Source organism: Alligator mississippiensis, chromosome 7 (genome assembly GCF_030867095.1).
Source record: "Alligator mississippiensis isolate rAllMis1 chromosome 7, rAllMis1, whole genome shotgun sequence".
NCBI classification, from domain to species: domain Eukaryota; kingdom Metazoa; phylum Chordata; order Crocodylia; family Alligatoridae; genus Alligator; species Alligator mississippiensis.
In genome coordinates this window covers 16,593,338-16,664,673 of record NC_081830.1, presented here as the reverse complement: position 1 = coordinate 16,664,673, position 71,336 = coordinate 16,593,338, and the positions used below count along the sequence as shown (strand labels likewise).

The 71,336-nt window shown below is 47.8% G+C and overlaps 3 protein-coding genes and 2 non-coding genes across 5 annotated transcripts in view; 3 read left to right on the top strand and 2 right to left on the bottom strand.

Annotated features, from left to right (window-relative positions):
* Positions 1–10,030, bottom strand: part of LOC102570585 (olfactory receptor 14A16-like) — a gene marked incomplete at its 3' end in the record, with an annotated part of 12,427 nt that extends 2,397 nt beyond the window's left edge. The window contains exon 1 of the mRNA XM_059731791.1: positions 10,009–10,030. Coding sequence (XP_059587774.1) covers positions 10,009–10,030 — 22 coding nt within the window. The remainder of the gene's footprint in view (positions 1–10,008) is intronic.
* Positions 10,031–29,682: 19,652 nt separating this feature from the next.
* LOC102574485 (olfactory receptor 5AP2) lies at positions 29,683–47,287 on the bottom strand. The gene is given in 4 exon segments (XM_059731790.1): positions 29,683–30,636; positions 33,145–33,213; positions 45,971–46,101; positions 47,281–47,287. Coding segments are annotated over 4 exon segments (1,161 nt in total).
* TRNAP-CGG (transfer RNA proline (anticodon CGG)) lies at positions 40,364–40,435 on the top strand. Its single transcript has one exon. It is a non-coding gene; the product is annotated as a tRNA-Pro (tRNA).
* On the top strand, positions 41,957–42,030 carry TRNAT-AGU (transfer RNA threonine (anticodon AGU)). The gene has a single exon. It is a non-coding gene; the product is annotated as a tRNA-Thr (tRNA).
* Positions 47,288–57,147: 9,860 nt separating the features above from the next.
* Positions 57,148–59,326, top strand: LOC132251870 (nicotinamide N-methyltransferase-like). Its single transcript, XM_059731789.1, has 4 exons — positions 57,148–57,292; positions 58,406–58,649; positions 58,901–59,153; positions 59,228–59,326. The coding sequence occupies exons 1-4, from the start codon at positions 57,148–57,150 to the stop codon at positions 59,324–59,326; spliced, it is 741 nt and encodes a 246-aa protein (XP_059587772.1).
* Positions 59,327–71,336: the final 12,010 nt, after the last annotated feature.

Here is a 71,336-nt window from a genome sequence, read left to right as displayed (position 1 = left end):
TTGATCTTTGTCATTTTTAGGTACAAGAACTTTAAGCTCTTTTGAGCAAGGGATTCTTCTCACTATGTATTTGCTCATCACACTTCATTGGGTCTCCTGACCCTAATTTGGCACTCAGAAAAGTAAAAAAAAAAAATCAGGGGGATCAACTGCGGGGCTTACTGATTTCTCCCACCTCCAGGCGTTTTTCTGGAAAACAACAAAATCTGGATGCAATCAGTGAGGTGGGATTGTAATCCTGGTGTTGCTGGGCAAGACTGAATCCCTGCCATGGGGCTTAGAATTTAAGCCTAGAAACATGTTTCCTATAAAAATGTCTTTGCTAAAGATATACTTTTTCATAATATATGGATTTTATGCAAAACCATCAATTTATGAAGAATAACCATCAATAGTGGGGTGGAGGGATAATTTGGTTTAAAATAGGAAGACTCCAGGAGCTTTTGATTGAAAAATCTCAAGTTGCCGAAACACTGAAATGCGTGGGTTCTTGGTAGCAAGTTCAATTTTCTAAACACAGCTGTTTTCTTTTCGTTCTTTTGTTTTTTCCTTTGACCACTAAAGAACTTTGAATAATAATAATAATAATAATAATCATAAGCTGCTGATAGCTTTCCAGCTGAATGTCATACAAATACAGGATGACGATGAAACCATAATTGTATGTATTTAAATACCCCACACACCACCCTTCTTGCCAACCAACCATATTTAATTGCAATTAAAGACCTAATGCAACATTCTTTGTGAAGTTTTACTCAGCTTATGATAGATCCTCCAGATTCTTTGCTTATTTTCCTTCTACTGATCTATCTAATTTTTACATGCATCACTCTTCTTACCCACCACCCACAGTTAACTTGAATAATAAACTTACAGCAATATGAAGTTTTTCTCAGCTTGTGATCTGATCCTCCAGTACCAGGAGTCTTTGTTTACTTTCCCTCTCCTGATCTATCCAATTTCTCTTTTCCCTGCCACTACCAAATTTTCAGAAGTCAAAATATCTTAGTAGGAGCTTTCTCTCTGCTCAAAGACTGATGTGACAGAAGTAGATCCAAACCAGTTTCTCTCTGCAGATGGCAGTGAACTTCACTGGTTTGGAAGGACTGATGCTGCAGGAAGCTGATTTATCCACATCTCTCTTGTTAGAGCTTCTGGGACTTGTTCCCTAGAGCCCAGCTTAACTCTGAAGCACAGAATCAGAAACAAGCCTTCCTGGATTCATGTATTTTAAATCAGAAAAGTTTTGGTTTGATTCTTTAGTTTGATCATCTTTTATCTATTGTTTCCTACTTCTTGGCCAGGATAAGTATCATCTGTGGTATCTTGTGCAATGTGGCTAGTATTCGCTTCAGATTCAGTTGGTTCAGGGGACACTGATATTATTCAGTGATTTAAATCGCTGTCCCGAATCAATTCAGCCAAATCTGATTCAGAGATTTCTCTGCTGCCAAATTGGCTGAATCTCTGAAGTGAGCAGGCCCAATGCCCCGTCCAGCCCCAGCGTCCCAGGCCCTTTAAGAAAAAAAAAGCCCCACACTCACTGGCTCCTACCAGGCAGGGAAGTGATCCCCACTGCCCCCCACTACCCCGTGCTGTTGTGGGGGCTCTGCGATGAGCCCCAAGAGGCTGTGATAGCCACTGCAGCAGCCGGTGAGTGCAGGGCTTTTTTTTGTTAAGTGTAGGTTAACCTCAAGGTTACTGTGCATTAAAATAATGGCCAGTGGGTGTGTCTGCACAAGACACTACTGCACAGTGGTTACTGCATATTTACTCAGTACTTGTATAAGTTAAGTATTAAATCAATGCCCAGTAACCAGAGTTACTACACAGTAGCACCAGCAAACTCCTTTATGGGACGCTACTGTGCAGTAGCCTGATACTACTGTAACCTTTGCTGGTGCGCCAGGCTGGGCGATATGCCAGATTTCAGATCCTCAAGGTGCTGGTAGTGCTGGGATCTCTCTAAGGCAGATCTGCTGACTGGGGTGTCCCTGGGAGGGGTGTGGCCCTCACCCTCACCACCCAAGCATTTACTCCAAACCCAATGAACAGATGGGTTTCTTTATTATATATATAACTGTATACAGGAAGGGAGAATGATTAATAAAAAAGAAGGCATATATACATCTATATGTTATCAGTAGAGAATAATAAAATCAATCATTTGAATGAAATCTAGCAATGTAACCATAACTGACTAATTCTGGCACAGGGGGTTGTTCCCTTACCCCAGACTCCTGCACTGATTATGCTCGCCTGGTCATATCCTTTTGATTAAGAAAAACCAGTTTCCTTTTAGAATGAATCCTCCGGTCTCATTGTAATAAATAGTAACACAGTTATTGGTAGGATCACCCACTAGATGGTGTGAACACAGCTCCTGTCATTCTTGAGTCTCTGAGCCCCTTCATCAGGCTGGACCTCACGTCGAAACCTCTGGGCAGATGGTGCTGGTGAAGAGTTTCCTCTTATCGCTTCTGTAAATAAAATGCCTGCAAATGCTACAGTATTAAATGTCTCCCCACTCCTCACCTCTGAGGTTTGTGCCTTCTTAGCCATTCCTCTTGTCGAACTGTCTCCCCTCCCGTGCTCACAGTCCTGTACAGGGGTTCCCCTCCCCTGTCAGGTCCTTTGTTCCTGCAGCCCCGTGCCCTCCTGGCTCAGACCGGCCTCCCTACTACAGGCAGTAGCACTGCGTAGGGGGTGCACCCCCTGACAGGCTGTGTTCCCAGCTTAGGCGATGGGCAGGTGGGAGTGCTGATTGCCCCCCGTGAGTGCCAGACAGGGGGATGGAGCATGGAAGAAGCACCACGACTACTTTGGGGAGCGCTGTGGCCAGTTCCAGGAGCACTGTAGCTGCTTCCTGGTCAATGCACCACCCTGTTGGCAAGATTGGCCATGAGGGGACCCCCACCCCACCCCAGCCCACCCACTCACTGACTGGTCACTGGCGGGGCATATTCCCGCCCTGGCTAAAGTGGCACCAGTCACCCATGCCTGCAGGGTTCTGACCTGGCAGCTCCCAAACAGCCTACCAGCTGAGGCTGCCCATTCCCTTTCCCTCTTCTCCTGGGGACACCTGTGTCCAAAACTTGCACAGCTTCATGCCTGGTGAGGAGATTAGCTCCAGATGGTGCTATACAGGCTCTTCCTTGTCCTGATGTCAGCTCCTGAAGCAAGTCTTAGTTCCTGTTCCAGAGGGGCAGTGTGGGGGCTGCACCTCTGCCCCCATCTCTCTCAAAGCTGGATTTGGATCCATTCAGAGAGAGGCTGGAACTGTCCTGAAGTGGGGGACACATCCCAGCTGCACGGATCGTGGGATCCCAGGCCCTATGAAGCCCTTGTCTTCTGAGCAGATCTGAAAGCAGCAGAAGCACACACATCCCTGCTGCAGGGGAATACCGAAATCAGCCTTCCCTTGAACCGGGCTGGGAATGGCTGGGGGCTGCACACGCTGTACGTATTGCCCTTTAAATTGAGCAGTGCTGCAGTGGGGAGAGGAGGAACCAGACTCAGACCCACCAGCCAGTTGGGGGACCTCGTACATCAGGATGAGGCTGTGATCCCACAGCCACTCACCCTCCTTGGGTCTGGCCTTCGATCCTCTTCATTTCATGTGATCTTTGTTTCCCACCTAGGCATGCTAATGGTGTCCTTAACAAAGCCAACAGAAAAGTCCTGGTGCTGCTTCCTCCTCGTGTCTCCCCTCTCCCCAGTCTCAAAAGTACTTGCCACCCCCCTCCCCCATCCCACGGGGCACAAGGCATCACCCCAAGCCAGCACCATCGAGCTGCACTGGGATCCTGATCTCCACACAGGAGCCATGGGCAGGTCCCCCCACCCCCTGTCCTCTGTGGCCCCCACTGTCTAGGGTGACTGGGAGCAGATTGCTAATCTAATGCCATCTACTCTAATTCTGCACCCAGGAACAAGAAACTCCAGCAAGAACTGTGCTGGAGTTCACTCGGCTGTGCTCATTGCATGAATAGATGCACCCAAGGAACAGCGTTGTATTAGAAACAAACATATTATAGGAGAAAGCAATACTCTCCCTTCCAGTCCTAGGATCCTATGAATATTTTGAAACAGGCAAGAGAGTTTGAGACCTTAAATCTCATTTAAAGTAAGCATTGTACTTGCTTTAGGGTTTTTGGGTTTTTTTGTTTGTTTTTTTTTAAACTCTCAACCTGTTTAAGCAGCGGTGAACAGATATTTATGGTCCTGAATTTTTTTTCCCGGTGATCTGGTAACCCTCCCTTACTATGACCAAACACAGTATGAAGGCTTGGAATTAATGAGACAGCTGTTTGCAAACCAGCCAAATGTAGTTAGGCACCAAACAATGCTAGAGCACTTTTCAGCTTCCTAGCCCTCTGAACACCGGACCTCAAGGCTTTTGTGGAAAATGATGTGCTCTAACACAGATCAATGAGAATCTGTTCTTCAATGGTGTGCCTTCCTCAGCCTTGAATCATTTCTTTTGCCATTTGGAAACTCAACCCCTCTATCTGCATCAGAAATAAAAATGTCTCCATAACCAAATCTCCATGAATGTTCTCCTTGTGTATCCTCTTCCTTGTGGTGCAAAAGAGACTTGATTCATGGTTTACTGTGGGCCCAAACTGACAGAGTTGCCTAATATATGTAGTTCTCATCCTTGCCCTGAAAACTTGCAGTCAGAGCCTAAAGGAAAACAAAAGATGAAGCAAGCTTTCAGGTTTAAAAACCCTTCGTCAGGATGGGGAATCATCTGCATTTGGTATACCCTCTTCTTGGCTTTTAAACCCGAATGCTTGCTAGAAAGAAAAAATGTTTCCGGCTATTTAAGTTGATCTAATAAAAGATATGCGATTCACACAAAGAACCTGGTCTGCCTGTGTCCTTAAACCAACATGGGTACAACCTACACCCCTGTTTTACATCTAATACTCCTGTTGTTGCATCCCCAAAACTGCATGAATGTTTCTGTCGCTACATCAAATTCCATGTTCATATTGAGTCTGTGACCCACCTTTTCAACCATGATAACACCCAGGAATTGTAACCCAGGCTGTATTTGTGCTTTTGATTCTTCTCCCCTATGTGCAGCAAGTTGCATTTATTTCATGGCCTTCATCTTATTGTTTCAAGCCCAGCTCCCCAATCTATCCATATCCATCTGAACTCTATTCCTGTCCCCTAAAATGTTTCCATTTCATTCCAGTTTCATCTGGAGATTTGCCTGTATAGTCTGTCATCTGAATAATTGATGGCACCAATTAGTAAACAAAACTCTTTAATTCTTCATTATCTTGCAATGGATGGGATATATTTTAGATGGTGCAAAGACAGTAAAATTGATGCATGAAACATTACTTTCCCACTTCAGCAGTGTCAATCAAAATGACAAAAACCAAGTCTTTGACCTTACAAAGTTACAGAATTAACCCACCACCTTCATTATTACTATGCAAGATTCACACAATACTATGAAAAAAGATTAATTTCATGTGTAAATTAGAAAAGAAAAATATAAGAGAAGGAAAGTCATGAAAGAAAGATGGACATATTGTTGGAGTGGATCAGCCTGTGGAGTAGTTTCCTCAGGGCAGCTTGGATCTCCCTGTTCCTCATGCTGTAGATGACCGGGTTCATCAATGGAGGCACCACACAATACATAACAGCCTCCAGGAGATCCAAGGGGGACGGGGAGTCAGAGATGGGCTTCATGTAGGCAATGCTGGCAGTCGAAAAAAGCAGGGAGACCACGATAAGGTGAGGAATGCAGGTGGAAAAGGCTTTCTGCCGGCCCTGCGCCAAGGGGATGCTCCATACTGCGGTGAAGATCTGAACATACGACACAATGATGAAAGATAAACAGCCGAAACATAAAATCACACTGAAGGCAACAGCTGCCAGCTCCCTGCGGTATGTGTCGGAGCAGGAGAGCTTGAGCAGCTGGGGCACTTCACAGAAGAACTGGTTTATGATATTTGAGTGGCAGAAGGGGAGACTAAAGGTGTTCCCGGTGTGCAGTGCACAGTTGATAATACTAGCAGTCCAAGCACCGGCAGCCATCTGGACACAAGCTCTCCTGTTCATTATTATCTCATAATTCAGTGGCTTGCAGATGGCAATGTACCGGTCGTATGCCATGATGGTGAGGAATGCAAGATTGGCTGCAGAAAAGAGGAATAAAAAAAAGACCTGGGACACACACCCAGCATAGGAAATTGTCCTGGTGTTTAAGAGAGAATTGGCCATGGATTTGGGGACAATGACAGAGATGGAACCAAGGTCAAGGATGGACAAATTTGCCAAAAAGTAGTACATGGGGTTGTGGAGGTGGTGGTCCATAGTTACAACAGTGATGACAAGGAGGTTCCCCACCAGAGCTGCCAGGTACGCTGCCAGAAAGATGACAAAGTGTAAGATCTGCAGCTCCCGAGTGTCCGAGAAGCCCAGGAGGAGGAACTCAGTTACAGTGGTCCAGTTGGACATCCTTCCCAGGGCACCGTGCAAGTCCTGGGTATAATAAAACAAGGGCAGTGGTAAGGAGGAGAGTAACAAACTCAGTGGCTTTGATATTGCCATCAATAATGTCTCCAAATTTCATGCTAAGAATGGAAATATTCCATTTTTCTTCCCATGAAATATTTGATTTTAATAAATGATTTTTCCCTGTCAAGAGCTTACATAAAATAAAATATGTTGATATTCCTTTAGAAAGTGAAGAAAATGTTAACCCATCCACACCTCAGGGTTTTTTTCCTTTACTTTAAATCTGGAAGTCTATTGTTTTTTCAATAGATCTCACCTAGAAAATGTATGCTGGAAACAAATATGTATGAAATAAAAGATGTTATATAAAAAAAGATGAATTCCTTAGCAGTCCCAATCCCAACCCTCTCCTCTTTCCACCCTAATTCCAATATGTTATATAACATTAACTGAATTAATAGCAATAACATTGAAAATGTCTTCATTCACTCGTGTAGCTTTGAATCTATTATACATAAAATGCAGAATGATTTGTGTAGCCAGGTTTTCCAACTTTTAATGTTTTAAAATCTCTGCATCTTACTAAGACAGGACACTTCACCATTGCAGAAAACTTACTGAAATTGTTTTTGTGGAAGTTTCCTCATTTCTTGTCTCACATTCAGGCTTCCCCTGCCGAGATCCTTTGCTCTTGTCCAGTTGATCTCTCCACTCTCCTCTGCACCAACCACTAGTCTAGGTCCCCAGAAGCAGAGCTAACTCAGAGGTCTTTCTCTGCTCCCTCTGTCTCTGAACAACTGAAGTGAAGCCAACCAGGTTTCTGTGTGTGCAGGTGACCTCAACCCCGCCTTGTAGAAAAGGAGTGAAGCAAGCAAGCAATTTTGCAGTTTTCTTCTGAAGGCTCCTGGGACTTATTCCCTGTAGTCCTGCACAGCTCAGAAGGAAAAGTCCAGATGTAAACAGTCCGAGCTGTACAGATGTTAGCAGAACAGCACAGCTGTGCTCTGCTTTAATCTCCCTCACGACACAAGTCATGGGATCTCCGAGAAGGCCCTGAGCTTCTCTGTCTGGCTCAGTTGTTCCTGTTAGCCAGCCTAGGCACCTTAGGATGCAGGGAGGCAACAGGTTGCCATTGGGTTAGTTCCTATGCAGTTTTGCATGAGAACATAACATGAGAATAAAAGTCAGGTTGTAAGGTGCAAAAAACAAATAATTCCCCTTTGCAATTCCCCATAGTAAGGCATCATGTTGACAAAATATTAGCTCAGTAATCATTAATAGGGTCCTGGTTCTGAATCTACTGTCATGAGAGTGGCCAGAGAAGAGCCACACGCATGATCAGACGGCATAAAATAAGACCTTACAATGACAGGCTGAGAGCTATGGGGGTATTCAGCCTGGAAAACCGCAGGCTCAGGGGTGATCTGGAGGCCACCTATAAGTTTATCAGGCGTGACCACCAGGATCTGGGGGAACGATTGTTCACCAGAGCGCCCCAAGGGATGACAAGGGCAAATGGTTATAAACTACTGCAAGACCGTTTCAGGCTGGACATAAGGAAGAATTTCTTTACTGTCTGAGCCCCCAAGGTCTGGAATAGCCTGCCACTGGAGGTGGATCAAGCAGCTACATTGAACACCTTCAAGAGCAATTTGCATGCTTATCTTGCTGGGATCCCTTGACCCCAGCAGTCTTCCTGTCTCTCAGGCAGGGGCTGGACTCGATGTTCTTCCAAGGTCCCTTCCTGCCCGAATGTCTATAAATCTATGAAATATGACAGCCCCATACACCACTTTCCCCTGGGTCGTATACACAGAGGGTCCCAGCTCCCCTTTAACCCAGGGATCTCATACACAGATGGCCCCCCTCTGCCAGATCAAGCCCACGGGGTGGCCTAGTGAAGGCACTGCATGCAGCTTGCGTTCTGGATTGGCTACATGTGCAGCTTGCAGCATTTGTACAGCTCTATCCCTGCACGCCGCATGCAACACAAACCAGCCCCAGCATCATGCACAACATAAGATGCTTGGGGCCAGCCTGGAAGCCATGCTACGGACAGGATGCAGTGCCAGTCTGGGGTTCATACCGCATGTAGTATTTGCACCAGCCTGGGCGCATCTATATAATATGCTGCATCACCGTAGTGATGAGCTATGATGATGTAGTTTATCGCTGTGAGAACGTAGTGTTGGCGGGCACTAGCCGTGTCACCACCACTGCTACCTAATAAGAGATAGCAATGAGCTACTGTGCATTCATGTATTGCTAGTGTGCAGTAGGGTTGGAAACGATCCATGCGCTGTCAGGACTGTGCAGTCCTGGCAGGTACTGAGCATTCATTTAGCACTTGCTAAAGCTAGTACTAAATTCTGCACAGTAACAACTGCCCAGTGGGGTGGACATGGAGATGCACCCATTGACTGTGCACACTGCATCCTGCATGCAGGGTGGGTCAACGAGCCCAATCCAGACAAACCCTCAGTCCAGTACGCAGGGCTGATCTGGCACACGTGCTGCATGTAGCGTGCATCCCAGCCCAGTCCTAAGCCGTGTACGGCCCATGCCAGGCAGGCAGGCTGAACAAGGAGCATCAAGGGATCAGAGATCGTTCATGGACCAGATTTCTCTTGATCCGAACCTGCCAGATGCCATAGCCTGACGCGACCATATGCTTCTCTGCTTCAGCCTCGGTGCTAACTTACTGTACTGGCAACTCCCACTTGGGACAGGGGTTGGTTGGAGTCCCGCAGCTAGAAGTTTTATGGTGTTTGGAATTCGCTCTCTTCATGGATGTTCCCATGGCCAAAAACAGTGATCCCATTGTGGGAGAAATTTAAAAATATCAACCTTTCCCAGTCCCCAAATTGGGATTTTTTTTTTTAATGAACCAAACAGTGCCAAAATATTTCATTTTGACCTTATCAGTTTTGTCCGGACTTCATCACAGCAGTTGGCAACCTAGAACCCATGACCCCATTGTATCCCCCCTGTGGAGGAAGGTCTTTGGCCGCTTTTGGTAACAGAGGACTTCTTTGATCCTGCGCGGTGCTGTACTGCAGCTGGGCAGCAAAAAGAAGCAGCACTGGGGAAAAGTGGTAGTAGTCACCTGGTTTTGGTATCAGCCTAGTTTTCCCCTGAGCTGGTCAGTCAGGACTAAAAGTGGAAAATGTTGGTGATCTCCCGCCTTATCATATCGATGTGTCCATTACATAGAGTTACAGAGACATCTCATGAGTCATCCTTGCAACCTTCAAGAAAAAAGTGGTTTTGTCTTCCCAATGTGGAACCAGCACTTTCTGATGGCATCTCTGATTGGGAATCTCCTTGATATCACAGTTATCGTTCTTGACCACCATCTCCACAGCCCCATGCACTTCTTCCTGATGAATCTTTCTATCCCAGACCTTGAAACAATCTCTGTCACCACCTCAAAATCCTTAGCCAATTCTCTGTTGAACACCAGGTCCTTGTTCTGTGCTGGATGTGTCGTCCAAGTCCTTTTCTTCTTCTTCTTCCTCGCACCTGACTTGCCTTTCCTCGCCATTTTGGCATATGATCGGTGCACTGTCATCTACACAGCACTGCACTATGAGACAATCATGAACTGGAAAGCTTGCATCTAAATGGAAACCAGTGCATGGATTTGTGGTACACTGGTAACATCTTTAGTGTATCTTTCCACCAAGCTAATATCATCAACCAGTTCTTCAGTGAAATCCCTCAGCTAATCAAGCTCGCTTGTTCTGACTCGTACCTCACACAGCTGGCGATAATTGCTGTTGGTGTTTGCATAACTTTAGACCCGTTTTGTTTTCATAATTGTATCATACATTCAGATCTTCAACACAGTGCCCATCTGAGCAAGGACAGGAAAAAGACTACTCATCTTCCTTCCTCACCTCATTCTGTTTCCTTGCTTATTAGCATGGGTACCTGTCCCTATATCAAACCTAATTCCAGCTCCCCATCAGCTCTTGCCCTTATAGAAGCCATTCTCTGTTCTGTGCTGGATCCACTAATCAAGCCAGTTATGTACAGCATGAGGAAGAAGGACCTGAAATGTGCCCCATGGTTGCATCCCCTTCTCCTGCTGCTGCCACTGTCCCCAACAGACCCAGGCAACAGGAGCCCCAATGCTGGCCGTGCCCCAATCCAGGTGCAGGCTCTGGCTCCACAGGGTGCCAGGTTCAGGAGGGAACAGCAGTAGTGGTGCACAGGTCCTTTCTTCCAGGATCTGCTCCCGGTCCAGGTGGGACACCTGCAGGGAAGTGCCGTGGAGACAGTGCCCGAAAACTCGCAAAGAACATTTTTGCATTTATTTTGTTGGTCTAATAAAAACATTGCATCTACCCAATAAACGTGCCTTTCAAAATGGCCACAGTTTTGAAGCGTGGGAGGTACGGTACATGAGATATTGCAGACTTTTTAATTATAGTGGCTTCCAAGACCTGCTCTAATTCAAATGTCAGCGTCTTCCTCCTGACCCAGATCATGTGTAAAGATGCCCATATGCAGACATAGGGAACTGGGGACGGATCATGATCCCACCAGTTGTCTTGAGAGACCAGAACAGTCCATGGCTTTAACACCTGAGGTCTCCGTTCATGCTCTATTTCTGTGTGAATGATACAGATAACTTGATGTGGACTGAGGCCGACGGGCTCAGGGATGTAGGCTGGAGCAACTCTTTTCATACCTGGCTTACCTGCTCATACCCAGCCCATGTGAACAGTGGCAAAGCAGCTGCCCCTGCTCACGTCCGTTCAAAGAACTGCTGATTCCTATTCTCCTAAAGCAAGCCCCTAGACAAGGAATGACAGGACCCACAAAACATCCCACCCATCTGAACTCTTCTCAGCTGATAACCCTCACCCTCCCACCCCAAAACGCACACGCGCACATGCACACACACGCACACACACCCCAGCCTCAGCTGAGACTATGAACTGAATAAATTCTCTCAGCCACTGTCTGAGCTTTCTCATCCAACGTCTTAGAGAGACTACCACTGTCTAGAGGTCCTCAACTCAACTCCTCCGCAGGCTCTCTACTTATTCTATCAAGTGTTTGCCCTAGGCCTTTATTGCTGGTCAGAGCAAAAGCTATTCCGATAGGTGCTGTTCTTCCATTTAACCAAAGAGTATTAAATCCAAGGTAGAGCAGGTCAGCTTTGAGAGAGGCACGGTGTGAAGGCATGCAAGGGCTAAAGATTAGGAAGGTCCTACACTAGGTAGTAATGGAAGTCAATTCTGTTTCATCACAGAGTGAAATGAAAGCCCAAACTGTGTGCAAATGCCAAAAAATGTACGTGTGTAGCTGCATATATGCATTTTCGTCTCATAAAGTGAAGTAGAATCTGGCACCAAGAACTAGGAATGATTCCAGTGTAAGTATTTCCATATATCCCATTCTCCTACCTGAGCCGGCACCCACATTTTATTGATTAATTATCTGTTCACATCACTCTCAGTGGCATTGACATCAGTGACTTGAAACAGCATAATTTTGGGTGAATTCATAATGATATATTCTTTACTTTCCTAACGTCCTCCCAATTTGTTTTCAAAAACCTACTCTGTGCACACATGAAGTTCATTATCCTATTTTTACCTCACTTGCTTTTAAATGAAACTAAAGGTTAAATGTAGGTTAAACAACTGTTAGGGGGCATATTGAAGCTTCAGTCCTTACTCATGCATGCATAGCTTAATGCAGATTTTTGGACCTGTGAGTCTAGAGCAGAAGCAATAATGCTGAGCATCATCATAGAATCATAGTGTTGGAAATACCCCTAAGGGTCATATGCCCCAACCCCCTCCATCCTTCCTTATTTAGGAAGGGAGAACAGTTATTCACCCTCTTCTTTATGGCAAAATTTCAGATATTTGAAGCCTGCTATGATCTCCCTCTTAACTGCCTTTTCTGCAAGCTAAAGATGCTTAGGTCTCTCAGTTTCCCCTTGCATAGGTTGCCTTTCAACCATTTTTAATTTTTGACTGCTCCATATTCCTTCTTAAAATGTGGAGCCCATAATCACACAGTAGCCTAACTAGCATCATGTACAGGGGTCCTATCACCTCCCTTGTTTTACATCGATACGTCTGTTATTGCTGTCCAGAACTGCATTCACGTTTTTGTAGCTATGTCAAATTCCTGACTCATGTTGAGTCCGTGATGCACCAAACCCACCGGGTCTTTTTCAACAATGCTGCCACACAGACATTTATAATCCCAGCTGTATTGGTGCTTTTAATTATTCTTCAGTAGGTGTAGCATTTATTGCCTTGGACTTCATCCTGTGGTATCTAGCTCAGCTTCACAACCTATCCACATCCATCCGAATTCTTTTCCTATCCTCTAAGGTGTCTGCAGTTTGTCCAAGCTACACAGAATCTGGATATTTGCCTGTACATTGTGTCATCCAAATAATTGATTACACCAATTGGTAAACAAAATTCTTCACTCTGTCATTAAACCCGAATGCTTGCTAAGAATTTTTTTTTCCAGTGATTTAGGTTGATGTAATGAAAGGTATGCAATTCACACAAAGAACCTGGTCTGCCTGTGTCCGTAGACACACACGGCTACAACGTACACCCCTGTTTTACATCTAATACTCCAGTTGTTGCAGCCCAAAACTGCATGAATGTTTCTGTAGCTACACCAAATTCCATGTTCATATTGAGTCTGTGACCCACCTTTTCAACCATGATACCACCCAGGAATTTTAACCCAGGCTGTATTTGTGTTTTTGATTCTTCTCCCCTGTGTGCAGCAAGTTGCACTCATTTCGTGGCCTTCATCTTATTGTTTCAAGCCCAGCTCCCCAATCTATCCACATCCATCTAAACTCTATTCCTGTCCCCTAAAGTATTTGCATTTCATTCCAGTTTCACACCATCTGGAGATTTGCCTATATAATCTGTCAGCCGAATAATTGATTGCACCAATTAGTAAACAAAACTCTTCAATTCTTCATTATCTTGCAATTGATGGGATATATTTTAGATGGTGCAAAGACAGTAAAATTGATGCATGAAACATTACTTTCCCACTTCAACAGTATCAACCAAAATGACAAAATCCAAGTCTTTGACCTTACAAAGTTACAGAATTAACCTACCGCAATCATTTTTAATATGCAAGATTCACACAATACTTTGAAAAAAGACTAGTTTCTTGTGTAAATTAGAAAAGAAAAATATAAGAGAAGGAAAGTCATGAAAGAAAGATGGACATATTGTTCTTGGAGCAGATCAGCCTCTGGAGCAGTTTCCTCAGGGCAGCTTGGATCTCCTTGTTCCTCATGCTGTAGATGACCGGATTCATCAATGGAGGCACCACTGAATACAGAACAGCTGCCAGCAGATCCAAGGGGGACGGGGAGTCAGAGCTAGGCTTCATGTAGGCAATGCCGCCAGTGGAAAGAAACAGGGAGACCACGATAAGGTGAGGAATGCAGGTGGAGAAGGCTTTCTGCCGGCCCTGCTCCGAGGGGATTCTCCACACTGCGGAGAAGTTGAGTGGCAGAAGGGGAGACTAAAGGTGCTCCCGGTGTGCAGTGCAGAGTACATGGCACCAGCAGCCCAAGCACTGGCAGCCATCTGGATGCAAGCTCTCCTGTTCATTATTATCTCATAATGCAGTGGCTTGCAGATGGCAATGTACCGGTCATATGCCATGATGGTAAGGAAGGCAAGATCAGCTGCACAAAAGAGGAACAAGAGAAAGACCTGGGACACACATCCAGCATAAGAAATTGTCCTGGTGTTTGAGAGAGAATTGGCCATGGATTTGGGGACAATGACAGAGATGGAGCCAAGGTCAAGGATGGACAAATTTGCCAAAAAGTAGTACATGGGGCTGTGGAGGTGATGGTCCGTAGTTACAACAGTGATGACAAGGAGGTTCCCCACCAGAGCTGCCAGGTACGCTCCCAGAAAGATGACAAAGTGTAAGATCTGCAGCTCCCGAGTGTCCGAGAAGCCCAGGAGGAGGAACTCGGTTACAGTGGTCCAGTTGGACATCTTCCTTAGTGTATTTTGCAAACCCTGTGGATAATACAAGCAGAGAAATGGTAAGGAGGAGAGTAACAAGCTCAACAGTTTGGATATTCCCATCAATAATCTCTCCTGAGCAGTGTTCCAATGTTTCATGATACAAGTGCAGAATATTTTCAATTAATTTCTGCCCCCTCCTAAAATTTTGATAATTAAAATAAATAATAAATATTTCCCCACTACATTATATGAAATGTATTACAAACACCAAACCAACTAAAAGAGAATACTGCAGTCAAAAGCAAGTTTTATAACTATTTGATTGGGACTGCAAGAACATACAGGGTTTGCCTTTTAATTGCTTCATGCCCTCATTCTCCTCTTCTTCCCCCTACATATCCAGTTTCACTGTAAATCTACCTCCCTGCAGCTCCCGAGTGTCTGAGAAGCCCAGGAGGAGGAACTCAGTTACAGTGGTCCAGTTGGACATCCTCCCTCCCAGGGCACTGTGGAGGTCCTATGTATAATAAAATCAGGGCAGTGGTAAGGAGGAAACAAATTTATTTCCCATCAATAATGTCTCCTTATCCGATTTCCAAATTTTGTGGTAAGAACAGAGATTTTCCAGTATTTATCCCCATTGCAAAGTTTTACTTTTAGTACATTATTTTTCCCTGAAGAGACCTTACATAAAATAAAATATTTTGATATTTCATTAAAAAACTAAAGGAAATCTTTTTTACCCAGCCGCAGCTCAGGCATTTTATTTTTTATTCTGCAAGTCTACAGTTTTCAACCAATATCAGCTGGAAATATTGTGCTGAAAGAAACAAATGTAAGTTGTAAGAACAAGGATATTAAACAAAAAGATGAATACGCTGGAGGTCCCATTCCCTACCCCACCCCCCTATAAGCTGTAAAGCTTTCTCTGAATTGCTAGTAAAAACACTGAAAATTTCTTCATAAACTCTCCCAGCCTAGAATATATTAAACATAATATTCAGTATGATTTCTGTTGCCAGGTTTTCCAACTATTATATTCCTAAATCTCCTCTGCAACTTACTGAGGCAAGACCTTGCATTGATGTAGCAAACTTACTAAAGTTGTCTTTGTGGAAGTTTCCTCATCTTGTGTGGAAATCTTCACATTTCCCCCGCTGAGATCCTTTGCTCTCGTACAGTCGATCTGTCAAATCTCCTCTGCACCAGTCACTAGTCTAGATCCCCAAAATCAATGATAATTCAGAGGTCTTTCTCTGCTTCCCCTGTCACTGCACGACAGAAACCTGGTTGGATTTACTTCAGAGTGCGCAGCTGACCTCACCCACACCTTTTATAAAAGGACTGAAGCAAGAAGCAATTGTTCAGGGTTTTTTTTTTTTCTTTTAATGGCTTGTAGGACTCATTCCCTGGAGTCCTGCACAGCTCAGAGGCAAAATCCCAAAAGTAAGCAATCTTAGCTGCATAGATTTTAGAAAAACAGCATAGCTGTGGTTTAGGCAGAATACAAGTCATAGGATCACTGCTAAGGCACTGAGCTTCTGTATCTTGCTCTGTCATCCCTGTGAGCCAGACTGGGCCGCTTTGGATGCGCAGAGGCACCAAGTTGCAAATCAGTACGATTCTATGCGAGTTGGCAAGTCACTTTTTTAGCAACGATAAAAGAACTCCACGCCCACACCCAAAATACCTGAAAAATAATTATCCTGAAAAATACCAACAATAACTTAAGATGACAAATCAGGTGGTAAGATGAAAAAAAAACAAACCACTAATTTTAAATTTAATCAATATGTTCAATGACTGGGCAAAACAAGTCCCATTGCAAGGCATCACATTGAGGAAATATTAGCTCAGTAATCATTAGTAGGGTCCTGGGTCTGAAACTGCTGTTGTGAATATGACAGACCCTCAGACCACTTTCCCTTGTTTCAAATACACCCTGGGTCCCAGCGCCCCTTCATCTCTTGCATACCCCACAGTCTACTTCCCTTTAACTCAGGGGTGTCAAACACAGATGGGCCCCTCGTCCCAGGTCAAGCCTGCAGGGGTGGTCTAGTCACTAGTGAAGGGGCAGCATGCAACTTGTGTTGTGAACTGGCCAGGTCTGCTGCTTGCAGCATGTGTACAGCGCTGTCCCTGCACATCCCATGCAGTGCAAACCCACCCTAGCACTATACACAGCGTAAGGTATGTGGGGCAGTCTGGGGCACACGCGACACACAGCATGGGGCATGTTCTGCATGTGGCAGTTTCACCACACTGACCGCGCACACTGGATCCAGCACGTAGGGTGGATCAATTGGCCCAGTCCAGACAAAGCCCCAATCTAGTCCACAGGGCTGTTCTGGCACAGGTGCCCCATGCAGCACACATCCAAGCCTGGCTTCATGCTATGTACAGCCCATGCCAAACAGGCTCCACAAGGAGAATCAAGGGATCATTCATGGACATGATTTGTCTTGATTCAAACCTGGCAGGGGCCAGAGCCTGATGTGACAAATATGTGTCTCTTCCCTTCAGTAGCCATACTAACCTCCTCATCTGGAGGCTCCCATTTAAGCCAGTGGTTGGTTGGAGCCCAGCAGCTAAAAGATTTACAGTGCTTGGACCGTACTCACTTTGTGGATGCTCCCCTAGGCAGAAATTGACTCCAGCATGGCAGAAATGGACAGATGCCAACATTTCCCAAGTCCCCAAATTGTGGCTTTTGGATTGTTCTCACAACACCAACTGTCCCAATATATTTCATCCTGACCATATCAATTTTGTCTGGACTTCATCACATCAGTTGGCAATCTATAGCTCCCCAAGCCATTGGATCTGGCCTGTGGAGAAGGGTCTTTGGCAGCTTTTGGTAACATGGGGCTTTGCTTGCAGTGTGTTGTGCTATATGCCGCTAGGTGGAAAATGCTGCTGACCCCCCGTTTTATCAGATTGGCTTGTACATTATGTTGGACAAGTCAACTACAGATATCCCATGCATCCTCCCTACAACTTTCAAGAGAAAAATACCCCAACATGGAAGCCACCCCTTCTGTAACATTCAGTAAAAGGCATGGAAGTAAATGTTTTCTGCTTAACAAGAGCGTCTGTATCAAAAGTCTTACATCAAAGGTCAGAAAGGGCCATTCTGGTGTTTCCTGCATGAAAAAACACCAGAAGTCCTCAATTATTGCTTGTGTAGGCTGAGACCTATTGTAGCACATACTCTGGCTAGCTCCTTCACTCACTATTCAAACCAGCTCCTATCCCTGCACCCATTTAGTCACTCCCCAATGATACCCTTACCCCATGTTCATCAGCAGCGTACAGTTGGGTAGCCTCACCATTGCCAACTCAACTCTCCTTCTAGATTCAACCCAGTCCCACTTGTCAAATCCCCAGTCGGGCACTTCATTGCTATACCTGACACCCGCAGGCACAGGCCTAACCCTCTATGTACTTCTGATTAGTCTGCAGCCTTGCCCCCTCGACGGGGCCCTCCTAGCAGTGGATGAAGGAGCACTTGATGATAAAGCATGGGTGACTCTTTAAATCAACGGCCATAATATCTGGCAATGATGGGACAATAATTAAGCATACACTATAAGGTTACACCAAATGATATATGCATCTATACAGATAACCCATACAATGAGTTCAGATATAAAAACAGCTTACAGGCCTTTACAATACAACAATAAGAATACAGGGTTACAACAGGAATCCCAGCAGTGTAAGGAGCCAGACGCCAACAATGCCCACAGAAGACATGGCAACCCAGGGAAAGATTACCTAATAAAACATCATTACTCTCTCCCATCATTACCTGCTGACTTAGAAGGGACCCCTAACTATGACACTATCCTTAACAAACAGGGGTCCTAGACTCCCCTCTGTGCCCAAGGGCGAATTGTTCCCACTCCTCAGGGGTTTCTCCTTGATCCCCCGCAGTAAGAAGACCCTTCCTCCCCTGTGAGGATCCCTTTTCCGGGTAACTCAAGACTCCCAAGGTCCTCCCTTGCAAGGGTAGTCAGCCCATACAGTTGCTGTTCAGCCATCGGGGTATATCAGCCCTCTCTCAGTCAGCCATACACCACCTGTACACTGGGACCCACATGGCCTCCTGCAGCTGTGGCATCCTGTCAGCCCTACAGCCCTGTGCACTGATCTGCGCACCGATGGCCTAGCTCCTGCCTCGTGCAGGGTTGGGGACCCGCACTGCCTCGTGCAGCTGCAGCGACCCATCAGCTCTACGGCCCTGTGCACCGATCCGTGCACCGATGGCCTAGCTCCTGCCTCGTACAGTTAGGATCAGAGCAACAAATGTAAGACGGGTGAATCTCACATCAATGACATCTCCTGAACAAAAATCAAAGATGCCCACGTGAGACAGCTATACAGTTTTCAATGGAAAGCAAGAGGGAATGGGGGGCACATATATGTTTCCTGCCTATGCAGGGGGTCGGACTCGATGATCTATTGAGGTCCCTTCCGACCCTAACATCTATGAATCTATATATTAAGTTTCTGTAAAAGTCTTTTCTTGTGGCGATACCTATATAAATACCAACCCATCTAAAAAGAACATTCCAGGTAAAAAATAAAACGTTTTATAATTATTTTTATTGATCCTCTACTGCTGTATAGGGGTTGTTCTTTTATTGCCTGATTTCCCATTCTCTTCCAAGGACTCTCATGATGAAACCATGTCCTCTCACCAAATTGGCACACTACAGTGACATAAGCAGACCCAAGAGCTAGCATAGAGAGTGGAACAGAAGCCTGAGGTCTTGAAACAGTGACCTATGAACCATCATAGCAGCATTTCCAAAAAAAATCTTGGTTTTCAAATAAAAAATCCCATATGCTCTTTTTAGCAGGAAGTATTCTGCAGTTGATTTTTTTTTAAAAAAAGAAGCAAATGCAAGACCCACAGCAACAATCATAGGCCCAGTAACAGCAGTCTCTACTGAGGACAGCACTCATTGGATTGGGTAGGGGTCTTAAATGTGTGAGATCTTTCCACAACTCCTCACCATCAGCTTTGTGTTGGACCCCCCGGGATCATTTAGTATCTTGTGGGACCACTGAGAACTCACTGTGCACCCCCTCGCTCAGATCATTGATGAAAACGTTGACCAAAATGGTCCCGAGCACAGACCCCCAGGGGACTCCACTCTTATCCTTCTTCCAACCTGAAAAATGGCCATTTAGCTGTACCCTTTGTTTCTCAACTTTCAACTATGTTTGGATCCATAAAAGGACCTTCCGTCCACTCCAGTGGTCCCTCACAAAAAGGTCATTTTTTTTAAACGAGTTTTTGGTGTGGGACCTTGTCAAAAGCTCTAAATATTGGATTGAATTGGATCAACTAGATCCCCCTTGTCCATATGCTAATTTCCATCGTCAAAGAACTCTAGCCGATTGTTGTGACAGAATTTCCCTATACACAAGAATTACATGGACACTTCCCCCAAATATCACATTTATCCATGTGACTGCTACTTTTTTTCTTATTATTGATTCTATAAATGTCCAGCGATAGATGTGGGACACCATGGTGTGTAGATCTCAACATCTATTTGGAGCAGTAGTCTGGCTTTGCTTCCCAAACCAGAGTTGCTGTGTCTGGAGGGGTGAGATGTAGGGGACCCAACTACCTCATGCATGTCTGGCGGACCCTGATCTCAAGCGGGTTGTTACTGACTGTCTTTGTGAGGAAGACAAAGGGGTTATATATCCCTCTCAAGACCTGCCTGGGAAGGGTTGCCTGCCATGGCCATTTCACAGGCAAGTGGAAAGCCCTGTGCATCTCTTGGACTTGTCAATGCTGTAGTTTAATGAAATACAATGGGCCTGTTGTCCAAAATCATCATAGGAGCTCCAGTGCTGAGGGCAAGGAGTACTTAGAGCACCTGCAGATGCTACTCTTGGGGATGTTCATAATGAACAGTCATTCGTTGACTGGAGACCTATCATTTGTGGCTTTGTGTCTTTCCGAATGTCATCCCTTTATGATGCAGAGGAGACCTGAGCATGAGCTGGAACTGCAATCACACAGGAAATTCTGAGTTTTCAGCATTTTCCCCAAATGCAGACAAAATTCACAACCCTGGAATTTTACTCAGAACATAATATTGTGCATGTATATCACGCTGAACTTATGCAGCAAATCCCCAGGTTAGCTGTGTGCTCGGTGACCCTGTGCAGAGGCAGCCCTGTAAGTAATATCCAAAACACAACAACAGAGCAAGGAAGAGGGAGAAGCTCTGGAAGGTAATGGAGCAGTGTCCAGGGCTTAATCTGGACTAGTGGAGAATGGGATAGGGCGATGTTTGGAAACAAGGGTGCAAGGAACTAAGGGAAGAGAAAGAGACTTGTGGATAGTGCACGTAGGACAGCACAATCCCATGCACTGGTACAGGCTGAGGACTGACTGGCTAGGCAGCACTTTTCACCAATCCTACAGAAAACTGTGGTGGACCAAAGGTACAGAATTTATCCCATCACCTTCGTGTTTTATAAGTAGGTTGCACACTTTAATGTGAAAACCATAGTTTCATGAGTTAATTATAACAGTCAGTAGCCAGTCAGCAGCAACCAGCAACGTGGGGGCGTATGGAGGATCTGCTCCATGATTTTGCCAGGGACTGAGTTGAAGCTAACTGGTCTGTAATTCCCTGGATCCTCATTTTTCCTTTTCTTAAATATGGGTGCCATGTTTGCCCTTTTCCAAACATCTGGGACCTCGCATAAGCACTATGAATTTTCAAAGATGATGACTAGTGGCTCTGCAAATACATCAGGCAACTTCCTCAGCACCCTTGGGTGCATCCCATCCAGCCCCATGGACTTACATATGTCCAGCTTTTCTAAATAGTTTCTACCCTGTTCTTTTGCCACTGTTGGCTGCTCACCTCCTCTCCAAATTGTACTGCCCAGTGCAGTAGTCTTGGAGCTGACCTTGCCTGTGAAGACTGAAGCAAAAAAGGCATTGAGCACTGCAGCCTTTTCTGCATCCTCTGTCACTAGATTGTCTCCCCCGTTCAGGAAGGGACCCACGCTTTCCCTGATCCTCCTCTTGCTATCGACATTCATGTAGAAACCCTTCTTGTTACCCTTCATGACCCTTGCTAGCTACAACTCCAGTTGTGCTTTGACCTTCCTGAATCCATCCCTGCATGCCCAAGCAATGCTCCTATATTCTTCCCTAGTTATTTGTCCAAGTTTCCACTTCTTATGAGTTGCCTTTTTGTGATTTAGTTTACTGAAGAGTCCCCTGCTAAGCCAAGCTGGTCTTCTGTCACACTTGCTAGTCTTTCTGCACATCAGGATGGTTTGTTCCTGCACTATCAGTAAGGCTTCTTTAAAGTATAGCCAGCTCTCCTGCATGGCTGGCAACCACAGGAATATTAGACCTCTTACAAGAAACTTTTCAGGTCCAGGGGGCAAAGGCCCAGAAGGTGGTACAGTACGTCCTCAAGTTACAGGAAAAAACTAGATTTAGTGAGAACACTGACCATCTTTCCCAGCAGTACATAAAAGCAGTACCATACCCCTGAAAGAAAAAGCACATTGCCCAAATTCTGAACCCTTTGAAATAAATGGTGACATCCTAATTAATTCATTCTTATTTAGAGACAGATTAGAAGAGAGAAAATTTGCAGTTTTCCCTAAAGACAAACAGCTTTTCCCTAATAACAAAGGTGACATAGCATTCAGATCTTTATTGATTCCAATGTAATATGCAATCAGCAACATACATACATGGCTTTAGATCCACAGTAACATGTTTTTAGGAAAGACCCACCAAAAATAAAAAAATAAAAAAATTAGAAAGCAGGGAACAGTGCTGTCCAAACATCATACGTCCAATGTCCAAACAGTGCTGTCCAGACACATTTTTCATTCCTTCACTAGTGGATACACAAGCATATTGGTCTCTTAGAAAACCCCAAAGAGTTGACCTATTGAGAATCTCAGTACAAAACAATTTAAACCATATTGCTACTCTTCAAATCCTCCCCCCAAAAGCAACCCACCAGAGCTCTTTAAATAAAGATTGGGCATTTCTGAAAGAAAAGATTAAGTCCTAACAAAAAATAAGTCATATCTATGTATCTATATCTATCTATCTATATATGTATATATATGTGTGTATATATCTATCTATATATATGTGTCTATATGTGTGTGTATATCTATCTATCTATCTATCTATCTATCTATCTATCTATCTATCTATCTATGTATATATATGTGTGTATATATCTATCTATATATATGTGTGTATATGTGTCTGTATATCTATCTATCTATCTATCTATCTATCTATCTATCTATATATGTATATATATGTGTGTGTATATCTATCTATATATATGTGTGTATATGTGTGTGTATATCTATATATCTATACATATGTATCTATATATATATATATATATATATATCTATATCTATATATGCGTATATATAGGCAGATAGACATAGACATTATAGGCAGTGCCTAAATAATATGAGTGATATGTGTCACTTGAAAATGGACATCCAGAGAGGGAGAATAAGAAATATTGGTTCCTGATACATAACATTTTTACAACACTAACATTTGATGTTCAATAAATTGGTTGCACATTATGTTTTTGTGGAAAAAAAATACTGCCATCACTTCATTGTAGCTGTTTTGAATAATAATGACAGTCATGAGAGGGAGATGAATTTGTTATTATGGTCAAATACCCTCCTATGGAGCAGTTTCCTCAAAGAAGCTTTCAGCTCCTTGTTCCTTATGCTGTAAATGAATGGATTCATCAGCGGAGGCACCACAGAATACAAAATAGCCACAAAAAGATCAATGGCTGAGGGCGAATTTGAAATGGGTTTCATGTGCGCAAAGGTGCCAGTGCTCACAAACAAGGAGACCACAATGAGGTGGGGAAGGCAGGTGGAGAAGGCTTTATTCCGACTTTCCTCAGAAGGCAATCTCAGCACTGTAGGTAAGATCTGAACATATGACGCAGCTATGAGAGCAAAGCAGCTTGACACTAAACACATACTGAATACAAGAATGCCCAGTTCTCTAAGGTATGCATCCGAGCAGAGCAGCTTGAGCAGCTGGGGGATTTCACACAAAAACTGGTTGATCACTTTGCAATGGCAGAAGGGTTTGCTGAATATGCTCCAACTGTGCATCACAGAATAGAGAATAGCACTGACCCAGGCACTGCCAGCCATCTGAGTACAAGCTTTCTTGTTCATTATTATCTCATAATGCAGTGGTTTGCAGATGGCAATGTGCCGGTCATATGCCATAATAGTGAGGAAGGCAAAATCAGCTGCACAAAAAAGTGGGAAAAGAAAGATCTGAGCAACACATCCAGCATAGGAAATTGTTCTGATGTTTAAGAGAGAATTGGCCATGGACTTGGGGACGTTGACAGAGATAGATCCAAGGTCAATGATGGACAAATTCACCAAGAAGTAGTACATAGGGCTGTGGAGGTGGTGATCCATAGCTACAACAGTGATAATAAGGAGGTTCACCACTAAGGCTGCCAAGTATGTTGCTAGAAAGATGACAAAGTGTAAGATCTGCAGCTCCCGAGTGTCCGAGAAGCCCAGGAGGAGTAACTCGATTACAGTGGTCCAGTTGGACATCTTCCCTCCCAGGGCACCGTGCAAGTCCTGGGTATAATAAAACAAAGGCAGTGGTAAGGTGGAGAGTAACAAACTCAGTGGCTTTGATATTCTCAACAAAAATGCCTCTAAATTGCATGCTAAGAATGTAGATTTTCCCATTATTTTTTCCTCGTGGAAAATTGGAACATAATAAATTATTTGCCTCTGAAAAGACCTGACATAAAGTATTTTTATACTCCATTAAGACACTCAAAAATAAAAATCCCTGAGTTGTGGCTAGGTAGATATTTTCTTATCTGAAAGTGTATAGCTTTCAATTGATCTCACCTGGAAACTTTCTGCTAACAGAACCAAATGTAATTTTTGAGATCAAAGATGCTATATAAAAAGATGAGCTCCCTGAAGGTCCCATTCCCCACCCTGCCTCCAAATATGCTGCAGAACTTTATCTGACTTAATAGTAAAAACACTGAACATTTCTTCACTCACTCTCATGCCTTAGATACTACACATAATATTCAGTATAATTTTTGGAGCCAGCTTTTAACTTTTATATTCCTAGATCTCCTCTGCAACTTACTAAGACAAGATCTTTAATTGATTGAGCAAACTTACTAAAGTTGTCTTTGTGGACGGTTCCTCATCTTGTGTCTCATTCAAATTTCCCCTACCAAGATTCTTTGCTTATGTCCAGTTCATGTGTCAGATCTCCTTTGCACCAACCACTAATCTAGATCCCTAGAAGCACAGATAACTCAGAGGTTTTCCTCTGCTCACTGGACTGATAGAAGTAAATCCAACCACGTTTCTGAGTGTGCAGCTGAGCTCAACTATGCCTTGTATAAAAGGACTGAAGCAAGGAGGCAATTCTTCAGCTATTTTCTTCTAAAGGCTCATGGGACTCATTCCTTGGAGTCCTGCACAGCTCAGAAACAAAGACCCAAATGCAAACAGTCTTAGCCGTATAGATTTTAGCAGAATTGAATAGCTGTGCTCTAGTTTAATCTCCTGCAGAACAGAAGTCCCTATGCCTGATACCTGCAGCGCTCTCGTCACCAGCCTTGGGCTCAGGGCAGAAAAGAAAATGTTCCATGAAGAAGTACCAGACCTAAAAATGATAGAAAAATAGAAAAATAGTGTCACAGGGATGAAGGTAGGAGGAAAAAGCTCAAGCAAATTACCCTTTCATTCACAGCCTTCAGGGAAAAAAAAAAGTTGGAGCACTCAAGCAGATGTGGGCAAGAAAGCATTAACAGTACCCTTCCAGACCCATACCACTTCAGGGGTGGGACGGGAAGTCCAGTAGTCTGGCCTTCCTTCCCAAACCAGAGTTGCTTTGGCTGGAGGAGTAATATCAGGGGGGACCCTGATCTTAAGTCGTTTGTAATTCTGAGGAAGACAAAGGGGTAACATAACCCTCTTGAGGCCTACCAAGGAGGAAGCAGCTCTGAAAGTAATATCTGAAACACAACCCCAGAGCAAGGGAGGTGGAGAAGAACTAAAAAGTAATGGAGCAGTATCCAGGCCTTAAGTTGGGGTAGAGGAGAAGGGAAAGGGGTGATGTTTGGAAACAAGGGTGCAAGGAACTAAGAGGAAGGAAAGAGATTTGCGGGTAGAGATTATATAATGGGAGTGAGAATTTAAAAATGGAGGGAAATTGTGGGCCGGGAGAATTAACCAGGTGTCTTGGAGTATTTGAAGCTAGAACCTTGCTGGCATGTCTACATGAGATGCTATGTCGTCATAGCGATGAGCTACATCACCGTAGCTCATTGCTATGGGGACATAGATAGCATCAGTGGGTACGAACCGTGATGCCGACACTACTGCATGGTAGCATTGTAAAAGACCTGTGCGGAGTCAGGACTGTACACTAATGTTGGTTACTGCTTGCTTAAGCAAGTGCTAAATGACTGGGCAGTAATAACTGCATAGTCCAGCGCACATGTAGATGCATCCTGTTTGGAGGAAATAGATATTGGGCCATGGGAAATGGAATCACAATGGACAGGGGATGAAAAAATGTTGGGATGAAGAAGGATAGGTTTAGGGTCCATGAGTCATTCCTCGGCGGAGCAGTGAAGAAAGAGGAAGTTTGCTTGGGAGTTTGTGGCAGAAGAGAACCAGGGTGCCTGAGGCTGTGTGTGAGTGTCTGTGTACATCTGCATTTGCATGTGTGGGTTTTTGCACACACATGCAGGTGTCTCAGTTTTGGTTTGGTTTGGTCCCCTGGCCCCCTTCTTTTCCTTTCTTTGTTCAGTTTTCTAACGGACCTATCTGTGTTTTCACCACTGAATATGTATTAGATTCATTCTTTCTATGTTGCACCCGAGCTCTGGGAGGCTGCTTGCAGGCAGCTGCCTCTTGGTGTTCAGGCTGCTTGGGTCAGTGTGCTCTCAGAGGGAGAGGAGGATGGCTGGGAACCCACCCAACCCCCGAGCATGCCAGAACAACAACCAGATCCCAAGACACTGATAGGCTAGTTCTACAACAATTAAAAAGTATTATTCCACAGAGGTAAATTGATAGCTGCTAATTTACAGTGGACAGGAATCTAGCTGATAGATTTTTAAGGTCAGAAGTTTCAATCAACATATCCCATCCTGCTATAATATACCAGTCAGAAAAAACTTACCCAATGATTGATTCCTGAAATAAGCTCAACTGTATATTTATACAACATTTATTTGTGTATCTCAAGTGAAAACTTGGTATAATTATGATCCTGTTGCTACTGTACATGTGTAACTACATTTCTGTGGTGCTTATTTGCATACCACCATTAGTGTGCAAGGTCAGATTACAGGGAACTTTTTCTCTTATCTGCATATCATCTAGTTGTATATATGGGCAGGGGATGAAAAACTCCTTTGTGCTTGTTTTGACTGTGATAACATGTTTTACCTGCTTTTAAGAGGCAAGAGAAGTCAGGTTTGTATGCACTGGTCCTGCCTTCTGAAATCGGAAAGTTCATCAGGGGACTGATGCTGTAGGAGAAAGTTGAGCAAATGTAGCCAATGGTTGGTGCTTACCATGACTTGTGTCGAAGTCTAAGGTGAAGAGACACCCAGCTCAGGATTCCCAAGAGCTGGCGGAGAAGAGGTGTCAGGTTGGAGACCTCTTCTTATGGGGATGGTATCACATCTCACCATCCAACCATAAAGGGATATGTGCTAGTGATACACAAGTTCCTTTAGTAGATTCAGTCTGAGCCTGTTACTCACTCGGTCCTAAAAAGTGGAACTCCTTAGCATACCAGCAAGCAGAAATTTGTATCTACCAGATCCTGAAAGAGCTGAGATTGCATCTAAAAGAACAGCAGCAAGAAGCGGTGTGCCCCAGGAGCAGCGAGGCAAGGGAAACCTTGGGCTAAAGCTACACTAGCTCTCTACTGACCATCTGTGGGACTAGGCAAGAACTCTAAACTTATTGACTGAGCGGGAGCTGTTAACAGTGGGTTGAGGTACATACTGGTTATTATGGGGCTCTTAAATCTGTTTATCATCCCATCTCCCTTTCCCAATTCTATACACCCTGTTATAGTTGATATTGCTTGTAAGTGGGGAAGTTTGCTGACACTGGAACACCCATAGACCAGGAACCGCTGAGCATGCCTTCCACCCCTCCTGACCAAACTGTCCCTTTTGGGTGTGTACAAGAAATTCACATCAAACAGTTGGAGTTCAATTAGTTACTTTAAGCCATGTGAAATTCAACCAGCTGAAACTTGTACAATATTTTCAAAGGATTGTCCGCATGTTCTGCAGATCACCTGCAATAAAAGAAGCACCATGTAGCAGACCTGTGGGTCCACCCCAGTTCCTGATGCCCCCTTGGGTCAAATCTGCCTGCCACACTCCGTGACCCCACCTCACCTCCAGTGTCTCTCCTGCCACACCTTTGTTATTACTAATATACTGGGGAGGTGGCCCCTAGAGGCAAGGAGTAACTTTTGGCGTTATCCCTGGGATTCTCTACCCAAACTCAGCCGCAGGGTCTTTGCACGTCCCTAATGTGCTTCCCCTTTGGGGCATTCTCATCAGGCCTCAAAACACTTGGTTGGGTTTCAGCAGCCCCAGCCTTGCCCCTCTTTTTTCTGGGCAAGCTTTCAGCCCATTGGCTCCCAGGCTTCACCCTTTCACATCCCTGCCCAGAGAAGGTCTCATCGTGAGGAGCACCCCTGGCACATGGCCTCCAAACCTTCCCCACTACTCAAGTCTTCATGAACATAAAATACCAACTCAACTAGTTCCAACCTGCTTTGGGTCCCTGTATCCTCTAGTCCTCCTACCTAGGACAGGCTTGTTTCCCCAGTCCCATCCCCCAAGTACCTCACCTACCTCCAGGGTCAAACTGTCCTCTCCATGTCCAGAGGCTGGGCTTATATGGTGGTTTCTATCATTTGGGCTGGACCAGTAGAGTGTAGTCTGAGTTAAAAAGCATCTCCCTGGAGAGAAGGAGAGGGCAAAAGCAGGGCACACTGGGATGCCAAATCACATCCCAATGGGTCCAATTGATTGGGGTTATGGGGTTGGCATCAGCCATTTTTGTAAGCATTTGAAGCCCAGTGACTGGTACTTCACATAGCATTTCAACTGGGGAAACTGCAATTCCACCAGTTCAAATGCAACACTTGTATATACCCTTAGACAGCAAGCAGAAAGAATATGCGGGGTCAGAAAGCAAGCAAGCTAGGGTGAGGGTGGATCAGTAAGAAAGACATCCTGGCAGAGAGGATGCGATGGGTGCTCTTTTTCCCAATGGTGTTGATGAACCATGTATCTCGTAGCCATTGAATACAATGGAGAGACAGTGGCAGGATTGCTTCTGCCTTTCTGGGGACATAAGGACAGGGCCAGGACCAACACTGGAAAATTAAAAATAATAAAAAAAATCCTGGATTGTTGTTCTTTCTTTTTTCTAGATTTTTTGTTGTTGTTGCTGAAGGCAGGCTATGGACTGGCAACTTCCCAACAGATTCTTCTTTTTTGTAGGGAAAATATTATGAAAAATAATTGGGTTTTTTCCCACTGAATTAGGATTTCCCAGATGCACAGACTAACCACTGAGGCACAAATGGGAAACAATGTGCACCCAAATTATGGGCATCTGAGTTTCTCCTTCTAGTGGGAAAAATGACTTCTCAAGAAAGGGTTACTATGTGTCAGAAAACTAAAATCAGATGATTTTTTTTCATTTTCAGAAATTGCGTGGAGGAAAAACCCTTACAAATTTTGCTCCAAATCCAAAAACCTTAGCCCTAATATGGTTTAAAAGAGAACAGAGTTCAGTGAAAGCCAGAAAATGTCTTGGGTTTAGTTACTGAAACTCTCCTGCCTGGAGCACTAACCCACACATGCACACACCTCCTACGTTAGGTAGGGATCCTAGGACTCCTGATGCACAATCCCCTGCTCTAACTATCTCCTCCTAGAGCTGGGACTAGACGTCAAGAGGCCTGGCTACCAGCCCCAACCTGTTCTCACTCACTCAGCCTTATTCTCCTCCTAAACCTCCAGGAATCCTGGCTCCAAATCCAGGGCACTATTATTTAGGAGGCAAGACTCTTCTAGCTCCTGCCTAAGGCTTTCTGGAGAGCCCCCTTCACCTCCTTGTTTCTCAGGCTATAGATAATAGGATTTAACATGAGGGTGATGATGCCATAGAGCACAGGCAGAGCCCGATCCTGCTCTTGGGAGTAGCTGGAATTGGGGCGGACGTAGGTGAAGAGGATGGTGCCAAAATAAAGGTTGACCGCAGCCAGGTGGGAGGTGCAGGTGGAAAAGGCCTTGAGGCGTCCTTCCTTGGTGCGGATCCTGAGGATGGCCAGAACAACGTAGATGTAGGACACAAGAGTCACCAAGAAGGAGCCCATGGCGACAGGACCTCCCACAGCAATAGTGGCAATCTGATTGATCTGTGTGTCAGAGCAGGAGAGCTGGAAAAGCAGGGGGATGTCACAGAAAAAGTGGTGGATGACGTTGTCATGACAGAAGGACAAGCGGAACATCAGACCCAAGTGCACAGTCGAGTTGGCCAAGCCAACAGCCCAGGCAGCTGCAGCCAGACAAGAGCATGCCCTTTGGCTCATCAGAACACCATAGCGCAGCGGGTGGCAGATGGCAGCATAGCGGTCATACGCCATGACCCCCAGCAGCAGGCACTCGATCCCCCCAAAGGAAATGAAGAAGCACATCTAAGTGAGGCAGCCAGGAAGCAAGATGGACTTGTCCTGTGACAGGTAGTTCACCAGCATCTTGGGCACCGTGGAGGTGGTGTAGCCTACGTCCACCGCTGACAGATTGCCCAGGAAGAAATACATGGGCGTGTGGAGCCTGGAGTCCAAGCTGATCATCACTAAGATAAGTAGGTTTCCCACCAGGGCTGTCAGGTAGAAGACTGTGAAGAATCCAAAGAGGATGAACTGGTCTTCCAAGCGGCTAGAAAGGCCCAAGAGTATGAATTTTGTCACCATTGCCATGGTGCCATTCTCCTTCCTGGCGCATCCCAGAGGGTCATTCATCTAGAAGGAGAGTAAAGAGGACTCAATGCTTATAGCACTAAACCAAGACTGGGGTAAGGGGGGACCTAAACAGACTCACTATGCAGGATTAGACAAGTCACTTAATACACACCTACACCATCTCAGAACCAAACCTAGGAGAACCACTGCGAAGGATGATCCACCCACTGCCTCCCACTATAAATGCCAGAAAAGAGACAATGCAGTTGCTTTAGAGAAGCACTGAGTGTGCACCAATAAGCACAGCCAAGACACCTTTGAAAGGATCTTAAGGCACCCCAGGTTGTTGCAAGGTATCATACAATATTAGTACTTAGGTTTGCACACATGATTCACAAGATAAACCCAGAGATTACAAATCCAAATCCATTGTTGTGCTCTGTCTGAGCTCTTTGCAACAGAAACTCCCCCCCACTCTTATTTTTCTGTAGGCAAAAAAAAATATGTGAAAACTAAGATCTAGCACTTTCCCAGGGATGCTTCACATCTATGCAAGGGAGCCTCGAGTCTAACCAGAGGTGCACTGAATGCAAAAAAGCTGAGAACCACTGCTCTATGTGGTCACATTCACAAAGGTACCCAAGTGGGACTTTCACATCTCTCACTGAAAGCAAGAGGACTCAGCAGATGACATGTTTTTGAAAAAATCTACTTGGGGTTTAAGAGCTTAGCACAGGTCTGAGAAGGAGTGTAGGCACCCAGGTCAAAACTCTGATCCTGACAAAACCCCACTTTGGACCCTAAAAGTGCCTTGTATGCCTGAGTTTTATTTCTGTCACCTATGCTTCACTATGATTCAGAAAATAAGGGCCAGATTCTATTCCACCTATTAACACGGCTACCAAGTACACCCCTGAAACATGGAAGATGCCAAATTTCAGACAATTTTGGATTTTAAACTTCATTGCAGAACTACAAAGAAGTATTTTTACCTCCCTGCCTCCCATCTGACGCCTTCAGGGAAGGACTTCTACCTGATCAACACATCAAAGAGCTACTCAACACAGCTCACAAAGACATTCTCATGGACCCAGAGGGACAGACTTCCATCTTCAGCTCCCTCTGTGCAAAAAGGAAGTTGATTTCCTACCTATGGGGACTTTTTACCCTCCTGTACCATCTACACTTTTCCCAGAGCCTGACGAAGGGACTTTGATCCCAAAAGCTTACAGAAAAGGACGATTTTTTTTGCCATTTTCCAGTTGGCCTAATAACCATTTTGCCATTTTGGAACCAAGAGTTCTAGTTCTTTGTATATTCCACCTATTAAACACCGAAGTGGACTTAGGTGCCTAAATGTGAGTCTTTTCCACCCTGATTCAATCTCTGAAAAACTTAATGCAAAAGGTGAGCTTATCTTCCTCCTCCCCACTGCTCTTTTGTGACTCAGTCCCAGGGTCCCAACCTTGAGGCTGGGAGAGGAGAGCAGGGCTTAAAGTAGGTAGTCAGAAATACAAAAAATGTTCCTGGAAGTTGCTGACCCTGGCACCAGAGGTTGAGGTTTTTGGTCAATAAGGGATAATCTAGTATGGCAGGGAGGTTGGGGGAAGGACCAGCTGTGCTGTCAGTCTGGTCTCATACAGCTGGGGGATGGGACACTAGCCTCCCAGTACAGCAGCGAGATGGGGATAAAGGGCCCTTCTGTATGATTTGGGGCATTGAAGAATAGGGAAAGAAATACCAAGCTAGGTGGAAACAATGGTTAAAGCTTGATTGGCAGATTGGGAAATATTGCCCTAGCCTGGCCTATTGGTTTGATTTAGAGCCAAAAGGAAAGGATATATTATATCAGGTAGAGCCATGGTTCTGACTCCACTGCTCTGATTGGAAATGAAGGGATAGAGGACATTTTACATAGCAGGGCTACTGTGTTAGATGGGTCCAGCTGTCTAATACAGGGTGTCAGGCAAAAGGAGATGTTGGGCTGACAGACCCATTGGGCCAACAGACTTGGGTGGGCAGGGAGAGAGGATATTAGGCTAGATACCCCATTGGTCTGATCAAGGGCAGTAGAGGTGAGCATGCTAATTATATGCACCAGCAACTGGTCTGGCACATACATTCCTATGTAAGAAACCTGACCCGCAGTGCAATCTTGAACCCTAGCCTTTTTTTCTTTTTAGCAAGAATAACCTTACCTGACAGGGGGGCATTGCTGTCTCCCATCAAAGAATCACCTCTGCACTTCTGCAACCCCGTCCCGGTGGGAAAAGAGCATCTCCTGACACAGCCCATCAGCCACCAAGTGCTGTGTTGTACTAATAGCTGAAAGCCTGGCTAAGCAAGTGCGGGACTGGCATAGATATTGCAGTGATCTCCTTGGGGAGTCACGCATCAGTTCTCGGGAAGGGCTAGGAACCGAGGCTCCTGGGCTCTATTCACAGCATGGGGAGCGGAGGTCTGATGGGGGACCAGTCATTCCCCTCCCAAACGTCCCCTCTCGTATCCTGTCTCCAACCATCGCTCTTTCTTCCACCATCTGGCACAGGGGTGTTTCTGGGCCCTCACCTCAGCTTTGCCATCATCAGCCCCAGACGAACTGTTTGCGCTCCCTGTGACGTTCTGGCTAGGACTAACCTGTAGGCAAAGAAAAGCATTAGACAGTGCTAGGGGAGGGGAGGAAGGCCACGTTTCTTAGACCTCAATTGTACATAGCAGCCCTCCGGTATGCACACCAGCACCCAGGTTCCTGCTGCACCCTGCTGAACAGCTTGAGGCCTGGCGTGTGTGCATTTGGGGTCTCAACCTTTATAAACTTGAGGCAGCTCTAGTAAAATGCCAGCTTAATTTTCACTTGTTTTTTGACTACAGAAAAACAATAGATCCGTGCTGCAGTTGCAAAGAGCTCGGATAACAACATTTCAGGATGTTTCTGCCCCTTGGCTTCCTTTCTGAAACCCCTAGGCTTATCTTATGAATTGCATTTGCACACCCAGCAGCTAACATTGTGTGGCATCCTGCAGCACCGTTGAAAAAGTCTCGAGGATCTTATGCTGCGTAGGCCACAGCACATTCCTATAACCACCTCCTGGAAGGACTGAGGCTGACAGAAGGTCCCGTGTATTTGTGACGGTGTGCTACCACCTGCCGGAAGGAGAGAATGCTGCTATCCACCAGCCAAACAGCTAAATCCCCTGTTGTGTATGAGCCTGCATGCTGCGTGCTGCTGCCTGGTGGAAAAAGGAGCGGTGTAAATCAACCCCAGAATTCCTGCTCCCCACAACTCCTTCCTAAGGGGTGTCATGGTGTGTGTGTGTGGTTCAAGTATTTGTGATGATCTTTGGAAAAGGGACAGAGCCTTGTTTTCTGTGTGGGTGAGTGAATATTTGGCCTCTGACCTGCTTTGGAAATGATTTGATCCTCCTGATTGCATGTGCCCTGCACACCCTGCATGTGGGTGTGTAGAAGAGAGGTGTTCCTGCAGTTCCCTGACGGAAAGACCGAACCCTGCTTTGTGTATATATGCATGTTACTGTGTGCGCTGCTTCGCACTGAAGCAAGATGCAGGTGTGAGCCTGTGTGTAGCGTTGTGTGCTGCCTTGGTCTGGGAAGGATGGCCTCTGCATTGTGGCATGGGGGAGTACTACTATGGAGTTTTGCTCCCTGCTGAAGTAAAGGAGCAACCTGGGTGTTGCTGTTTGGTGCTTCTTGCTAGAGTGCTTGAGCTTTCTCTGTTAGGATGCATGCAGGACATGCATCCTGCTTTCTCTGTTAGGATGCATGTCCACCACCATCCCATGCTGAGAAACTGAGCCTTGCGGGGTGTGTGTGTGTACACTATTGTGTGCTGCACCTGCAGAAGTGAGCAGTGGGTATCCCTCCTGTGTGCTGCTCTGGTCTGGACAGATTGAACCCTACTCTGTGCATATATGGATGTAGGTGTGTGTGTTACTATCTGTTGCTCCTTGCTGGTTTGAAGGAGATACTTGCAAATGTGTGATGCAATGGGTGCTGCCTCTTGTTAGGGGAGCAAGAACACTGATTAGGCTTTGCTTGGCAGCTGACAGACCGCCAACATTAAGTTGTAAGAGTCAGAGTGCAGGCCCAATGGCATGAAAACCATAGGATTGCACCACGTCTGGGTGGTCAGTGGCAGGAACAGTGTGATTCCCCAAAAAGTTCTCAGAATTTGGTTTGCTAGGGGAATCATTAGTTTACCTGGTGTGGACCAGGTACTGACAGTTGGCACAACATGAACGCTGATCCACTGCCAACTGCAAGAAGGAATATGCCCTGCTCTCTTCATGTGCTGCTATCCAATTGAGGAAGCGGGCACTGCTCCATTTTGCTTGTGAGCATATGCTTATATGTGCTATTTGCTGCTCCTAGCTGGAGTGAGGGGTTGTATGAACTTTCCTTCCATACACTGTCACTGCTGTATCCTGCTGTTTGTGTATATGTGCACTAGTGGGAGTGTGTGTGTATTACAATGTGCTACTTCATGCCAGAGTGGTATGTGGCTAGGTATGTCACCAAGTCCTTCTCCGGTCTGGAGGGGTTGAGCCCTACTTTGTGTGTTAGCGGCCATGCTGCTATGTTTGCTGCCTCTTGCCCTGATTTCTGTGTCTGTCCTGTATTTGTGCATGTGTGCGTGTGTGTGTGTTTGTTGCCATACAGCTGTTTCCTTCCAGAGAGAAAGCGCTCTGCCTTGTGTGTGTGTATATATTTCTGTGCACTACACATTTGTGTGCATCTATTTCTGTGCCACCTGCTAGAGTGAGGTATGGGCATTTTATAATGTGCTGGAGCAAGAGCAAGTGTATGGTCTTGCACATGCAGTTCCTTGCTAGAGGGAAGTGAATAGGCAATGCATAGGCACATCCCTACTCCTCCCAAGCACACGCATTAGAGCAGTGTCTCTGGTGGGGCATCCCACAGCAGCATCCAGATATACACAGAGGAAGACACAAAGAAACCAGGCAATGTTGCTCCAACAGAGGACACACACAATGCCCACACAGCAGAGCTCAGTCCCTCATTCATGGGACAATCTTTCTACCTCTCACACACACATATGCGTGCACGCACACACGATACTGGTTTTTCCAGAAGGGAGCAGTTAGGCAGGTGCATAGGCAATAGGGTTCAGTACCTCAATATGGGGACCCAGACAGTCACAAGAGAAAGCAAAGTTCAGGCACTGGAGCAGGAGTCGGCAAACAGCACCCCTCTTCTTGCTAACGGGTCTGCACCCTGCACTCTCGGAGCATGTGCGTGTCCCAGGGTCCCACCCTGTTGGCAGTGTGTATCCAATTGCCCCCTGCTGAAAGGAGAAAGGTGGTGGGGGTGTGCACACATGCATATGCTGTCCTTGTGAAAGTGAGATGTGGGTGTCCTGCTGTGCGCTATCTTGGTTTGGAGAGACTGAGCCCTCCTGTGTAAGGAAGTAAGGGAGGTCCATGCACAAACTCACATAAAATCTTGTGTGCTGGTCCCTAAAAGGCTGAGGGGAAAACAGGCTATCCTTTGGAGGGCTGTAATCATGTGCTACATCTTACTAGAGGATGAACCCCGTCATCTATGTCTGTATGCATGCATGTCTCTGTGTGATATGCACACAGAGATACATGCTGACAGGTAGGAGGGATGAGCCATACTTTATATGTTTTTGTGCTTGTACATACTCATGCACATGTTGCATGTTGCTACCTGGTAGAATAGTGATTCTCAGTCAAGGTACTGTGGCATCCTGGGATGCTTTGGGAGCCTTTCAAGGGTGCCGAGGCGTGCCACACAACAGTAGCACTGTTAGGTGTGCAAACATGATTCACAAGATAAACCCACTGATTTCAAATAGGAATCCAAGCGCCAAAAATATTCTGACCTGCTGAAATCTCTCTGAAGCAGAACTGCTCTATTATTTTTCTTGGGTCAAAGAACTGAGTGAAAACTAAGAGCTGGCATTTTCTAAGGGGTGCCTTGAGTCTAAAAAGGTTGAGAACCACTCTAGTATGAGGCAGCTGCATACAAGGTATCTGCATACGCATGCACAAGTGAACACGTTTGTATTTATTCTTGCATGCTGTCCCCTGTTTGAAAGATTGACTGCATTAAGTATGTTGCTCCCCACTGAAATAATGGATGAGTTTATGCATCAGTGTATGTGCATGCACATGTGTGTGTTGCGACATGCTGACTTCTGCTGGTGGCAATGAGACCCACTCTGTGCATCGGTGTGTGCATGCACATGAGCGTGCATGCACACAGGCATGCAAATCTTGTGCGCTGCTCCCTGCTGGAGTGAGAGGACTGTGTGCAGGTGTGTCGCAATGTGGATGGGATGAGACTTGCTGTGTGTGTGGGTCTTTTGCTTGCAGGTGCACAGGCACATGATATGTCCTGCCAACAAGTGGAGTGAATGGGCTGTCTCTTCAATCCCCGAAGAGCCTCAGGCCTCCTCTGTGTTGGTGTGTTTGCTGTTACTGCATACCACCCCTACCAAAATAAAGGGTGCTACATATATGTTATCCGGATATTACCAGGGAGCCTGGTTTTCTCTGATTAAAAAAAAAAAATCCCTAATTTTTGGATTTAAAAAAGTAAAACAAAATCCACATTTTTCCATGATTAAAATGAAACACCACTAATATATAGATACATATACATATACTGTTGTTTCATTTTAAAAAAAGTAACCCAAAATCCACATTTTTCTATGATTAATCTGAAAATAGGGGATTGTTTTTCTCAGAGAAAACCAGGATCCCTGGATAGTACTGTCTTCTCCCTGATGGAGTGAGGTTTCTCCGTGAATAAAGGTGTTCCCAGTATGCATTGCAGAGTTGATGGCACCAACAACCCATGCACAGGCAGCCATCTGGACGCAAGCTCTCCTGTTCATTATTATCTCATAATGCAGCGGCTTGCAGATGGCAACGTACCGGTCATATGCCATGATGGTGAGGAATGCAAGATCGGCTGTACAGAAGAGGAAGAAGAGAAAGACCTGGGACACACATCCAGCATGCAAAATTGTCCTGGTGTTTAAGAGAGAATTGGCCATGGACTTGGGGACAATGACAGAGATGGACATAAGGTCAAGGATGGACAAATTTGCCAAAAAACAGTACATGGGGCTGTGGAGGTGGTGGTCCATAGTTACAACAGTGATAACATGGAGGTTCCCCACCAGAGCTGCCAGGTACGCTGCCAGAAAGATGACAAAGTGTAAGATCTGCAGCTCCCGAGTGTCCGAGAAGCCCAGGAGGAGGAATTCGGTTACAGTGGCCCAGTTGGACATCTTCCTTCCCAGGGCGCTGTGCAAGTCCTGGGTATAATAAAACAAGGGCAGGGGTAAGGAGGAGAGTAACAAACTCAGTGGCTTTGATATTCCCATCAATAATGTCTCCAAATTTCATGCTAAGAATGGAAATATTCCATTTTTCTTCCCATGAAATATTTGATTTTAATAAATGATTTTTCCCTGGCAAGACCCTACATAAAATAAAATATTTTGATATTCCTTTAGAAAGTGAAGAAAATGTTAACCCAGCCACACCTCAGGAGTTCTTTCCTGTGCTCTAAATCTGAAAGTCGATCATTTTTTCAATAGATCTCACCCAGAAAATGTATGCTGGAAAGAAATATGTATGAAATAAAAGATATTATATAAAAAAGATGCATTCCTTAGAGGTCCCAATCCCACCCCTCTCCTCTTCCCACCGTACTTCCAATATGCTATATAACATTATCTGTATTCCTAGCAAAAACATTGAAAATGTCTTCATTCACTCTTGTAGCTTTGAATCTATTATACAGAAAATGCAGAATGATTTGTGTAGCCAGGCTTTCCAACTATTAATGTTTTAATATCTCCTGTGCATCTTACTAAGACAGGACACTTCACCGATGCAGAAAACTTACTGAAATTGTTTTTGTGGACGTTTCCTCACCTCTTGTGTCACATTCAGGCTTCCCCTGCCGAGATCCTTTGCTTTTGTCCAGTTGATCTCTCAGCTCTCCTCTGCACCAACCACTAGACTAGGTCCCCAGAAGCACAGCTAACTCAGAGGTCTTTCTCTGCTCCCTCTGTCACTGAACGACTGGAGTGAATCCAACCAGGTTTCTGAATGCGCAGCTGACCTCAACCCTGCCTTGTAGTAAAGGAGTGAATCAAGACGGCAATTTTGCAGTAATTTTCTTCTGAAGGCTCCTGGGACTCGTTCCCTGGAGTCCTGCACAGCTCAGAAGGAAAAGCCCAGATGTAAACAGTCCGAGCTGTACAGATGTTAGCAGAACAGCAGAGCTGTGCTCTGGTTTAATCTCCCTCACAACACAAGTCATGGGATCTCCGAGAAGGCCCTGAGCTTCTCTATCTGGCTCTGCTGTCCCTGTTAGCCAGACGGGGCACCTTAGGATGCAGGGAGGCAACAGATTGCAGTTGGGTTAGTTGCTATGCAGTTTTGCATGAGAACATAACATGAGAATAAATGTCCGGTTGTAAGGTGCAAAAAACAAATAATTCCCCATTGCAATGCCCCATTGCAAGGCATCATGTTGACAAAATATTATCGCAGTAATCATTAATAGGGTCCTGGTTCTGAATCTACTGTCATGAGAACCCAGAGAAGAGCCACGTGTATGATCAGAGGTCAGGGAAGCAAACCCTGCGATGACAGGCTGAGAGCTATGGGGCTCTTTAGCCTGGAAAAGTGCGGGCTCAGGGGTGATCTGATGGCCACCTATAAGTTTATCAGGGGTGACCACCATGATCTGGGGAAACGATTGTTCACCAGAGCGCCCCCAGGGATGACAAGGGCAACCGGTTATAAACTACTGCAAGACCGTTGCAGGCTGGACATAAGGAAGAATTTTTTTACTGTCTGAGCCCCCAAGGTCTGTATAGGGGCTATAAGGATGCTACGGGTTTTTCTTCCCAAGGTGGAGAACCTTGCATTTATCGGCGTTGAACACCATCAGATTCTCATCTGCCCACTTGCTGAGCCTGTCCAGGTCAGCCTGGATCACCCGCCTGTCTTCTGGTGTGGATGCTTTGCCCCAAAGTTTGGTGTCATCGGCAAACTTGGCCAATCCACTTCTGACTCCAGTGTCCACATCATTAACAAAGATGTTGAACAATATGGGTCCAAGGACAGAGCCTTGGGGGACCCCACTGGTCACAGGATACCATGATGAGTGACTTCCATCAGTTACTACCCTCTGGGTCTGACCCCGGAGCCAATTTTCCAGCCAGTGGATCGTGGAGGACCCAAGGTGACAACTGGCCAGTTTCTCCAAGAGGCGATCATGGGAAACCAGATCGAAGGCTTTTTTGAAGTCAAGATATATGACATCAATCTCATCTCCCTTGTCCAGGTGATAGGTCACCTCGTCGTAGAAGGAAATGAGATTGGTCAAGCAAGACCTACCTGCAACAAACCTGTGCTGGCTATCCCTTAAGATGTTGACGTCGGCCAGTCCATTAAGGATGGCCTCTTTAATAAACTTTTCTAAGATCTTCCCCGGGATAGAAGTCAGGCTGATGGGCCTAGAGTTAGCCGGATCCACTTTCCTCCCTTTCTTGAAGATAGGCACCACATTGGCCTTCTTCCAGTCTTCGGGCACTACACCAGAGCGCCAAGAGTTTTCAAAGATCCGTGCTAGAGGCTGGGCTATGATGCTCGACAGCTCCTTGAGTACCCTGGGGTGTAGATTGTCAGGGCCAGCTGACTTGAAGGTATCCAGCTTCTCAAGATGTTCCTTCACAAAGTCAGTATAACTAGTACCAGGCTCGTTGGTCTAGGGGAATGATTCCCACTTCGGGTGTGGGAGGTCCTGGGTTCAACTCCCAGACGAGCCCTGCTTAGCACTGTGCCTGCACCACCTCTCCTTGGAGCTTGGTGTGTGGAGCAGCCCCTTTTATCTAGCTCCAGAGGCAGGTGAGGCCATTTCCCCGGTGCAGCTGGTGCATGGCCCAGAGCAGGGAAATTTAGACACCTCTTTGCTCCCCCCAAACCCATAGTGTTGGGTGACTGTGGCCATCGAGGCATCAAGTTGAGCCGTGGGGGTTTTCAGAAGGCAGTGCCTGGCACCGGGACAGGTGAGTACTTTTGTGTGGGTGAGGGAGCTGTCATCTGAGAAGAATGTCCTTGAGCAAGGCGTCTTCAGGGCACAGTTCGGTTGGTGCAGAACCTGCGGTGTGGAGATGTGGCAGGCGGTACCTGTGCCAGGGGCTGGAGCCCAGTTGGAGGGGCCATGTGCAAGCTTCACCACGCGGTGAAGCCGATAGAAATGCTTGGCTGCTACCATTTTCACTTGCTTGCTGGCCTGCTTGACGGTCTTGAGCCGAGAGGGATGCTCTTTCTTTCCTAGAAGCGGTGTCACTGAGCTGGTAGAGCATTGGCTGCCCAGTTTGAAGTTCCCTGATTGAAGTCCTTCCTCTGGCAAGGTGTGTGGCCTTGTTACCTGGTGTGGTGTGTGAAGAGGAGAAGAGGGAAAGAGAAGAGGAGAAGCTTGTGAGTTGGGCAAGGAGGCAGGAGGTCACAGCTTCTGCAGCCCGGCTCCCCGCTGCTGCCTGCCTGCTGTGGGCTTGGGCACGGGAGGCTGGTTCCCCATTGCTGCATGCACGCCCAGGGGGCAGGGGGAACCCGTGCCCGCCAGATCTGAGCGCAGGGCAGGTTGTGTCCTTGGACGGAGGGGGTGGCAGCCCTCTGGCTCTGCATGCACTCCCCGGGAGGCAGGGCCTGCACCCCCCAGATCTATCCACATTGTGGGCACAGCCTGCGGGCTCAGGCTCCCACCCTGGGACCGCCGCAGCCCAGTGGGCACGACCCAGCATGGCAGGGAACAGTGGGGCAGCCCCAGCCCCCACCTTCCCTAACTACCCCTATCTCCCCTTCCCTCCCTATGGGGGCTCAATACCGCCCCTTCCTACACCCCCCATCAGGACCTGCTTTCTGGGCTGCCTGGGGCCATGTGCTTGTACCGCCCTCCTCCAGCTCCCTGCCAGCTCCTGGCAAATATGAACTGTGCCAGCCTGCAGGGAGCTCATGGCAAAACTGCAAAATTTATGGGCTTCCCTGGTAAAATGAGAAATCCACATTTGCCTCTGGTAAAAGGTAAAATCCACGGTTTACTCCATTTAGGTTGGTCTAATAAAAGATATCAAATTCACCCAAGGAACCTTGTCTGCCTATATCCTTAGACCAACACGGCTACAACCTAAACCCCTGCAACACGGTTTACTCCATTTTTTTCCAAGGGAAATGGAAAACCCTGATCATCAGGCTCCTGTAGGGACACAAATGAGCTAAGCTGATGTCCTGACATAAACCCTGAATGACACAGCTGAAATTCCCATGATTTTGACCCAAAAACAGGAAGCCCTGTGGCTTAGTTGGCTAAAGCACCTGTCTAGTAAACAGGAGGTCCTGGGTTCAAATCCTAGCAGGGCCTATGTCTTGCGCTTGGCATGGCTCTGTAGCTCAGGGTGTAGAGGCCTGGGCTTGGGAGTTCAAATCTCACTGTTTCCTTGCTTTAAGGCAGTTCGTGGGATAAATTTTGGAACTCTGGACTCTAAAACCAATCATTATTCAAACCTCGTCAGATTATTGAATTCAGTCACAAGTCGTCCATCATAAGTCACAGGGGCTGTCTACACATGCAATTAATGCTATTTGGGTTTACTGCTCAGTAATTTCCTGTGCAATGAGCCAGCCCTGGGATGTTGTCTACACATGCATCCATTTGGAAGAGATTTCCTCCTTATGGGAGTAGCCTGCTCCAGGCCTCCTCTGGCCCTGCTCTGCCTCCCTGCCATAGCTAGCAGGAGGTGGAGGCTCCAGCCACAGCTGCGTGCGTGCTAGGATCACTCTTTAAAAGGTAGTCCCACATGATGCTCCCTGGCCACCTGCTTTCCTGCCCCACCGTAGTCTGCAGCATGCTGGTGCAGCCCTCTATGACTCTGTCTGCAGATCCTGTGCCCACCGTGGGAGGGCTGCTTCACCCCCAGACCCCAGCAGTGAGGGTGGCTGCTGCTCCACCTGCACTGTCTGCTCCCCCTTCTGCAGCATGAGGCCAAGGCCAGCAGGGCCTGCCTGTGGTGCAGCTGCTGCTCAGGTGCTCAGGGGTCACATGGACTCTTGCAGGGTAAAGGTGAGCAATGCTAGGCATGTGACTTGTTGGTCTAGGGGCATGATTCCTACTTAGTATGTGAGAGATCCTGGGTTTAATTCCCAGATGAGCCCTGGTTGGTGCTGTGCCTGGGCAGCCTGGCCCTGGAGCTTGGTGTGCTGAGCATCCCCTTCTATCCAGCTCCAGAGGCAGCTGGTGCCATTTCCCTGGTGCAGCTGGTGCATGTCCCAGAGCAGGGAGGTTTAGGCACCTCCTTGCCCCTGTCTCCTTGGTCCCCCAAGCCAAGGGTCCTTTTCACCCTTGCTCTGTTCTCTTCTAACCGTGGCCTGCCACAGCTATCGCCTTGTCTCCTCTGCCTTTTCTCCTGATCTCTGCCACCGCTATTGCCTGATTGCCACTGCCTTTTCTCCTGACCTCTGCTACTGCTATTGCCTTGTGTCTACTGCCTTTTCTCCTGACCTCTGCTACTGCTATAGCCTGATCTCCATTGCCTTTTCCCATGACCTCTGCTACTGCTATAGCCTGATCTCCTTTGCCTTTTCCCATGACCTCTGCTACTGCTATTGCCTTGTCTCCTCTGCCTTTTCTCCTGATCTCTGCCACAGCTATCGCCTGATTGCCACTGCCTTTTCTCCCTTTTCTCTGCATGTCCCAGAGCAGGGAGGTTTAGGCACCTCCTTGCCCCTGTCTCCTTGATCCCCCAAGCCAAGGGTCCTTTTCACCCTTGCTCTGTTATCTTCTAACCATGGCCTGACAGGGTGGCTTCACTCTTTCCATCCTCAAGGCTGCCTTTGTGTCTAGGATCATTTGAACATGTTAGCAAAAATTCACCCCATATAGCACAATAACTATTAATGCATTTGCTCACCTGTGCTATTAATGTTTTAGGATGCAATTGTAACACAGAGTATATAGGCTACAGCACCGTTGAGCCGGGCTGTGGTGTTGTCACAATCCAGCACACACAGAAAACTTGTGTCTGGAATGAACACACACACACACACACACACACCAGCCCAGATAGCCCAGATACACACACACACACACACACACACACACACACACACACACACACACACACACACACACACACGTAAAGATCTACAAGGTCCCTTCCGACTCTACATCTATGAACTTATGGGACAGTGATGACAATCAATTAATTGAATCGCTGTCCCCGATTCAGGCTGAATCTGAATTGAATAGGGCCCATTTAGGGAGGAAAGAGGTGCAGCAATCCCTCTTGCACAGGTGAGACGTGTGGACGGAGGTTCAGTGAGACAGGAGCAAAGGGCAGTGGGTTTCAGCCAGAGAAACCTGCCCCAGGGCTCTACCAAGAGCAGAGTTGACATCTCTGTACCTGGAGCCCATGGTGGGACCACGAGAGCAATGGACACGTGGGCGCTGGGCTCCCTGCTTTGTCCCACCTCGTGGTATGGCCAGTCCCCAAGACCTCCTGTGCAGCCAGGCAGGCAGGCAGCAGGTGGTGGAGGCTGCGTGTGCAAATTGCACGGGGCTCAGGGGTTTTGTCTTTGTGGGGGGACTGTGAGAGCCTAGTCCTGTGGGGTCACACTCATCCTCTGCTGTTGGGGAGGGAGGGATAGAGGCCAAGGAGGGCTTTTTGCCAGAAATGGTGGTGAAAGGAGATTTACGCTCCGTTTTGGAGGATCATTTCATTCTCTCCCCGAGTCCAGGTGTTTCAATATTGCTCCTCTTTGCTAACAAAGGCAGCTACATGCCTAGACCCCTGAACTGGTTATGGCGGAGCGGGGCTGAGAGTGTAGATTAGATGCCTTTTGCGGATGCTGAAGACAGCACAAAACCTCCTTAGCTGTGCCTGTTACCCAATCGCCTGCTCTACTCACCAGTGGGTTAATGTAAGCGTGCAACACATCTGGAATAATGAGCTGGACATGAACTCAGTGATAGTTGTGTCTGTTTATTGCTGGACTAGGGTGTACAGGGAGCTCATTGCTGCTTGTTCCTGCTACTATGCCATTTCTCTTCTCACCAGAATTCTCTTTCCCCAGGATATTCTCCTCTAGTGACTTTGCGAAGGTATCAGGTGAGGACATGTGCTTTGGATGTCAAGGTGCAAAGGCATCCCAGTGACCCCGCCGGCATAGCAAGTGATACTAGAGCATCCTACTAAAGTCTGCAGGTGGTCTTTCAGTTGCATAGAAGTCCATAGAGTTACTCACTATTTCCTGCCTATTACACCCTTTAGCTGCTGGGAGGAGTTTGGGGAAGACATTGCTGCTTTTCTCCCCTGCTTCCCCCTCTCTCAAGAGCAGAGACCACATCTGGAAAAAAATGGGACAGTGCCATTAGATCGGGGTGAGCAAAATGCGGCCCGTGAGCTGGATGCGGCCTGTGGGAGCAGAGATAAATTAATATTTATCTTCTCGGGAAGCGACGCTGGCCCCGCTGCTGAGCAAGGCGTGGGGCAGCTGTCGCCGGACTTGGCGCTCTGGGAGGCAGGCGTGGGCTGTGGGCCTGGCCGTGCAGCTGCAGCCCCACATAGCCGGGAGCGGGTCACTTCCGGGGCAGCCCGGTCACCCCGGTGACCTTCCCCCCGTGCTGCCTGCAAGCCAGGTCCGGGTCCTGCCCATCTCGGGGGCGAGCGGTTACTCGGAGCTGTGGGAAGCCACTGAGGGTGGCTGCGCAGGCACCCGGGGCACGTCAATATTCATCTTCTAAATTTCCTGGGCGCCTGTGGGCTGGATACAGTGGTGTGGCGGGCCGCATCCTGCCGGCCCCTGCCTTACATCTTCTCACCTCGGGTTACTTTGTACGGTGGAGCAGAGGTGCTGCTGTGGGTTGGGGGAGGCTGCAGGTTTGCAGAGGAGCCCGAGCGCTTGACACCCCCGAACGTCAGGGCGCAGAGGAGGGAGGTTGCGGCTGCTGGACACGTGCTCCGGCCCTGGTCATGTACAGCCGGGCTCGGTCGCTGTCCTCGCAGGCCCCGGATGCGCCGGCAGGAGACGCGGACGGTGGAGCAGCGGGAGAGAGGCGAGGACGGAGAAAAACCAGCCGGAGAAACAGGATGCGAAGGGAAGGGACCCTGCACAGAGCAGCCTCCCTGCCCCTAGGGCTCGATCATGTATTGCCCAAATCTCAGCTCCAAATTTCATGCACTTCCTTTGGGCGAGCGGGCATTGAGCGACCCGGAAACGTGTCTCTGCCCTCGATGGTGTTGCACTTGTGCAGCAGTCAGGTGGCAGGTGGACAGCCGTGTAAGCAAGGCGTGTGTCGCCACCACCTTGTTCGTAAAGCTGTGGATCTGGTTGGTGGTCTTGCGCAGTGCAGCCGCCCTGTAGTCGGGGTCCAGGCCAGCTGCCAGACGTGGCTGCTGATGGCGCAGGCTTCTGTAAGTGGGGTGCGTGCTGCCTCCTACCACATGAGAGGGGGAGTGGGTTTGGACATGTGTAGCGCTGGACGTCCTGTAACTGGGAGACCAGGTCCGCTGCCATAGCCAGCCAGTCAAAGAGGTGCTCCTGTAAGCAGGGTGGATGTAGCCTCCTTGTGCTGGTGTGAGTGAGCCAGAGCAGTCTGCAGCGCGGTGCCGCAGGGCGGCCTTGCAGACAGGAGCTGAGTCTCGTGGGGTGACGGCAAACTCCTTAGAAAAGGCAGTGGCGACAAGGCGGTGGCAGTGGCAGAGATCAGGAGAAAAGGCAGTGGAGACAAGGCCATGGCAGTGCCAGAGATGAGGGGAAAAGGCAGTAGACACAAGGCGATAGCAGTAGCAGAGGTCAGGAGAAAAGGCAGTGGCGATCAGGCAATAGCAGTGGCAGAGATCAGGAGAAAAGGTGGTGGAGACAAGGTGATAGTGGTGGCAGAGATCAGGGGAAAAGGCAGTGGAGAGAAGGCGATAGCAGTAGCAGAGGTCACGGGAAAAGGCAGTGGAGACAAGGCGATAGCTGTGGCAGAGATCAGGAGAAAAGGCAGTGGAGACAAGGCGATAGCTGTGGCAGAGGTCAGGAGAAAAGGCAGTGGCAATCAGGCGATAGCAGTGGCAAGGGTCAGGAGAAAAGGCGGTGGAGACAAGGTGATAGCAGTGGCAGAGGTCAGGAGAAAAGGCAGTGGAGACAAGGTGATAGCAGTGGCAGAGGTCAGGGAAAAAGGCAGTAGACACAAGGCGATAGCAGTAGCAGAGGTCAGGAGAAAAGGCAGTGGCGATCAGGCGATAGAAGTGGCAGAGATCAGGAGAAAAGGCGGTGGAGACAAGGCAATAGCAGTAGCAGAGTTCAGGCTCTGCCACTGCTATAGCCTTGTCTCCGCTGCCTTTTCTCCTGACCTCTGCCACCACTATCACCTTGTCTCCACTGCCTTTTCTCCTGATAAGGTGATAGCTGTGGCAGAGATCAGGAGAAAAGGCAGCGGAGACAAGGCTATAGCAGTGGCAGAGGTCTGGACACATGGGTCAGCTTTGATCCCTGATGGAGACCTCCCTATGCAGCTGTCAGCTGGCATTCGGGGCTTTGCAGGTTGTCTCCGGGCTTCATGCCCCAGCAGCCAACTGTGTGGAGGGAGCACTGCCCTGTAAGCAGGGTTGCCGGTGCTTGCGGTCACCGTTCATGGTGCCGCCCCAGCAGTTCTGTCCAGAGTCCTGGCCCATCGCACTCTGCTCCTGGCTGGATGTCAGAGGCTGAACCTGCAGACATCTGCTCTTCCCACTTTGCATGGACTGACGATGGAGTGGCAGCAGGTACATTTACAGGTAAGAGGAGAAGAGAAGTTGGGGCCTGTAGTCTCGTCCTCTCACGTGCTGACTTAAATCCAATACCTGTCTGTTTTCTAAGGCCCCAGAAGGAGAAGCAGGGAAATGACAGACAAACAGGAGTTAGCCACCAAGGAGGGAAGAGACCCACGTCAGCCCACCCGGAGGGAAGGTAAAGGAGTTCAAACACAGTGTCTGTCCTCTCTGCAAGTTGCGTCCCCAAGTTGTCAACCTTGTGATGAACATGTCGTGGAAGGTTTGGAGCAGTGGGACCCCCTTATACACAGGATTCGTGCCTGAGGTCCTCCTGTTGTCATATGCGGGTGAGTGCTAGCGGGGTACTCCTCATTTAGGAAACCGGACGTATGTCACACCTCCCTTGTTTTGAAAGGACACCAAGCTTGAGAGTACAGTAGGCAGTGTGAGCTACGTTATTTTATATGTTTAGGGGGGTGTGCAATTCATTGCCAGTCAGCTGGACTTCTGTCTTGTGTACTATTGCAGGTCCCTGAAGTTGCGCCGTGCATTCGGTCTTGGGTTGGCCCCGACTGTGCGTGACGAGGTTGAGGCATTGTGCCGGTTGCGCGTACTGATATGCGGCAGTCGAGGGTTTTGTGGGTTGTTTGGCTTTGCTAGTTAAGCGGTTGGTCCAAATAGATGCGACTGAAGGCAGCGTGTAGGTTTTTCTTGTTGAGCGGGTCTCGGTGGTAGCGTAGAAACGCAGATTTGTGCTCGGTTCTGTTCGTGGCTTGGCTGTAGCTGCTTCGGCTGGAGGTTGCGGGGCCAATTTGAGGCTGTTTGTGGTGCAGTTTGTTTGCATCTGGAAGTGAAGGCTCTGTGGGTACTTGAAAGTGTTAATCTCCAACTCCAATTGGGACGAAGATCTTGTCCCGTGTCCAAACGATCATAAAGTTAATTGACATCATTGTCTAACCGGTAGGAACAAGTGGGCTTAAGATGTACATAGTCGAACACTTAACGATATAAAAAACTTTTCACCTTGTGGCTGGTGCTTGTCTACATTGAGAAGATTCAGCCATTATCCTTCCTACTGAGGCTGGCTGAAGCAATAAACTTTTTCATTCTATCTACCGATCCAGTCCGTGGTCTTACTTGTTTAATGCAAATGTTTCCTGTTGTGACTTACAAGTGGTAAAAGACTGTAACAGATGGTGCCTAGTCATCAGTTCACAATTGCTAATGCACTGTAGGAAATCAGTCCCAATTCTGTGAGAAACTGAAAATAAGGTACAGTGAAGTAGTGATGCTTTGGTATGATCTGTGGAAGTTCAGCCGATCCCTGTCTAAAAAGAGAAACTGGTCCCAATAAAAGTAAAATACTTAGGAGTAACTTCCCAGCTTCTTGGTGTGTTTTAGTTCCAGTGTTTCCGACTGTATTCTCTGAATGGCTCTGGTACGAGTCTTGCTACTTCTAATAGCACGGTGGGTGCTCTTTCTGTACCGGGCTGGGTCACGGCAAGGGGAAGATGCACTTGTCCCCTTATGAGAAGGAGAATGCCTGTGTCGATCCCCAGTTGCCTCCAGGTTTTCCCGAGTCCGTGAAGTCCAACTGTGGTTTCCGCCTCTCCCCATGCCTGTTCAATGTAATGTCCACGGGCTTTCAGCCATGTCTCCCGATTTTCATCCCTGAGGGGCCACTGAGTTGGGAGGGAGCCAGACACATTTTCTCACTGCCATTATATTTTAAAAATATATAACTTTTTAATTCATTTTGAATTTATTTTCAGCCATATTACTTATTTTAATTATTGGGGAAATGGTGAGTCAGTGACGGTCAGCATGTTTCCCAGCACATTTGGCTGGAGGGAGGGAATGAATATTTTCGAACCGTTGAAACAAAAATGTATTTGACCAAGTGGAGGCTTCTGACTGACATAGGATACAAAGCTACTCTTGCTTTTGGCTGATCCACATCAAAAACCAAAAAATGTACCGAAGGAAAACCCCCTGCTCAGTGCTGCCATCCCATGGTGCCGGCTCTACCTGGCAGCCTGCAGGGGAAAGCCAACCCTGCTCGGGGCAGGGCTGAGCCGGGAGCCGAGGGCTTGGCAGAGGTGGCGGGCCCGGCCTGCGGGACGTGGTGTTTGCAGGGCCGGAGAAGAGGTGCGGGGCGGTGTGAGCCGGTGCTGCTCCATGGGGGCGGTGGGGCTGGCTAGGGAGATAGGCGTATCTTCTGAATGCTGATGGGTTTAGGGGAGTTGGGCGCCTGGCTGCTGATCGGGTAAGATTGGGAAACTTTTTGGCCTTCGCTGAGATGCAGCTGTTGCCATCGGGGAAGCCTTAAGGTCCGAGATAGAGGAGGCCCTGATGTCTGGTCACCTCCAGGGTTGGGCAGCAGCCAAGTCGGGGTTTTCGGGTAGCAGTGTTGGATTCAGGCTCCCGGCTTGCAACCGAAGCTCCACTTTACCTGCCCAAGGTCCTTTTTTGTTGTGGCTCTGCCCTGAGTCTCAATCTGCACCCCTCTTCCACGCACCAGGTGTTTCATGTAACAGGTCCCCGCTTCACGCGGGTGCAGTGATGATGACCCCTTGGCTAAGTAAAGCAAGGGAAGTCTGAGAGGAGTCTAAGATGGTCCTAGGGTCTGCATTAATACAGGAACACAACCCTGTATTTAACCAGCTCCCGGAGAGGGCCGGGGCCCAAGGCCTGTGGCGCACCCTTGGTCTCTCCAGCTGTCTCCCTCCTGTGTCACAGAGAGAGAGAGAGAGAGAGCGCAATATAGGGAGAAATAGTGCAGGGTTTTTTTATTTCTCTCTATCACTATATTTCTATATTGCGCGCTCTCTCTCTCTCCACCTGATTTGGCTGCACTTGCACCTCTGCCTGAGCCCTGGCACTGTGAGTACTGCAGCGCGGCCAGCTTGCTGTCCCTTTCATTGCTGGGGCCGGAGGCACCGGGTCAAGAGGCACAGCCGAAAGCATTCTTTTCAGGAGAAGTTGCTAGCCTGGTGGGGAGAGTGCTGGGTTAGAGACGTGGTGGTGTGGGTTCAAATCCCACCCTGGCATGGATAAGCTGGTCTCTGGGGCCAGTTCTTTACTCCTGAGGCCCCTGACTCTTTCATTGCTGCGGCCAGAGGTGCCGAGTCAAGAGGCGCAGCTGAGAGGTCTCCAAGAAGGAGAGCTTGCTGGCCTTGTGGGTGAGGTGCTGCCTTGAGACACTGGAGGTATAGGTTCTAATCCTGTGTGTGTCTGGGCCTGGTGAGTGAGCCCAAGACCCATGGCCTTGGTCCCCCCCTAGCTGTGCTGTTTGAGCGCACAGCAGTTGGGGTTGGCTCCATGCTGCTTCCTAGGATGCTGTGCCAGTGTACTGTTGTCACAGGACTTTTTGGAGGTCACGGAGAGGTCGCCTGGGTCTGGGGGCATCCAGTTTTGGCACTCCCGGTGTACATGTACATTGTACAGTCGTACATCCAGTGTACAGTTGTCCATTTAAAACAAAATGGATAAAAGGGGTTTCCATAGGACTGTAAAATAGCCTTGTAATAGTTAATTGCTAGTTTCTTGTTACAGCAGAGAGAAATTCAAACAAAAAAAAAGAACGCTTTTAAACCACCGACGGAGGGTATGAGAGCAGCAAGGAGAGGAAGCAAGACAAGGACAGAGTGAACTAGGATACAAATCCTTTGTTTCACAATCCTGTATTGCGGGAGCAAGCGGGATCTTTTGTTCCCAGGGGAGAGGAATCCAGTGCAAGAGGTGAGACTCTGCAGGTAACACCAAAAGCCCAGCACTTCTCGAGCAAAGAGCCCCAAAAGTTCACTTTTATAAACTAGACGTTGCAGTTTCACGCCTGCCTTGCGCTGGAATCAGGCCTTGACTGTGGAGAAAGTTTGTGAGCCAGCAAAGATACCACAAGTTCAGGCCACCAGAGGTTTTGAGGCAAAGGAAGCCTTTTGGATAGCCATAGAGGTGTATCCACCTCTGGACCTCTGGGTCCGATTCTCGGTTACTGCTTGTGTTTTAGGTGCAGGAACAAGGCAGGGAAGAAGGGGAAGGGAGGGCAAAGCTGGCTTTAAACTCCAGAGCTCTCTCAGGGGCTGGCCCCCATGAAAGCATAGGACCATCCAACCTTGCCAGCTTTCCCTCTAAATGCCTGGCAAATTTTCGTGACTTTGGTTTCTCCAATGTAGCCTATGGAAACATGCCTGAGCAGGCACCGCTGCGCACATCAGCAGCATAAATACCAACAGAGATCATTTAAATTATTTAAAACCTTCCCCCTGTGCCCACCCTGCTGTCCCAGGGGCAGGACTAGAGAAAAACACAAGGACGGTGGTAGTTATCACACAACTGGGGACACGCAGATACCACGGAGATCGGTGCAGCATAGGAGCCTCTAGAGAATTGCAGGGGATTTGTGCTGATCAGACTCTGGGACATGCAGACTGGTCTTTCTGGCCCCCGACGCGGGCAGAGCCATCTCAGGGGTTTGGAAGCAGAAATTAGCCATGGTGCCACATTTTCCCACCATTCCCCTGACCCCCAACTTGCCCACAGCCTGCCTTGGATGCACCAATTGCATTGGCAGCTGGGAGAAGAACGGATGAAGGACCCTCGTTACCTCTGTACTGGGTGAGGAGGGCCTGTGGGTATTCTCCTGGACATAAGTATGCACAGCCAAAGCGGCAGCAAGATCCCTTCATGCAACTGAGAGTAAAAGCAATAGAATAAAGGCTTCTGGTGAATTTTTTCCCCAAGAACAATTCCCTTCCCAACTGGTGCATGCACAAACCTGTTCTCCTCTTTGCAAGGTGCCTTCAAGCAGCAGCAGAATTGTCCTTGCCGCTCAGCTTCAGCTCCCTGCAGGGGGTTGCAATGAGGATGGAGCTGGGCTGTTCCCAGTGGGGGCAGATGACAGAACAAGGAGCAGTGGAGTTTCACATGAGCCTTTACTGCCTCTTCATGGCCAGAAAAGAGAAAGCACGATGAGAACTCAGTAGGACGTGGCAGATTTTCCCCTCCGCCTGCAAGGGGACGTGCTGTACTATCCCGGTCCAACTGGGAGTATTCAGCCATCTACCTACAGAGAGTGCCACAAGCCTGAAATGAGCCGAGATGGGAGCACTTGATTACTAAAGTGGGCCTATCCATCAGTACCTAAAATAAACCAGCCTGCAGTCTTGCCTGGAGATTGGAGTAACACCAGCCCCACAGCCAAATGATCTTCTCTGTCCAAAAGGCTCTGTCCAAAATGGTCTTCTCTGCCAAAGGCTTTTGAGGACAAAGGCCCTTGGTGCTTAAAGTGCTTGCAAGCGATCCAAACTGCGAGCCTCTGGCTGCTTTACTAATTCTTCCAGGAAGAGCACAGACCATCTGCAGACACTTCCTCAGCCCGACAAAGGGTATTATTTGTACCTGAAAGCTTGCAAAGAAGAGTTTTTCCAACTATTTGGGTTGGTCTAATAAAAAATATCAGACTTACCCCGAAAACCTTGTCTGCCTGTGTCCTTAGACTAACGTGGCTACAACCTACACCCCTAATGACAACAAAAGCATCTTGGTGCCTTCCCCAGTCTGGGAGGCTCAGGTCCCCAATACCATGCTGGTGACAGGCACAGGGCCATGTCTCAGGATGCTCTTGGTGTGTCTGTATTTCCCCCAGATATCAGGGCATGCAGCTATCGAACCCTCAGAGGACTTTGCAGGATGTGTTACCTGTCCCAAGATCTTTGTTTGGGCCCCACAGCCCCCTTCCCTCTTGATCCGAAAGCAAATAGGATTTAAAAGAAGGTTTAAAAGAAGGCGGCCAGCCTCCTGCACTTCTGCACAGTCACATAAGCAAGGGCATTCACCAGTCTCTGCTGCAGCTGAGCTCAGGTCTCGCATCCCTGTAAGCTTTAAACAAATACAGGGTGCAAGGCTGGGTGTGGAGAGGGAAGCCAAGGGGAAACAAATGCACCGTACGTGTGTGTAAGTTCCAATTTCTCTGCAGAGCCATTTACATGGTAGGGTATGATCCAAATTCAATCCAGAACATGTTAGTGCTGGAGATGATGGTAGCAGAGATAAGCCTGATAACGTTTGATTGCAAAGCTTCTCCATAAGCACCGTATTAAAAAATCAAATGCCCTCCTTCGTCTGTTATTGTGAAGGAAATGAGCTGTTATTTCTAATGCTGTTTACATAGCTGTGAGACGGCAAATGGGAGCCCTAGCAAATCGCGTTGTATTGTTTTGTTACTATCAATTACCACAAATCCAGAGACACGTAATGTAATCCAAGGGATTGTCATTAATTACAGTAATTTGTAAGGGGGATTGCATGGCTCAGGGGTGCAGTAATGGGATTAAAGTAGCTTGCGTTATGGAAAAACTAAACCTGAACACAAAATATAGGCTCACTTAAAAGCATATCCTGGGGTACTGGTCAGGAATGGAAATGGGCTGAGTGCAGGGGAAAGGGACAGGTGAAACCACTAAGACCTACTAATTGGAAATGCTGAGATGACCTGTGTTTGTGCTCTGGATCCATGCGCTCCTCCTTGCAGAGGAAGAGAGATGGGAAAAGGCACAGCTCCGGGGAGGATGGCACAGCTCTGTCCTGTGTTCTTGCCAGACGGAGCCAACTAACAAATGTGCAGGGAAAAAATTGATGTAGAGGTGGCGGCGAGATGGATCAGGTCTCCTCTTGGGCAGCCCATGGGGGATCAGGGCAGGATTATGAGATTGATGTCATATATCTTGACTTCAAAAAAGCCTTCGATCTGGTGTCCCATGATCGTCTCTTGGAGAAACTGGCCAATTGTCGCCTTGGGTCCCCCACGATCCACTGGCTGGAAAATTGGCTCCGGGGTCGGACCCAGAGGGTAGTAATTGATGGAAGTCACTCATCGTGGTGTCCTGTGACCAGTGGGGTCCCCCAGGGCTCTGTCCTTGGACCCATACTGTTCAACATCTTCATTAATGATGTGGACACTGGAATCAGAAGCGGACTGGCCAAGTTCGCTGATGACACCAAACTTTGGGGCAAAGCATCCACACCAGAAGACAGGCGGGTGATCCAGGCTGACCTGGACAGGCTCAGCAAGTGGGCGGATGAGAATCTGATGGTGTTCAACCCTGATAAATGCAAGGTTCTCCACCTTGGGAAAAAAAACCCGCAGCATCCTTATAGGCTCGGCAGTGCTATGTTGGCTAGCACTATGGAAGAAAGAGACTTGGGGGTCATCATTGACCACAAGATGAACATGAGCCTGCAATGTGATGCTGTGGCTAGTAAAGCGACCAAAACGCTGGCTTGCATCCATAGATGCTTCTCAAGCAAATCCCGGGACGTCATTCTCCCCCTGTACTCGGCCTTAGTGAGGCCGCAGCTAGAGTACTGCGTCCAGTTTTGGGCTCCACAATTCAAAAAGGATGTGGAGAAGCTTGAGAGAGTCCAGAGTTCTCCTTTGTGACCCGTGTGGGAGACTTATTGAGGGGTGGGTCTAAATTATGCCAAGGAGGCCCCTTAGGTCTGTGGACTAAGGGAGACTTTCCTAATAAGCCCCTGACTTGGGGAAGTGCCCCAAGTGCTTGTATTGGGTCTAGCACCCATTGGACGGTCAGGCCTGTGTTTTCCAAGGTGCGCAGAGCCAGAAGTGAGTCCAGAGCCTTGGATGGTGGCAGCGGGAACCCCGGGCTAGCGGGTGTGCTCCAGGGAAGGGGTCGGCCGGACGGGAGGCACCCTAAGGGAGGCACTTGGAGCCTGGAAGGTGGGCGGGCGCGGGGAGGTGGGCGGCTCAACACAGGAGCGCCCCCTACTGGCCCGCCACAGTGACCACCAATATCTAGGGGAAGGTTTGTTCACCAGAGCGCCCCAAGGGATGACAAGGTCGAATGGTCACAAACTACTACAAGATCGTTTCAGGCTGGACATAAGGAAGAATTTCTTTACTGTCCGAGCCCCCAAGGTCTGGAACAGCCTGCCACCGGAGGTTGTTCAAGCGCCTTCATTGAACACCTTCAAGATGAAACTGGATGCTTATCTTGCTGGGATCCTATGACTGGACATTAGGAAGAACTTTTTCACAGTTCGAGTGGCCAAGGTCTGGAACGGGCTCCCAAGGGAGGTGGTGCTCTCCCCTACCCTGGGGGTCTTCAAGAGGAGGTTAGACGAGTATCTAGCTGGGGTCATTTAGACCCAGCACTCTTTCCTGCTTATGCAGGGGGTTGGACTTGATGATCTATTGAGGTCCCTTCCGACCCTAACATCTATGAATCTATGACCCCAGCTGACGTCCTGCCCTTTGGGCGGGGGGCTGGACTCGATGATCTTCCGAGGTCCCTTCCAGCCCTAATGTCTATGAAATCTATGAAATCTATGAAATTATATCCAGAAGTTGATTTCCTTGGTTCGCCAGAGGGTAAACGGTAGAACATGGTCCGGTTAAGATTTACAAGCCCCTCACCCATGTCCTGGGGAACTACCTTCCCCTTAGGTACCTTTGGACATGAACCTGGGGATCTGGGGCAGATGCTGGGTGAGGATGTCGCTCCTCTCCACAGCTGTATGAACAGCCAGCTGCAGGGAGCACGGCCTGAGCCCCGCAAGGGTCACACCTCTGGCAAGGGCAGGATGGGGACCAGCATGCCTAAATGTGTGCACAGCCTCTTGCTCTGCATGTGCTGGAGGCTGGCAGTAACCGGGGCCTGGATCAAATGCAGAGGTGTAGCAAGTGCTGGTCCCAGGGCCAGTGGTGACACTCAGCCATTGCCCAGTCTGACTTCCTTTGGGCAGTTTCTCTTCCCTTTCCTGCCACACCTTGATGGTACTACCTTTTAGAAAAAACAGAGGCTGTCCCAGGACTTCCCAAGCCTGGTCTTACTTTTGTGACCACAGGTGTCCATGGTCATTGCCTTAAGGGCTAATTGATGTGGCTCAACTGCCCCTCACACCACGCCCATGCCTCATAGGTGGTATAAACCATCTCCTTCATCAGCCCCTTTGGTCCATGGCCTCAGTCCCTGTGACCAGGCCTCCCTCAGCTACTCTGAGGTGTGATTTCCAGACTTGCCTGCTTCTCCCAGGCACTTCACCTCTCATGGCTACTCCTGAGCACAGGCACTTCGCCTATGCGGGCTATTCCTGGGCACTGTATCCTGCCCTCTCAGACTCAGATCTCCAGGCTCCTTTGCCATGATCATTGGGCTTCTTGGGATCAACAACTGTGGGGAGTCTCTCCGGCTCTTCTCACACATCAGATGAAGCACCCGAATGCCGCAGTGAGGCATTAAGAGAGCTTTTGTGCTGCTGATGTTGATCTGTGTATGAACTTGTTCTCTCTCCTCGCTGCTCTCATGTCCATGATGGAGAATTTGGCCAAGGGTCAGAAGTCCCTTGCTGTGCATATACATATACATATACATATACATATACATATACATATACATATACATATACATATACATATGCTGTGATGCTGCCAAGGGGGCGACTAACGTGATGGCCTTGAGTCATTAACTATTCACATCACTCTGCGACCGCTGCAACCCCGGGGTGTCCTCCCCGTTTGGTTCAAAGGGCAAGTGGGGATTGTTAACAGCCGGCTGCAACCCTAAAGTGACCCTCTGAGGTATAGACAAGCTACAAGCAGCTTTTCAGTGTCAGGGGCACAAAGGGGTTAAAAGCCTGAGTGTAGATGGGATGATACAAGCCCCAAGAAGAGACTCAGGCAAGAATAGAGCAAAGCCAGGGAAGAGCCAGGGCAGAGCAAAGCCATGGCTGCCTTCACGGGAGGGGAGGTCTACAAGGCAGAGTTTGAGCCCACGGCGTACCTGGAATACTTCAAGATTGGAGGAGGCACCTTGGGGGATGAGTTCCTCACATTTGTCCTGAAACACTACTGCAAAACCTTCACTTCGGGTAGGTCCTTCCCAAAGCCCTGGGCACTCTTGTCTTCCCTTGGCCAGACAGGGGCACGACCAGCCAGGCACTCGGAGAGGAGACGGGGTGGGAGGTTGCACTGCTCGTGCGACGTGCTTGTGGTCTGCAGTTGCTAGAGACAAGTGTCTCAGTCGTGCGACAAACAGTTCTTGGGCAGTTCACCAAGTTTGTCTTGCTGCCCACAAGCTTTTGTGCAAGTGCTTTCCCAAGGGCTTTCCAGCTACAAAGCACAGCAAAAATGCCAAGTGTTCATGCTTAGCCTCTGAACAGGGAGCAGAGCATTGGAGAGCTTCTCCCACCCTCCCCTCTCATGCACTGCCTGCAAAGAGTCGGGCACTGGACTTTACTTAGGAAAATGATGTCCCGTGTCCACACCACCACCCTCCTGTTGGACTCTAGAGCAGTTGTGTCAGCTCTCTGTGCCCCCTGCTCGTCCTCATCCCTTAAGCAAGGTGTGATGTTGTGAACTCCTGCCCTGCCTAAAGTGCCTGGAGATCCATGAGCAGAGAGGAGAGGCTATTCAGTGCCCTCGCTGTCCTGGAGCAGATTGTTATATAGCAGATTTCCCCTTCTCCTTAGACTGTCATGAAGCCATCCCTTGAACTATAGGGTTTTGAAGGAATCGGATATGGGGAAGTAAGTGGGATATGCCTGTGGGATTGCAAGTGCAGCTCTACCCACACACACACCGCTGCTTTATTAATATCAGGTGTTGTAAGCCCAGAGGCAGGCAGGGTTAACCTAGAGATTGGCCTTTCTCATAGCATTTGCAAAGGGGGTTGCAAGAGTCAGGGTGCAGCAATGGGATTGGAGGCACTTGGTTTTATGAAATAATTAACGCTGAATAAAAATGCTCACCTAGGTGCAGTAGAAATCATGTTTTTGGGTATGGTTCATGAACGGAAAGAGGCTGAGTGCAGGGGGAGCAGGGAGGAGAAACTGCTAAAACTCAAGCATTGTGATGCCTTGTTTTGGCTCTTTATCAGTTCATTTCTGCAGCCCCTGGAAAGGAAGGAGCACCCGTAAAGCAGAGCAAGAATCAGGAAAGGCTGCAGCTTTCGGGGGGCTGCTTGTCCCCTGCCTCTGCTGGAGGGCATGCAGCATGGGGAAGAGGTGATGATCATCTTGAACCATTCTTTAACCCCAACCTGACTGATATTGGCAGTGGACCCACCATTTACCAGCTGCTTTCTGCCTGCGAGTCATTTAAGGAGATCATTGCTTCAGATTACATAGACCAAAATTGCCAGGAGCTGCTGAAGTGGCTGAAGAACGAGCCCGGAGCATTTGACTGGACTCCGGTGGTGCAGCACGTGCGTGAGCTGGAGGGAGACAGGTACCGAACTGCCATCAAAATCCCGTGGGTTTAAGCCTGCCCGTGAGAATCCACCCAAATTTCAGGGAGGGTGGGGCAAAATGGCTTTCAAAGCTCCCCACTTTATTAAATCCTTCTCCAAGGGAATGGAAATCAGAGACACAAAACCCACGTGCCCATTTCTCAGAGTTGTATCCCGGGGGAGGCATTTAAAACACACCAAAACAGATAACCTCTTGCTTTCCTTTCTCTCTTTCCTCTTCTCTCTTTAGGAACAAATGGGCTGAGAAAGAGAGGAACTTACGAGGAGCCATCAAACACGTCCTAAAATGTGATGTCCACGAAAGCAACCCCTTGGATCCCGTTGTCCTGCCTCCGGCCGACTGCCTGGTCTCATCGCTGTGCTTGGAAGCTGCCTGCAAAGACCAGAGCTCGTACCGCGCCGCTCTGAGGAACATCAGCTCTCTGCTAAAGCCAGGGGGGCACTTGGTGCTGAGCGGAGATTTGGGCACCAGTTTCTACGTGGTCGGTTCTTCTGTTTGGTTCTGACAGAGGAATTTTTGAGGGGGGCCCCTAGTGCAACTGGCTTTGCCATTCAGGAGTTTGACGTCCTCTCCAGGGATGACGACACCATGCAGGAAATCTGCCATTTCTCTGGGATGTACTTCATTGTCGCCCACAAAGAGAAAGCGATTTAAGTCCCTTGGAGAATAAGTGGGACACAAAAGGATCCCTCTAAAATAGAAATTAAAATTCAATTAATTAAAAAGCTACATTATGCCCAGGAAGATGCATATATTCCTGCTTAAAATGTGTTTCACCCTTTCCTGTGAAAATACAAACATCTCCTTAAAAAATGAGAAATTGCAGCATTTGCATGCGAGTGGAAGTCCTCACTAGGCAGGAGAGGAGCGCAGACTCTCAGGTGTGATGCTAGTGTCTTCTGACCCTGAACAACAGGAGCAACGTGAAAACTGCCTTGAGAGTGGCCAGGGTGTTGCTTCCACATGTACTAATCATGGATTGCTTATGCCAGTCCAGATCTTTTCAGGCCCTGGGTTCCTCAAGCTCTTGACAAACCTTTTACCACGTCTGGAAGGGCACTGTATATGGGCACCCAAGATGTGCCCTGTGGTTTTTGGTCCAATGTCTGGTCTGTCTGATCCCAGTCTTTGATAATAGGAGGCACCAATGCAAGGAATGGGAGAGGAAGTGGGTTGTGGGTCAGATGGTATTTGTTGTTTCTTGCGAAGAGTGATTTGCCCTCTGATCTGCATTGAAAACTATCAAATAATCATTTAGATCATCTTCTTAGAACTAATTACACCTGCCTGAAACACAATAGTCCACTTTAACTCTTGCATAGAAAATGCTCATATTCAGTATAACATGCAAACTACTTCTGCATGGAGTTCTCATCTTTAAATCAATAAAACAGAACTGGAAACTTTTGCCAGTTTGGAGGAGTTATTTTGCAACACCCCCTGCTTTTTTTTTGCTGCTTTCTAACTCATCTAATACCAAGAGCCCTGTTTGGCATGAAGCAAACCCAGAGAAGGCTGCCAGCCCTTAGGTGCCCCCAGCACAGTCTGTCTGGAGCCGAGCTATAGCGCTGTTTGCTGTCCCAGCGGGCAGTTCCCATGCCACTTCACCAATGCATCTCACCCACCCAGTGCAACCCATCCCATCGCACAGGGCACAGTTTCTTCTCCGTCCTGTTCTGAAGCTTGTGATACATCAAGAAAAATGCCGTCACATGTTAACTACCAAGTGCCTACTTCACAGGCATCCCTAGGGAGCTCAGAGACTTCTGGATCTCCCGCCTGGTTCAGTGAGTTGCACTCCTACAGCCAAAATGAATCCCTCTCCTGCTGACTTTCCTGCACTTTGCTGCCATGAAAAGTTACTCATGAGGATGATAAAACACAGGGAGCGATGCCCACAGTTACTCACAAGGATGATAAAAGCAGGGAACGATGCCCTCTCCTACAGCCCTCTGCTGTGGTGCTGGAAGAGGGATGAGTTTTGACAAGTATTCAGCAATCCCACATGTCACTGCTTTCCTGACACACACAGGCATCTGTAGGCCACTTCCATCCTCCAACACCCCCCAGCAATAGCTCGCAGCCCCAGCAAGCTGTTATAGTAACACTCGTCCCATAGCCTCTGTATCCAGTCCTTAAAAAAGTTGCTGAAGCAGTTTTACAAGGGAATCACTTGTGAATACTGTGTCCAGTTTTGGGACTCCCACTGCACAAAGGATGTGGACAAGTTGGAGAGAGTCCAGTGATGGGCAACAAAAATGGTTGGGGGGTTGAGGAACATGATTTGTGAGGAAAGGCTAAGGGTTATTTAGTCTGAAGAAGAGAAGACCGAGAGGGGATTTGATAGCAACCTTCAGCTCCCTGCTGGGGGGTTGCAAAGAGATGGAGCTGAACTGTTCTCATTTGGGACATATGACAGGACAAGGAGCAATGGGCTCCAGTTGCAGCAAGGGAAGATGAGGTTGGATATTAGGAAAAACTCTCTCACTAGGAGGGTGATGAAGCACTGGAGCAATTGACCCAGAGAGGGGGTTGAGTATCCATCCTTGGAGGTGTTAAAACCCAGCTTGACAAAGCCTTGGCTGGGATGATGTAGTTGGGGAGGGTCGTGCTTTGAGCAGGGGTTGGACTGGATGTGACCTCCTGAGCTCCCTTCCAACCCTCGGTTTCTATGACTGTATAGCTCCGAAATACACTGTCTCAGTCCATTTTCCCCCTTAAGAAAACCCAAACTTGGAAGCAATCTATCCAGTGGGTGTATCTAGGATTGTCAGAGCAGTCACCACATCTTCGAGGGCAAAGAAAGCCCGAGACCTCCCCAGTGTATGCCTGGCAGCTTCAGCTCTGGATTTATCACCTTTGGTCTCTGCCATCCTCTCAGTCCGAGAGCTCCAGCATGAGAGCAGCAGGGTGAGGACTGCAATCTGGCAGCATAGGAAAGGGTTACAATAGTGGAAGCAGAAGTTAGCAGTACAGCTGACCCAGAGGGCTGGACCCAAAATTATTGCATGTGCAAGGTGGAGGCTCCATCTAGCTTCACGGAGGGAGAAGTTTATCAGATGGATTTCAACCCCGGGATCTACCTGGAAACATACTACAGCCTCGGTGCAAGTCACTGCAAAGGAAACAAGATCCTGACACTCAACCTGAGAAGCCTGTGTGAGATGTTCGCTTTCAGTGAGTGTCACACAGCACACTGCATTGTGTTTGGCAGGGAATAATTTCCAAGTCCTACGAAGGCCCATTCCCTTGTTGTCTGAGCTAACACAGGTACTGTCTCTAATGGGGAATTCAAGGCTGGATAAGGTAGGAAGACCTGCAGTGGGTTCATGTTCATTAATGCGCCTTAGATACTGTGCATTTATTTTAGTGCTTCCTTAATAAAGTACTAACTAAATGCACTAAAGGTACAGTGCAGTAGCACTGGCACATAGTTATTTAGTGATGCTAACTGCACATTACCTGAATAAGACTGCGCCGTAGACTAATAGCACGTTTTTTTGCCATGACAAGCTACTGCACAGTGTTATTAGGCTAATGTGCAATAAGTGTCTTGTGTAGACACACTTGGGAAGTGCCAAGGGATGTCTAGGGGCCTGGAAACACCCCCTGCCCTCCCCGCCCCTCCCTCTTGGTAGCAACAGCTGTGGGGCCAGGACAGGTCACCGTGCATCGCACTACCAGCACAATGAGGAGCATTGCTGAGTGCTGACACCAGCTCGAATCCTTGTTTGCTCTGCATCACAACTGGGAAATGCTCTCGGGCGAGCCACTTCGATCAAAAATTACCTTTTGCTTTTCAATAAAGTGGAGCTGGAAACCTCCGCCAGCTTGAAAGGGTTATTAGTGCTCCCTACCAACTTTGGGGGGGGGGGGCGGGGGGAGGGGGCTGTGTCCTGCAGCGTCGGTGGGTGCAGGGGAGGGGCCAGCTTCCAGAAACAAGAACTTTGCTAGTGACGTTCCCTTCCTTGTTAGGGAGAGAGAAGGGGAGGGAGGGAAGCGGGAGCCAGCTGTGCCTCCGAGCCCTGGTGCGGGGTGCGGTGTCCCAGCGCTATGCTTGCCCCTTCCCGCCAGTCTCAGCCCCGCAGGTGCCTGCGCGGGGGGCGGAGCTGCAGCCCGGCCCTGGTCCCCTCAGAAGCCTCGGCCGCCTAGAGACGTGCGGCGATTGGCTGGGAGGGATGCCGTTCTGTGCGCCGATTGGTCCGCCTGCGATCCGTCGCGGTCCCATAGCGCGGGCAGGGCAGGGCTGCGGCAGCGGGGCCGGGCCGGGCCGGGGGGGCTCTCCGGCTCGCAACATTTGCACTGAATCTCCCGCCCCCTCGCACTTGTTTAAAAATAGAAAAAAAGCGGGAAAGCCAGCAGTGAAACCCCGCGGGGCGGGAATAGCGGGAAGAACCCGCGGGGTTGCTCTGCACAGGCGCGTTGTGGAGAGGAGCGGGCGGGAGTGGCGGGAAACTGGTACCGGCGGCGGTGTGTGGCAATGAGTGTGCGCGCGCCGTCCCCACCATCCCCTGCACACCCCCCGCCCAACAAATCAGAACCTCGCACTTCTGTGCAGTGATTTCTCTATGCATCTTTCCTAAAAGCTCGTGGGACTCGGTCCCTAGAGCCTTGCACAGCTCACAAGCAGAGGCCAGGGACAAACACCCCTGGATTCACTGATTAGACACGGATTCACCGAGTCACTGGAATCGACTCGCCCCGTGGTGGTGCAAGCACCTGCTCTGATCACCTTTAAGAAACATTTGGATGCTTCTCATGCTGGGATCCACTGCCCCTACCTTTGCCCCTTGGGCAAGGAGCTGGACCCGATGATCTGACAAGGTCCCTTCCAGCCCTAACGTCTATGAAATCTGTAATTCTGAAGCCAGGAGTGTCACGATTCTCTCATTTGACCTATTGCTGATCACACGTCAGAGGATTTCACTCTGGCTTCTAACTTAGGCCGTGTCTATCCGTGGGCCAATGTTTCTGGGCTTTGCTAATAGCCGCATGGGGCTGGTAAGGATTTTTCCTCCCTCCCGTTGCTACAAGTGTCGGGCTTCACCTCACCCCACAGCCCTGCTTTTCTCACAAGCAGTCAGTACTGGCTGCTAATTGGCAGTATTTAGCCACACCTAAAAGGTCTACCCTCCCTGCCCCTGGGCCACTCATAGTCATGCCAGTCACCACGTTTGGGAGCAGGAGGGAATTTTACTGCAGAGTGGGATTGGTGGAGACTTGTGGGGAGACGGGGGTCCTTGCTCTGTACTACAGGGCATGGCTGCCTTACCTGCATCTCCTGAAGGTGTTTTAAACCCCTTGCAGCAGCTGGACACGGACAGCCTTCATCTCCCTCTTTTACCTGTGGCAGATTTCAGTGGTTATAGTGTCTGTGGGCAATATACATTGTAGTGGTGTGACAGGGTGTCTGCATGGTTTTAAAACCAGTTTAAATAAGGTTACATATGTGATAGTTTGGATAGGGAAGATGCTGCCTTGAGCAGTAGGCTGGACCACCCTCCAAAGCTGCTTCCAGTCCTACGTTTGTGCTACTCTGTGATTTATCACATTTGACTTGTACATGGGACAATCCCCAGGTCTATTGTCCAATGAGGACTCTAACTAAGACTTCGCCTGGGAGCGAGATGGTGTTCATCTTCCCAGTTCTCTTTGCTTTTTCTTCCTAAGGACTACACTGGAGGAGAGCCCACAAGCCGAGGAGGATGCAGGTGTGGAAACAGAGGGTACAATGGCATGGCAGCATGTGGTAGACGAGCACATGAGGGTGACACGTAATGACCTGGCTGGGAGGAAAGGTGGGATGATGTCTACTTACATGTTACTATGGGAGATCTGAAGGAATGGGGGCAAGGGCTGGGGGAAGCAGGACAGAGGGGAGAAGAGAAGGGGAGAAGAGAGTGAATCCATACACTGGTAAAAGTAGGTTTCATAGATTCATAGATGCTGGGTCAGAAGGGACCTCAATAGATCATCGATTCCAACCCCCTGCATAAGCAGGAAAGACTGCTGGGTTCAGGTGACCCCAGCTAGATGCACATCCAACCTCCTCTTGAAGACCCCCAGGGTAGGGGAGAGCACCACCTCTCTTGGGAGCCCGTTCCAGACCTTGGCCACTCGAACCGTGAAGAAGTTCTTCCTAATGTCCAGTCTAAATCTGCTTTCTGCTAGCTTGTGGCCATTATTTCTTGAAACCCCTGGGGGCGCCTTGGTGAATAAATACTCACCAATTCCCTTCTGTGCCCCTGTGATGAACTTATAGGCGGCCACAAGGTCGCCTCTCAACCTTCTCTTGCGGAGGCTGAAAAGGTCCAGTTTCTCTAGTCTCTCCTCGTAGGGCTTGGCCCACAAGCCCTTAACCATATGAGTGGCCCTTCTCTGATCCCTCTCCAGGTTATCCACATCCCTCTTGAAGTGTGGCGCCCAAAACTGCACGCCCGATAGAGGGGAAGTATCACCTCTTTGGACCTATTCGTCATGCATCTGCTGATGCATGATAAAGTGCCATTGGCTTTTCTGATGACTTCGTCACACTGCTGACTCATGTTCATCTTGGAGTCCACTAGGACTCCAAGATCCCTTTCCACTTCCGTGCCACCAAGCAGGTCATTCCCTAGGCAGTAGGTATGCTGGACATTTTTCCTCCCTAGGTGCAGCACTTTGCATTTCTCCTTGCTGAATTGTATTCGATTGGGTATCAGGACCCTCCACTCAGGGTCAGATGAATCCCTGTATTTGGAATCAGGGAGTAATTTCAATTTATGGTCAAATGGGGAGGACCATGGCAGGGTTTCCCATCCTCCAATGGAAGAGGGTTGCCTGTGCACTTTTAGTAAAAATTTAGACAGGGTTTGGCTTTGGATAGCAATGGTCCTTCAAGCCGAGGGTTGGAGTAGATGACATCCAGGGGTCCCTTCCAGCTCTATTTTTCTCTGATTGTAGGGGAACTCAGGAGGGCTGTCTCCTTCTCCAGCTTCCAACACCTGCGGTTTGGGCGCTTTCTACAACTACACGTTTAGGACCGCCACCTCTCCATTCAAATACCCAAGGAAGTCTTTTTCTTTGCACAGCTGTGCACATCAGCCAACCCCCTCCCCACCCTCAGGTGCATTTCTTTCTGGCCCCATGGACTTGTACAGGTCCACTTTTCTAAATAGACCCTAAACTGAACTTTTGCCAGTATTGGCTGCTCATCTTCTCCCCAAAATGTGCTGCCAAGTGCAACAGTCTGGGAGCTGACCTTGCCTGTGAAGACTGAAGTCAAAAAAGGCATTGAGCACTTCAGCCATTTCCCCATCATTGGTCACTAAGTTGCTTCCACCACTCAACAGGGCACCAGCACTTTCCCTGATCTTCCCCTTGTTGCTGACATACTTGTCGAAAATCTTCTTGTTTCCTTCCTCATCCCTGGCTACCTGCAACTCCAACAGCACTTTGCCCTTCCTGATTTCAGCCCAGCTGGCCAGAGTAATACTCTTATCCTCCTCCCTTGCCATTTGTCCACATTTCCACTTCTTTTAAGTTTCTTTTTGGGTTTTAGTCCTGGATATTTGGAAAAGGGCAAGTATAGTGCCCATCTTTAAGAAAGGGAAGAAGAAGGATCTGGGGAACTACAGAACAGTTGTCCTCACCTCATCCCTGGAGAAATCATGGAGCAGGTCCTCAAGGAATCTGTTTGTAAGCACTTGGAGGAGACAAAGGTAATGAGGAACAGTCAGCATGGAGTCACTAAGGGCAAGTCATGCCTGACCAACCTGATGGAAGAGATGACTGCCCCTATGGATGTAGGGAGAGATCCGAATGCTCTATACCTGGACTTCAGCAAGCCTTTGGACACAGTCTCCAACAATATTGTTACAAGCAAACCAAGGAAGTATGGGTTGAATGGACTGTGAGGTGGATTGAAAATAGCTGATTGGTTCAGCTCAGAGGGTAGTAATCAATGGGTCACTGTCTAGGTGACAGGTGATATCCAGTGGACTGTCCCTAGGGTTGGGCCTGGGGCCTATTTCAATATTTTCATCAAAGACCTGAAATATGTGATGGAGTCACTCCTCATCAAGTTTGAAGGTGACACCAAGCTGGGGGGAGTAGTAGATATGCTGGAGGGTAGGCAAGGATTCAGAGACACCTCGACAAACTGGAGGATTGGACCAAAAGAAATATCATGAGGTTCAGTAAGGACAAGTGCATAGAAAGAAAACGTAGAAAATTACTCTTGGAAGGAAGTTGAGGAGGTCTTCTAGTTCAACCCCTGGCTGAAAGAAGGACCATCTCCAATTGGATCGTGCCAACCACGACTTTGTCCATCCAGATGTTAAAAACCTTCAAGGATGGCAATTCCACAGCCTCTCTCCATTTCAGCTCTCGATAAGAGTTCCCTTTCTTCTATTTCTTGTATGTAAACTACATTGCCAGAACTAGCTGCAAATTGCCCAAACTGGACGAGGGGGTGGAAAGCACGCTGTCCAATTTGCTAATGACACTAAGATGTGGGGCGAGGTGGACACACTTGAAGGGAGAGAGAGGCTGCAACTAGATTAAGACAGACTACAGAATTGGGCAGGTGAGAATAGGATGGGGTTCAACGTAGACACATGCAGGGTGCTGCACCTTGGGAGAAGGAGTTCACAGCATACATACAGCTGGGGAGCTCCCTTCTTGAAAGCACAGAGGTGGAAAGGGATCTTGGAGTCATTATTGACTCCAAGACTAACATGAGCCACCTATGCAAGACCGCAGCCAGCAAGGCCAGCCATACTATGTCATGCATCCAAAGGTACATCTCAAGCCGGTCCAGAGAGGTGATACTCTCCCTCTACGTGACTTTGGTCAGGCCGCATTTGGAGTACTGCATCCAGTACTGGGCACCGCACTTCAGGCCAGCCTGGAGAGGGTTCAGAGGAGGGCCACCCACTTGCTGAGAAGGCAGCAGGACAGGCCCTACGAGGAGAGGCTAAGGGACCTGATGCTGTGCAGCCTCAGCAAGAGGAGGCCGAGGGGGGACCTGGTGGCTGCCTACAAGCTCATCAGGGGGGATCAACAGCAAATAGGCAGAGCCCTTTTCTCCCCAGCACCGCCTGAGTTGATGAGGAACAATGGTAATAAGCTGATGGAAAATAGGTTTAGGTTGGAGATCAGAAGGGTGGTCACAATCTGGAACCAACTTCCCAGGGAAGTGGTCCTCGCCCCTACCTTGGGCAAATTCAAGAGGAGGTTGGATGATCACCTGTCTGGGGTCTTGTGAACCCAACATTCATTCTTGCCGGTGGCAGGGGGTCAGGCGAGATGAGCTGTTCAGGTCCCTCCTGACCCGAGCTACTAGGAAACTATGAAACTGTGTGTCCATATCAGTCAAAACAATCCAATTCCTTACTCTCAAAATTGTCCTTTTGAGTGTCAATTCTGAACAATTTTCTAAATTGCTAGCAGTATTTTCTTGGAGGAGAAATTTTTTCTTCTACTTTTTATCTGTTAGAAACTCTTTTTTCACTGGGGAATATTGATTATTCTATCTGATTTGAAAGGAAAACACAGTTCATATTTTGCAGGATTTGGGGTGGAACAGCAATCCCAATTTCCATGGAGTTGTACAGTACCAGATTTGGGTCTCCACCGAGTTTGCTGCTTCATCATTTCTAAGAAAGGCCATGCTTCTGGAATTAGTGGACTTCATAGGATAAGCTGACATGGCTTGACATAGTTAACTCACCTTCCAAAATCCCCAGGCTCACCTATCTACTGTTTCAGGTGGTGAAATAGAAGGACAACAAAAACCCAGCATCACGACAGTCATGATTTGTATAGAAGCTCAAGTGAGTAGACACTTAGAAGAAATCATTTCCAACCCTTCAGCATGGTGTGGAAGAAACCATTAGCTCCCTTGCAAAACCTGTACGAAGAAATCATGATTAAGACTCCCAGCACCAGAGTGCTCACTGACACCTCCTACCTAAAAACTATTACCACTCCCCTTTAAACATTCTCCTACCCTCCTTCCACATCTCAGATAGGAGAACCTCAAGAAAATATTGTAACACAGAAAGGAGAAAGATCTCATGATATTCTCCAAGAGGGATTTTTTGAGATACAGAAGTTATGTACAAGGTGTTTCAATAGTGCAGTAACAAATGACGCTATCAGCATCAAAGCTGAATTTCAACAGACACCAAGACAGTAGCTAGGGCAGAGCAGCATCTTAGAGACTAACTAGTTCAGGGAGACATAAGCTTCAAATTAAATACAGAGCTTATTTTAAATAGTGTAGTGCTAAAGCAACAAAATGGGAATCAGTGGAATTAATTTATATTAATAACACGGTTGTTTCTATCAAGATGTTCAGTGGAACCACAGTCACTGGAGAATAACTGACACCTTTGTCAGAATAAACCACTTCCATTTCAGCAGTTTCCACAGAGCTGCTTTGATGTCCTTGTTTCTCATGCTGTAGATGACCGGATTCATCATTGGTGGGATCATGGAATAGAGAACAGACACCACGAGGTCCAGAGCTGATGGGGACCCAGATGTGGGCTTCATATGGGCAATCAAAGCAGTGCTACCCAGCAAGGTGACAACAATGAGGTGGGGAAGGCAGGTGGAAACTGCTTTGTGCCGGCCCTGCTCAGAAGGGATTCTCAGTACAGTAGTGAATATCTGAATATAAGACACAAAAATAAACGCAATGCAACCAGCACTTAAACATGCACCAAAGATAATAATCTGAATTTCACTAGTAAACACCTCTGAGAAAGAAATCCTAAGGAGCTGGGGGACTTCACAGAAGAACTGGTTGACGACGTTGGAGTGGCAGAAGGGCAGCCTAAAGGTGTTCCCCGTGTGCAGGGCAGAGTTCAGAAGAGCCGCGCTCCAGGCCATCGCTGCCATTCTCAGACAAGCTCTCCTGTTCATCACTGTCTCATAGTGCAGTGGTTTGCAGATGGCGATGTATCGGTCGTAAGCCATGATGGTGAGGATGGTGAGGTCTGCTGGAATGAAAAAGAGGACAAGAAAAACTTGGGTGACGCATCCAGAATAGGAAATCAGCCTGGAGTTCATTATGGAATTGACCATGGATTTGGGGACAATGACAGAGATGGATCCGATGTCGAGGATGGACAGATTGAGGAGGAAGAAGTACATCGGGGTGTGGAGGTGGCTGTCAACGGCTATGAGCATGATAACAAGGAGATTGCCAATCAGGGCTGCCAAGTATATTGTTAGAAAAGTGGTCAAGTGCAGGATTTGCAATCCCAGGGCATCGGAGAACCCCAGGAGTAGGAACTCAGTCACCGCGGTGCAATTGGACGTCATCATCCACAGTGCCTTTTGGGATGCCTGTGGAGGGAAAGGGAATGACTGTGTCAGGACAAGAGGAAGAAAGACAAAAAAAATCCATATTTCTTATCCATAGTTTTCTATGACTTGATTTTTTTAGAGGTCTGCTTTATTTTCAGTTCAAAGGGAGTTATGTGATTAAAATCAGGTTTCCCAAAGTGACAATATTTTTCATGATACTTTAAAAAAATTCAGATTATAGAGGCATTGCAGCCAAAAAGCAAACAGGTAAAGTATTTTATCAGAGCTTTTGCAGACACCTTGTATGAGCACTAGTGAGTGGCAGTGACATTTTCCACGTCTGTGAAAATGGAGAAGCTGTCAGTGGATTATCACACTGACATAAACTGGCCTGGCTCCTTTCTAGTCCAAGGGGCCATGTCAGTTCACGTGAGGTGCAGATCCATTGCAAGTCCATGTGACGTGGGAAAAGAGAATAATTACAACCCCAGATCCTATCAATTTATGAATGCCGGTTCCTGAATCTTACCCATGGGCAGCTGAGCATGAAATTAGAAGTCAAAAAGGTCATCCCATAGTATTTCCATTTTCCTAGGGACATAGACCATAAGATGTTGGCTGTGTCTAGGCTCTAAGTCATCTGGAAAGATTGCAATCAAATGGCTGGCAGGATGTGCACAAGGCTGTGTGTTTAAACTGGCTTCAAGTCTCAGCAATATATATAAGCATGGGCTGTCAACATCCCTGCATGATCTGTACATTTTGTAAGTCATGTATTTCAAAGATATTTGACCTTTTCTTTATTCGTTTAGTCTGAAAATCTTCAGTGACCAGCAAACTAGATGACTCTTGGTACTTCAGGGGTTACTGATAAAGAGGGAGACATGCTAGCAGGGCAGCTCCAAGCCCAGGGCAGGCTGAGATGCACAGGGCATGGCTGCTGCCCTGCTTCCCCATTCACTTACATTACTGTAGAAATGGTAAACATTTCAGGACAGAAGTCTGCTATTTGTCATGCGAATACTTCTCTGCTTACTTTTTCTAACAACTGTAGAAATGTTATAAAATGGAGAATAAAGTCCTGAAATAATTTTAAATAATTTATTATAATTTCTATAAAAGATCCTATTAAAATCCAAACATTATGGAATTGAATAAATTACTTACTGTGTTTGTTTTACTACTTTTGTCTTCAGTTTCCCACATTAAATCCTAGGGCAGCTTGATTGCTGACCATCTACTCCTGCCTCCAATCTCTTGTGCCCCCATCACTGTGCTATCTAGATGCCAGGAGTGCAGGTTTCTCGGGGGCGTGCGCTCCCCACTCTGCAGCAGAACTGAGAGGAGTTGACCCAAAACGATGAGA

What these genes read in the sequence shown, in the direction of transcription:
- LOC132251870 (XM_059731789.1), top strand. Translation starts at nt 57,148, where the DNA reads ATGGCTGCCTTCACGGGAGGGGAGGTCTACAAGGCAGAGTTTGAGCCC. An exon ending in CTGCAAAACCTTCACTTCGG is followed by an intron (nt 57,293 to 58,405) that starts GTAGGTCCTTCC and finishes CCTCTGCTGGAG; the next exon opens with GGCATGCAGCATGGGGAAGA. An exon ending in TGGGCACCAGTTTCTACGTG is followed by an intron (nt 59,154 to 59,227) that starts GTCGGTTCTTCT and finishes TTTGCCATTCAG; the next exon opens with GAGTTTGACGTCCTCTCCAG.